Source organism: Colletes latitarsis, chromosome 1, assembly GCF_051014445.1.
Source record: "Colletes latitarsis isolate SP2378_abdomen chromosome 1, iyColLati1, whole genome shotgun sequence".
Lineage (NCBI taxonomy): Eukaryota > Metazoa > Arthropoda > Insecta > Hymenoptera > Colletidae > Colletes > Colletes latitarsis.
The window spans coordinates 25213126-25285214 of NC_135134.1; positions in this window are offsets into that span (position 1 = coordinate 25213126).

The window sequence follows — 72089 nt, forward strand, 5'->3', positions numbered from 1 at the left end:
AAATCCCAGACCTATCCCAGACCTAACATGCGTTATCCTCTAAAATATTTATCAATACCAGGTTTAATTGATTGTTTCAGTGTGGTACCACATTACTACGTGATCCAAACCAGTAAAAACCCAGGATCCGTTCAACAAGTATGTGAAGAATGTGAAAGTATGAGTCTGATGAGTGAAAATCCCCGGCCTAACCTAGACCTAACATGCGTTATCCTCAAAAATATTGATCGAAACCTGGTTTAATCGACTGTTTCAGTGTGGTACCACATTACTATGTGATCCAAACCAGAAAATAACCCAGGATCTGTTCAACGAGTATGTGAAGTGTGCGAAAGTATGAGTCTGATGAGGGCAAATCCCAGACCTATCCCAGACCTAACATGCGTTATCCTCTAAAATATTGATCCAAACCAGGTCTAATGGACTGTTTCAGTGTGGTACCACACTACTACGTCATCCAAACCAGAAACAGCCCAGGATCTAGCCACGAAGTATGAGAAATATGCGAACGTATGAGCCTGATGAGGGCAAATCCTAGACCTAACCCAAACCTAACATGCGTTATCCTCTAAAATAGTTATCAATACCAGGTTTAATTGATTGTTTCAGTGTGGTACCACATTACTACGTGATCCAAACCAGAAAAAACCCAGGATCCGTTCAACAAGTATGTGAAGAATGCGAAAGTATGAGTCTGATGAGTGAAGATCCTCGGCCTAACCTAGACCTAACATGCGTTATCCTCAAAAATATTGAACGAAACCATGTTTAATCGACTGTTTCAGTGTGGTACCACATTACTACGTGATCCAAACCAGAAAAAAACACAGGATCTGTTCAACAAGTATGTGAAAAACGCGAAAGTATGAGCCTGATGAGGGCAAATCCCAGACCTATCCCAGACCTAACTTGCGTTGTCCTCTAAGATATTGATGGAAACCAGGTTTAATCGACTGTTTCAGTGTGGTACCACATTACTACGTGATCCAAACCAGAAGAAAACCCAGGATCTGTTCAACAAGTAGGTGAAGTATGCGAAAGTATGAGTCTGATGAGGGCAAATCCCAGGCCTAAACTAGACATAACTTTCGTTATCCTCTAAAATGTTGATGGAAACCAGGTTTAATTGACTGTTTTAGTGTGGTACCACATTACTATGTGATCCAAACCTGAAAATAACCCAGGATCTGTTCAACGAGTATGTGAAGAATGCGAAAGTATGAGTCTGATGAGTGAAAATCCCAGACCTAACCTAGACCTAACATGCGTTATCCTCTAAAATATTGATCCAAACCAGGTTTAATGGACTGTTTCAGTGTGGTACCACACTACTACGTGATCCAAACCAGAAAAAACCCAGGATCTGTTCAACAAGTATGTGAAAAACGCGAAAGTATGAGCCTGATGAGGGCAAATCCCAGACCTATCCCAGACCTAACTTGCGTTATCCTCAAAAATATTGATCGAAACCTGGTTTAATCGACTGTTTCAGTGTGGTACCACATTACTACGTGATCCAAACCAGAAAAAACCCAGGATCCGTTCAAAAAGTATGTGAAGAATGCGAAAGTATGAGTCTGATGAGTGAAAATCCCAGACCTAACCTAGACCTAACATGCGTTATCCTCTAAAATATTGATCCAAACCAGGTTTAATGGACTGTTTCAGTGTGGTACCACACTACTACGTGATCCAAACCAGAAAAAACCCAGGATCTGTTCAACAAGTATGTGAAAAACGCGAAAGTATGAGCCTGATGAGAGCAAATCCCAGACCTATCCCAGACCTAACTTGCGTTGTCCTCTAAGATATTGATGGAAACCAGGTTTAATTGACTGTTTCAGAGTTCTACTTCATTACTACGTGATGCAATCCAGAAAAAGCCCAGGATGTAGCCATCAAGTATGAGAAATATGCGAATGTATAAGCCTGAAGAGGGCAAATCCTAGACCTATCCCAGACCTAACATGCGTTATCCTCAAAAATATTGATCGAAACCTGGTTTAATCGACTGTTTCAGTGTGGTAGCACATTACTACGTAACCCAAACCAGAAAAAACCCAGGATCTGTTCAACAAGTATGTGAAAAACAGGAAAGTATGAGCCTGATGAGGGCAAATCCCAGACCTATCCCAGACCTAACTTGCGTTATCCTCTAAAATATTGAACAAAACCAGGTTTAATTGACTGTTTCAGCGTGGTACCACATTACTACGTGATACAATCCAGAAACAGCCCGGGATCTAGCCATGAAGTATGAGAAATATGCGAAAGTATGAGCCCGATGAGGGCAAATCCTAGACCTAACCCAAACCTAACATGCGTTATCCTCTAAAATATTGATCCAAACCGGGTTTAATGGACTGCTTCAGTGTGGTACCACTTCACTACGTGATCCAAAGCGGAAAAAACCCTCGATCGGGTCAACATGTATGCTAAAACTGCGAAAGTATGACCCCGACGAGGGCAAATCCCAGGCCTAACATAGACCTAACATGCGTTGTCCTCTAAAATATTGATGGAAACCAGGTTTAATTGACTGTTTCAGTGTTGCACATCATTACTACGTGATGCAATCCAGAAAAAGCCCAGGATCTAGACATCAAGTATGAGAAATATGCGAAAGAATGAGCCTGATGAGAGCAAATCCCAGACCAAACCTAGACCTAACATGAATTATTCTCTAAAATATTGATCGAAACCAGGTTTAATTGACTGTTTCAGTGTGGTACCACATTACTATGTGATCCAAACCAGTAAAAACCCAGGATCCGTTCAACAAGTATGTGAAAAACGCGAAAGTATGAGCCTGATGAGGGCAAATCCCAGACCTATCCCAGACGTAACTTGCGTTATCCTCTAAAATATTGAACGAAACCTGGTTTAATCGACTGTTTCAGTGTGGTACTACATTACTATGTGATCAAAACCAGAAAATAACCCAGGATCTGTTCAACGAGTATGTGAGGTGTGCGAAAGTATGAGTCTGATGAGGGCAAATCCTAGACCTTTCCCAGACCTAACATGCGTTATCCTCAAAAATATTGATCGAACCCTGGTTTAATTGACTGTTTCAGCGTGGTACCACGTTACTGCGTGATACAATCCAGAAACAGCCCAGGATCTAGCCATGAAGTATGAGAAATATGCGAAAGTATGAGCCTGATGAGGGCAAATCCTAGACCTAACCCAGACCTAACATGCGTTATCCTCAAAAATATTGATCGAAACCTGGTTTAATCGACAGTTTCAGTGTGGTACCACATTACTGTGTGATCAAAACCAGAAAATAACCCAGGATCTGTTCAACGAGTATGTGAAGTGTGCGAAAGTATGAGTCTGATGAGGGCAAATCCCAGACCTATCCCAGACCTAACATGCGTTACCCTCTAAAATATTGATCCAAACCAGGTCTAATGGACTGTTTCAGTGTGGTACCACACTACTACGTGATACAATCCAGAAACAGCCCAGGATCTAGCCATGAAGTATGAGAAATATGCGAAAGTATGAGCCTGATGAGGGCAAATCCTAGACCTAACCCAGACCTAACATGCGTTATCCTCAAAAATATTGATCGAAACCTGGTTTAATCGACTGTTTCAGTGTGGTACCACATTACTATGTGATCAAAACCAGAAAATAACCCAGGATCTGTTCAACGAGTATGTGAAGTGTGCGAAAGTATGAGTCTGATGAGGGCAAATCCTAGACCTATCCCAGACCTAACATGCGTTATCCTCAAAAATATTGATCGAAACCTGGTTTAATCGACTGTTTCAGTGTGGTAGCACATTACTACGTAACCCAAACCAGAAAAAACCCAGGATCTGTTCAACAAGTATGTGAAAAACACGAAAGTATGAGCCTGATGAGGGCAAATCCCAGACCTATCCCAGACCTAACTTGCGTTATCCTGTAAAATATTGAACGAAACCAGGTTTAATTGACTGTTTCAGCGTGGTACCACATTACTACGTGATACAATCCAGAAACAGCCCAGGATCTAGCCATGAAGTATGAGAAATATGCGAAGGTATGAGCCTGATGAGGGCAAATCCTAGACCTAACCCAGACCTAACATGCGTTATCCTCTAAAATATTTATCAAGACAAGGTTTAATTGAATGTTTCAGTGTGGTACCACATTACTACGTGATCCAAACCAGTAAAAACCCAGGATCCGTTCAACAAGTATGTGAAGAATGCGAAAGTATGAGTCTGCTGAGTGAAAATCCCCGGCCTAACCTAGACCTAACATGCGTTATCCTCAAAAATATTGATCGAAACCTGGTTTAATCGACTGTTTCAGTGTGGTACCACATTACTATGTGATCCAAACCAGAAAATAACCCGGGATCTGTTCAACGAGTATGTGAAGTGTGCGAAAGTATGAGTCTGATGAGTGCAAATCCCAGACCTATCCCAGACCTAACATGCGTCATCCTCTAAAATATTGATCCAAACCAGGTCTAATGGACTGTTTCAGTGTGGTACCACACTACTACGTGATACAATCCAGAAACAGCCCAGGATTTAGCCATGAAGTATGAGAAATATGCGAAAGTATGAGCCTGATGAGGGCAAATCCTAGACCTAACCCAGACCTAACATGCGTTATCCTCAAAAATATTGATCGAAACCTGGTTTAATCGACAGTTTCAGTGTGGTACCACATTACTGTGTGATCAAAACCAGAAAATAACCCAGGATCTGTTCAACGAGTATGTGAAGTGTGCGAAAGTATGAGTCTGATGAGGGCAAATCCCAGACCTATCCCAGACCTAACATGCGTTACCCTCTAAAATATTGATCCAAACCAGGTCTAATGGACTGTTTCAGTGTGGTACCACACTACTACGTGATACAATCCAGAAACAGCCCAGGATCTAGCCATGAAGTATGAGAAATATGCGAAAGTATGAGCCTGATGAGGGCAAATCCTAGACCTAACCCAGACCTAACATGCGTTATCCTCAAAAATATTGATCGAAACCTGGTTTAATCGACTGTTTCAGTGTGGTACCACATTACTATGTGATCAAAACCAGAAAATAACCCAGGATCTGTTCAACGAGTATGTGAAAAACTCGAAAGTATGAGCCTGATGAGGGCAAATCCCAGACCTATCCCAGACCTTACTTGCGTTGTCCTCTAAGATATTGATGGAAACCTGGTTTAATCGACTGTTTCAGTGTGGTACCACATTACTACGTGATCCAAACTAGAAAAAAACCCAGGATCTGTTCAACAAGTATGTGAAGTATGCGAAAGTATGAGTCTGATGAGGGAAAATCCCAGGCCTAAACTAGACATAACTTTCGTTATCCTCTAAAATGTAGATCGAAACCAGGTTTAATTGACTGTTTTAGTTGTGGCACCACTTTACTACGTGATCCAAAGCAGAAAAATCCCTCGATCAGGTCAACATGCATGTTAAAACTGCGAAAGTATGACCCTGATGAGGGCAAATCCCAGGCCTAACCTAGACCTAACATGCGTTATCTTCTAAAATATTGAGCGAAACCAGGTTTAATCGACTGTTTCAGTGTGGTACCACATTACTACGTGACTCAAACCAGAAAAAACCCAGGATCTGTTCAACAAGTATGTGAAAAACGCGAAAGTATGAGCCTGATGAGGGCAAATCCCAGACCTATCCCAGACCAAACTTGCGTTATCCTCTAAATTATTGATCCAAACCAGGTTTAATCGACTGTTTCAGTGTGGTTCCACATTGCTACGTGATCCAAACCAGAAAAAACCCAGGACCAGTTCAACAAGTATGTGAAAAACGCGAAAGTATGAGCCTGATGAGGGCGAATCCCAGACCTATCCCAGACCTAACTTGCGTTGCCCTCTAAGATATTGATGGAAACCAGGTTTAATCGACTGTTTCAGTGTGGTACCACATTACTACGTGATCCAAACCAGAAAAAAACCCAGGATCTGTTCAACAAGTATGTGAAGTATGCGAAAGTATGAGTCTGATGAGGGAAAATCCCAGGCCTAAACTTGACATAACTTTCGTTATCCTCTAAAATGTTGATCGAAACCAGGTTTAATTGACTGTTTTAGTGTGGTACCACTTTACTACGTGATCCAATGCAGAAAAAACCCTCGATCAGGTCAACATGCATGTTAAAACTGCGAAAGTATGACCCTGATGAGGGCAAATCCCAGGCCTAACCTAGACCTAACATGCGTTATCTTCTAAAATATTGAGCGAAACCACGTTTAATAGACTGTTTCAGTGTGGTACCACATTACTACGTGACTCAAACCAGAAAAAACCCAGGATCTGTTCAACAAGTATGTGAAAAACGCGAAAGTATGAGCCTGATGAGGGCAAATCCCAGACCTATCCCAGACCAAACTTGCGTTATCCTCTAAATTATTGATCGAAACCAGGTTTAATCGACTGTTTCAGTGTGGTTCCACATTGCTACGTGATCCAAACCAGAAAAAACCCAGGACCAGTTCAACAAGTATGTGAAAAACGCGAAAGTATGAGCCTGATGAGGGCGAATCCCAGACCTATCCCAGACCTAACTTGCGTTATCCTCTAAAATATTGATCGAAACAAGGTTTAAGTGACTGTTTCAGCGTGGTACCACATAACTACGTGATACAATCCAGAAACAGCCCGGGATCTAGCCACGAAGTATGAGAAATATGCGAAAGTATGAGCCTGATGAGGGCAAATCCTAGACCTAACCCAAACCTATCATGCGTTATCCACTAAAATATTGATCCAAACCGGGTTTAATGGACTGTTTCAGTGTGGTACCACATTACTATGTGATCCAAACCAGAGAATAACCCAGGATCTGTTCAACGAGTATGTGAAGTGTGCGAAAGTATGAGTCTGATGAGGGCGAATCCCAGACCTATCCCAGACCTAACATGCGTTATCCTCTAAAATATTTATCAATACCAGGTTTAATTGATTGTTTCAGTGTGGTCCCACATTACTACGTGATCCAAACCAGAAAAAACCCAGGATCCGTTCAAAAAGTATGTGAAGAATGCGAAAGTATGAGTCTGATGAGTGAAAATCCCAGACCTAACTTAGACCTAACATGCGTTATCCTCTAAAATATTGATCGAAACCAGTTTTCATTGACTGTTTCAGCGTGGTACCACATTACTACGTGATCCAAACCAGTAAAAACCCAGGATCCGTTCAACAAGTATGTGAAGAATGCGAAAGTATGAGTCTGATGAGGGCAAACCCTAGACCTAACCCAGACCTAACATGCGTTATCCTCTAAAATATTTATCAATACCAGGTTTAATTGATTGTTTCAGTGTGGTACCACATTACTACGTGATCCAAACCAGAAAAAACCCAGGATCTGTTCAACAAGTATGTGAAAAACGCGAAAGTATGGGCCTGATGAGGGCAAATCCCAGACCTATCCCAGACCAAACTTGCGTTATCCTCTAAAATATTGATCGAAACCAGTTTTAATTGACTGTTTCAGCGTGGTACCACATTACTACGTGATCCAAACCAGTAAAACCCAGGATCCGTTCAACAAGTATGTGAAGAATGCGAAAGTATGAGTCTGATGAGTGAAAAACCCCGGCCAAACCTAGACCTAACATGCGTTACCCTCAAAAATATTGATCGAAACCTGGTTTAATCGACTGTTTCAGTGTGGTACCACATTACTGTGTGATCCAAACCAGAAAATAACCCAGGATCTGTTCAACGAGTATGTGAAGTGTGCGAAAGTATGTGTCTGATGAGGGCAAATCCCAGACCTATCCCAGACCAAACGTATGTTATCCTCTAAAATATTTATCAATACCAGGTTTAATTGATTGCTTCAGTGTGGTACCACATTACTACGTGATCCAAACCAGAAAAAACCCAGGATCCGTTCAAAAAGTATGTGAAGAATGCGAAAGTATGAGTCTGATGAGTGAAAATCCTAGACCTAACCTAGGCCTAACATGCGTTATCCTCTAAAATATTGATCCAAACCAGGTTTAATGGACTGTTTCAGTGTGGTACCACACTACTACGTGATCCAAACCAGAAAAAACCCAGGATCTGTTCTACAAGTATGTGAAAAACGCGAAAGTATGAGCCTGATGAGAGCAAATCCCAGACCTATCCCAGACCTAACTTGCGTTGTCCTCTAAGATATTGATGGAAACCAGGTTTAATTGATTGTTTCAGTGTGGTCCCACATTACTACGTGATCCAAACCAGAAAAAACCCAGGATCCGGTCAACAAGTATGTGAAGAATGCGAAAGTATGAGTCTGATGAGTGAAAATCCCAGGGCTAACCTAGACCTAACTTGCGTTATCCTCTAAAATATGGATCAAACCAGGTTTAATGGACAGTTTCAGTGTGGTACCACTTTACTACGTGATCCAAAGCAAAAAAAACCCTCGATCAGGTCAACATGTATGTTAAAACTGCGGAAGTATGACCCTGATGAGGGCAAATCCCAGGCCTAACCTAGACCTAACATGCGTTGTCCTCTAAAATATTGATGGAAACCAGGTTTAATTGACTGTTTCAGTGTTGTACTTCATTACTACGTGATGCAATCCAGAAAAAGCTCAGGATCTAGCCATCAAGTATGAGAAATATGCGAAAGAATGAGCCTGATGAGAGCAAATCCCAGACCTAACCAAGACATAACATGAATTATTCTCTAAAATATTGATCAAAACCAGGTTTAATTGACAATTTCAGTGTGGTACCACATTACTACGTGATCCAATCCAGAAATATCCCAGAATCCAGCCATGAAGTATGAGAAATATGCGAAAGTATGAGTCTGATGCGGGCAAATCCCAGACCTATCCCAGACCTAACATGCGTTATCCTCTAAAATATTTATCAATACGCAGGTTTAATTGATTGTTTCAGTGTGGTACCACATTACTACCTGATCCAAACCAGAAAAAACCCAGGGTCCGTTCAAAAAGTATGTGAAGAATGCGAAAGTATGAGTCTGATGAGTGAAAATTCCAGACCTAACATGCGTTATCCTCTAAAATATTGATGAAACCAGTTTTAATTGACTGTTTCAGCGTGGTACCACATTACTACGTGATCCAAACCAGAAAGATCCCAGGATCCGTTCAACAAGTATGTGAAGAATGCGCAAGTATGAGCCTGATGAGTGAAAATCCCCGGCCTAACCTAGACCTAACATGCGTCATCCTCAAAACTATTGATCGAAACCAGGTTTAATCGACTGTTTCAGTGTGGTACCACAATACTACGTGACCCAAACCGGAAAAACCCAGGATCTGTTCAACAAGTATGTGAAAAACGCGAAAGTATGAGCCTGATGAGGGCAAATCCCAGACCTATCCCAGACCTAACTTGCGTTGTCCTCTAAGATATTGATGGAAACCAGGTTTAATTGACTGTTTCAGTGTTGTACTTCATTACTACGTGATGCAATCCAGAAAAAGCCCAGGATCTAGCGATCAAGTATGAGAAATATGCGATAGAATGAGCCTGATGAGGGCAAATCCTAGACCTAACCCAGACCTAACATGCGTTATCCTCTAAAATATTTATCAAGACCAGGTTTAATCGACTGTTTCAGTGTGGTACCACATTACTATGTGATCCAAACCAGAAACAGCCCAGGATCTAGCCATGAAGTATGAGAAATATGCGAAAGTATGAGCCTGATGAGGACATATCCTAGACCTAACCCAGACCTAACATGCGTTATCCTCTAAAATATTTATCAATACCAGGTTTAATTGATTGTTTCGGTGTGGTCCCACATTACTACGTGATCCAAACCAGAAAAAACCCAGGATCTGTTCAACAAGTATGTGAAAAACGCGAAAGTATGAGCCTGATGAGGGCAAATCCCAGACCTATCCCAGACCAAACTTGCGTTATCCTCTAAAATATTGGTCGAAACCAGTTTTAATTGACTGTTTCAGCGTGGTACCACATTACTACGTGATCCAAACCAGTAAAAACCCAGGATCCGTTCAACAAGTATGTGAAGAATGCGAAAGTATGAGTCTGATGAGTGAAAAACCCCGGCCTAACCTAGACCTAACACGCGTTATCCTCAAAAATATTGATCGAAACCTGGTTTAATCGACAGTTTCAGTGTGGTACCACATTACTATGTGGTCCAAACCAGAAAATAACCCAGGATCTGTTCAACGAGTATGTGAAGTGTGCGAAAGTATGAGTCTGATGAGGGCAAATCCCAGACCTATCCCAGACCTAACATGCGTTATCCTCTAAAATATTTATCAATACCAGGTTTAATTGATTGTTTCAGTGTGGTAGCTCATTACTGCGTAACCCAAACCAGGAAAAACCCAGGATCTGTTCTACAAGTATGTGAAAAACGCGAAAGTATGAGCCTGATGAGAGCAAATCCCAGACCTATCCCAGACCTAACTTGCGTTGTCCTCTAAGATATTGATGGAAACCAGGCTTAATTGATTGTTTCAGTGTGGTCCCACATTACTACGTGATGCAATCCAGAAAAAGCCCAGGATCTAGCCATCAAGTATGAGAAATATGCGAAAGAATGAGCCTGATGAGAGCAAATCCCAGACCTAACCTAAACATAACATGAATTATTCTCTAAAATATTGATCAAAACCAGGTTTAATTGACAATTTCAGTGTGGTACCACATTACTACGTGATCCAATCCAGAAATAGCCCAGGATCCAGCCCTGCAGTATGAGAAATATGCGAAAGTATGAGCCTGATGGGGGCAAATCCTAGTCCTAACCCAGACCTAACATGCGTTATCCTCTAAAATATTTATCAAGACCAGGTTTAATTGAATGTTTCAGTGTGGTACCACATTGCTACGTCAACCAAACCATAAAAAACCCAGGATCTGTTCAACAAGTATGTGGAGAACGCGAAAGTATGAGTCTGATGAGTGAAAATCCCAGGCCTAACCTAGACCTAACATGCGTTATCCTCAAAAATATTGATCGAAACCTGGTTTAATCGACTGTTTCAGTGTGGTACCACATTGCTACGTAATCCAAACCAGAAAATAACCCAGGATCTGTTCAACGAGTATGTGAAGTGTGCGAAAGTATGAGTCTGATGAGGGCAAATCCCAGACCTATCCCAGACCTAACATGCGTTGTCCTCTAAAATATTGATCCAAACCAGGTTTAATGGACTGTTTCAGTGTGGTACCACATTACTACGTGATCCAAACCAGAAAAAACCCAGGATCTGTTCAACAAGTATGTGAAAAACGCGAAAGTATGAGCCTGATGAGGGCAAATCCCAGACCTATCCCAGACCAAACTTGCGTTATCCTCTAAAATATTGATCGAAACCAGTTTTAATTGACTGTTTCAGCGTGGTACCACATTACTACGTGATCCAAACCAGTAAAACCCAGGATCCGTTCAACAAGTATGTGAAGAATGCGAAAGTATGAGTCTGATGAGTGAAAAACCCCGGCCAAACCTAGACCTAACATGCGTTACCCTCGAAAATATTGATCGAAACCTGGTTTAATCGACTGTTTCAGTGTGGTACCACATTACTGTGTGATCCAAACCAGAAAATAACCCAGGATCTGTTCAACGAGTATGTGAAGTGTGCGAAAGTATGTGTCTGATGAGGGCAAATCCCAGACCTATCCCAGACCTAACATATGTTATCCTCTAAAATATTTATCAATACCAGGTTTAATTGATTGTTTCAGTGTGGTACCACATTACTACGTGATCCAAACCAGAAAAAACCCAGGATCCGTTCAAAAAGTATGTGAAGAATGCGAAAGTATGAGTCTGATGAGTGAAAATCCCAGACCTAACTTAGACCTAACATGCGTTATCCTCTAAAATATTGATCGAAACCAGTTTTCATTGACTGTTTCAGCGTGGTACCACATTACTACGTGATCCAAACCAGTAAAAACCCAGGATCCGTTCAACAAGTATGTGAAGAATGCGAAAGTATGAGTCTGATGAGGGCAAATCCTAGACCTAACCCAGACCTAACATGCGTTATCCTCTAAAATATTTATCAATACCAGGTTTAATTGATTGTTTCAGTGTGGTACCACATTAGTACGTGATCCAAACCATAAAAAACCCAGGATCTGTTCAACAAGTATGTGAAAAACGCGAAAGTATGAGCCTGATGAGGGCAAATCCCAGACCTATCCCAGACCAAACTTGCGTTATCCTCTAAAATATTGATCGAAACCAGTTTTAATTGACTGTTTCAGCGTGGTACCACATTACTACGTGATCCAAACCAGTAAAACCCAGGATCCGTTCAACGAGTATGTGAAGTGTGCGAAAGTATGAGTCTGATGAGGGCAAATCCCAGACCTATCCCAGACCTAACATGCGTTGTCCTCTAAAATATTGATCCAAACCAGGTTTAATGGACTGTTTCAGTGTGGTACCACATTACTATGTGATCCAAACCAGAGAATAACCCAGGATCTGTTCAACGAGTATGTGAAGTGTGCGAAAGTATGAGTCTGATGAGGGCGAATCCCAGGCCTATCCCAGACCTAACATGCGTTATCCTCTAAAAAATTTATCAATACCAGGTTTAATTGATTGTTTCAGTGTGGTCCCACATTACTACGTGATCCAAACCAGAAAAAACCCAGGATCCGTTCAAAAAGTATGTGAAGAATGCGAAAGTATGAGTCTGATGAGTGAAAATCCCAGACCTAACTTAGACCTAACATGCGTTATCCTCTAAAATATTGATCGAAACCAGTTTTCATTGACTGTTTCAGCGTGGTACCACATTACTACGTGATCCAAACCAGTAAAAACCCAGGATCCGTTCAACAAGTATGTGAAGAATGCGAAAGTATGAGTCTGATGAGTGAAAATCCTAGACCTAACCTAGACCTAACATGCGTTGTCCTCTAAGATATTGATTGAAACCAGGTTTAATTGATTGTTTCAGTGTGGTCCCACATTACTACGTGATCCAAACCAGTAAAACCCAGGATCCGGTCAACAAGTATGTGAAGAATGCGAAAGTATGAGTCTGATGAGTGAAAATCCCAGGGCTAACCTAGACCTAACATGCGTTATCCTCTAAAATATGGATCAAACCAGGTTTAATGGACAGTTTCAGTGTGGTACCACTTTACTACGTGATCCAAAGCAGAAAAAACCCTCGATCAGGTCAACATGTATGTTAAAACTGCGGAAGTATGACCCTGATGAGGGCAAATCCCAGGCCTAACCTAGACCTAACATGCGTTGTCCTCTAAAATATTGATGGAAACTAGGTTTAATTGACTGTTTCAGTGTTGTACTTCATTACTACGTGATGCAATCCAGAAAAAGCTCAGGATCTAGCCATCAAGTATGAGAAATATGCGAAAGAATGAGCCTGATGAGAGCAAATCCCAGACCTAACCAAGACATAACATGAATTATTCTCTAAAATATTGATCAAAACCAGGTTTAATTGACAATTTCAGTGTGGTACCACATTACTACGTGATCCAATCCAGAAATAGCCCAGAATCTAGCCATGAAATATGAGAAATATGCGAAAGTATGAGCCTGATGGGGGCAAATCCTAGTCCTAACCCTGACCTAACATGCGTTATCCTCTAAAATATTTATCAAGACCAGGTTTAATTGAATGTTTCAGTGTGGTACCACATTACTACGTGAACCAAACCATAAAAAACCCAGGATCTGTTCAACGAGTATGTGAAGTGTGCGAAAGTATGAGTCTGATGAGGGCAAATCCCAGACCTATCCCAGACCTAACATGCGTTATCCTCTAAAATATTGATCCAAACCAGGTTTAATGGACTGTTTCAGTGTGGTACCACACTACTACGTGATCCAAACCAGAAAAAACCCAGGATCTGTTCAACAAGTATGTGAAAAACGCGAAAGTATGAGCCTGATGAGGGCAAATCCCAGACCTATCCCAGACCTAACTTGCGTTATCCTCTAATATATTGATCGAAATCAGGCTTAATTGACTGTTTCAGCATGGTACCACATTACTACGTGATACAATCCAGAAATAGCCCAGGATCTAGCCATGAAGTATGAGAAATATGCGATAGTATGAGCCTGATGAGGGCAAATCCTAGACCTAACCCAGACCTAACATGCGTTATCCTCTAAAATATTTATCAATACCAGGTTTTATTGATTGTTTCAGTGTGGTCCCACATTACTACGTGATCGAAACCAGAAAAAACCCAGGATCTGTTCAACAAGTATGTGAAAAACGCGAAAGTATGAGCCTGATGAGGGCAAATCCCAGACCTATCCCAGACCAAACTTGCGTTATCCTCTAAAATATTGATCGAAACCAGTTTTAATTGACTGTTTCAGCGTGGTACCACATTACTACGTGATCCAAACCAGTAAAAACCCAGGATCCGTTCAACAAGTATGTGAAGAATGCGAAAGTATGAGTCTGATGAGTGAAAAACCCCGGCCTAACCTAGACCTAACATGCGTTACCCTCAAAAATATTGATCGAAACCTGGTTTAATCGACAGTTTCAGTGTGGTACCACATTACTATGTGATCCAAACCAGAAAATAACCCAGGATCTGTTCAACGAGTATGTGAAGTGTGCGAAAGTATGAGTCTGATGCGGGCAAATCCCAGACCTATCCCAGACCTAACATGCGTTATCCTCTAAAATATTTATCAATACCTAGGTTTAATTGATTGTTTCAGAGTGGTACCACATTACTACCTGATCCAAACCAGAAAAAACCCAGGATCCGTTCAAAAAGTATGTGAAGAATGCGAAAGTATGAGTCTGATGAGTGAAAATCCCAGTCCTAACATGCGTTATCCTCTAAAATATTGATCGAAACCAGTTTTAATTGACTGTTTCAGCGTGGTACCACATTACTACGTGATCCAAACCAGAAAAATCCCAGGATCCGTTCAACAAGTATGTGAAGAATGCGAAAGTATGAGCCTGATGAGTGAAAATCCCCGGCCTAACCTAGACCTAACATGCGTCATCCTCAAAACTATTGATCGAAACCAGGTTTAATCGACTGTTTCAGTGTGGTACCACACTACTACGTGACCCAAACCGGAAAAAACCCAGGATCTGTTCAACAAGTATGTGAAAAACGCGAAAGTATGAGCCTGATGAGGGCAAATCCCAGACCTATCCCAGACCTAACTTGCGTTGTCCTCTAAGATATTGATGGAAACCAGGTTTAATTGACTGTTTCAGTGTTGTACTTCATTACTACGTGATGCAATCCAGAAAAAGCCCAGGATCTAGCGATCAAGTATGAGAAATATGCGAAAGAATGAGCCTGATGAGAGCAAATCCCAGATCTAACCTAGACATAACATGAATTATTCTCTAAAATATTGATCAAAACCAGGTTTAATTGACAGTTTCAGTGTGGTACCACATTACTACGTGATCCAATCCAGAAATAGCCCAGGATCCAGCCATGAAGTATGAGAAATATGCGAAAGTATGAGCCTGATGGGTGCAAATCCTAGTCCTAACCCAGACCTAACATGCGTTATCCTCTAAAATATTTATCAAGACCAGGTTTAATCGACTGTTTCAGTGTGGTACCACATTACTATGTGATCGAAACCAGAAAAAACCCAGGATCTGTTCAACAAGTATGTGAAAAACGCGAAAGTATGAGCCTGATGAGGGCAAATCCCAGACCTATCCCAGACCAAACTTGCGTTATCCTCTAAAATATTGATCGAAACCAGTTTTAATTGACTGTTTCAGCGTGGTACCACATTACTACGTGATCCAAACCAGTAAAAACCCAGGATCCGTTCAACAAGTATGTGAAGAATGCGAAAGTATGAGCCTGATGAGTGAAAATCCCCGGCCTAACCTAGACCTAACATGCGTCATCCTCAAAACTATTGATCGAAACCAGGTTTAATCGACTGTTTCAGTGTGGTACCACACTACTACGTGACCCAAACCGGAAAAACCCAGGATCTGTTCAACGAGTATGTGAAGTGTGCGAAAGTAGGAGTCTGATGCGGGCAAATCCCAGACCTATCCCAGACCTAACATGCGTTATCCTCTAAAATATTTATCAATACCCAGGTTTAATTGATTGTTTCAGTGTGGTACCACATTACTACCTGATCCAAACCAGAAAAAACCCAGGATCCGTTCAAAAAGTATGTGAAGAATGCGAAAGTATGAGTCTGATGAGTGAAAATCCCAGACCTAACATGCGTTATCCTCTAAAATATTGATCGAAACCAGTTTTAATTGACTGTTTCAGCGTGGTACCACATTACAACGTGATCCAAACCAGTAAAAACCCAGGATCCGTTCAACAAGTATGTGAAGAATGCGAAAGTATGAGTCTGATGAGTGAAAAACCCCGGCCTAACCTAGACCTAACATGCGTAATCCTCAAAAATATTGATCGAAACCTGGTTTAATCGACTGTTTCAGTGTGGTACCACATTACTATGTGATCCAAACCAGAAATTAACCCAGGATCTGTTCAACGAGTATGTGAAGTGTGCGAAAGTGTGAGTCTGATGAGGGCAAATCCTAGACCTAGCCCAGACCTAACGTGCGTTATCCTCTAAAATATTTATCAATACCAGGTTTAATTGATTGTTTCAGTGTGGTACCACATTACTACGTGATCCAAACCAGAAAAAACCCAGGATCTGTTTAACAAGTATGTGAAAAACGCGAAAGTATGAGCCTGATGAGGGCAAATCCCAGACCTATCCCAGACCAAACTTGCGTTATCCTCTAAAATATTGATCGAAACCAGTTTTAATTGACTGTTTCAGAGTGGTACCACATTACTACGTGATCCAAACCAGAAAAATCCCAGGATCCGTTCAACAAGTATGTGAAGAATGCGAAAGTATGAGCCTGATGAGTGAAAATCCCCGGCCTAACCTAGACCTAACATGCGTCATCCTCAAAACTAATGATCGAAACCAGGTTTAATCGACTGTTTCAGTGTGGTACCACACCACTACGTGATCCAAACCAGAGAATAACCCAGGATCTGTTCAACAAGTATGTGAAGTGTGCGAAAGTATGAGTCTGATGAGGGCAAATCCCAGACCTATCCCAGACCTAACATGCGTTATCCTCTAAAATATTTATCAATACCAGGTTTAATTGATTGTTTCAGTGTGGTCCCACATTACTACGTGATGCAATCCAGAAAAAGCCCAGGATCTAGCCATCAAGTATGAGAAATATGCGAAAGAATGAGCCTGATGAGAGCAAATCCCAGACCTAACCTAGACATAACATGAATTATTCTCTAAAATATTGATCAAAACCAGGTTTAATTGATAATTTCAGTGTGGTACCACATTACTACGTGATCCAATCCAGAAATAGCCCAGGATCCAGCCCTGCAGTATGAGAAATATGCGAAAGTATGAGCCTGATGGGGGCAAATCCTAGTCCTAACCCAGACCTAACATGCGTTATCCTCTAAAATATTTATCAAGACCAGGTTTAATTGAATGTTTCAGTGTGGTACCACATTACTACGTGAACCAAACCATAAAAAACCCAGGATCTTTTCAACAAGTATGTGGAAAACGCGAAAGTATGAGTCTGATGAGTGAAAATCCCAGGCCTAACCTAGACCTAACATGCGTTATCCTCAAAAATATTGATCGAAACCTGGTTTAATCGACTGTTTCAGTGTGGTACCACATTGCTACGTAATCCAAACCAGAGAATAACCCAGGATCTGTTCAACGAGTATATGAAGTGTGCGAAAGTATGAGTCTGATGAGGGCAAATCCCAGACCTATACCAGACCTAACATGCGTTATCCTCTAAAATATTTATCAATACTAGGTTTAATTGATTGTTTCAGTGTGGTCCCACATTACTACGTGCTCGAAACCAGAAAAAACCCAGGATCTGGTCAACAAGTATGTGAAAAACGCGAAAGTATGAGCCTGATGAGGGCAAATCCCAGACCTATCCCAGACCAAACATGCGTTATCCTCTAAAATATTGATCGAAACCAGTTTTAATTGACTGTTTCAGCGTGGTACCACATTACTACGTGATCCAAACCAGTAAAACCCAGGATCCGTTCAACAAGTATGTGGAGAATGCGAAAGTATGAGTCTGATGAGTGAAAAACCCCGGCCAAACCTAGACCTAACATGCGTTATCCTCAAAAATATTGATCGAAACCTGGTTTAATCGACTGTTTCAGTGTGGTACCACATTACTGTGTGATCCAAACCAGAAAATAACCCAGGATCTGTTCAACGAGTATGTGAAGTGTGCGAAAGTATGAGTGTGATGAGGGTAAATCCCAGACCTATCCCAGACCTAACATATGTTATCCTCTAAAATATTTATCAATACCAGGTTTAATTGATTGTTTCAGTGTGGTACCACATTACTACGTGATCCAAACCAGAAAAAACCCAGGATCCGTTCAAAAAGTATGTGAAGAATGCGAAAGTATGAGTCTGATGAGTGAAAATCCTAGACCTAACCTAGACCTAACATGCGTTATCCTCTAAAATATTGATCCAAACCAGGTTTAATGGACTGTTTCAGTGTGGTACCACTTTACTACGTGATCCAAAGCAGAAAAAACCCTCGATCAGGTCAACATGTATGTTAAAACTGCGGAAGTATGACCCTGATGAGGGCAAATCCCAGGCCTAAGCTAGACCTAACATGCGTTGTCCTCTAAAATATTGATGGAAACCAGGTTTAATTGACTGTTTCAGTGTTGTACTTCATTACTACGTGATGCAATCCAGAAAAAGCCCAGGATCTAGCCATCAAGTATGAGAAATATGCGAAAGAATGAGCCTGATGAGAGCAAATCCCAGACCTAACCTAGACATAACATGAATTATTCTCGAAAATATTGATCAAAACCAGGTTTAATTGACAATTTCAGTGTGGTACCACATTACTACGTGATCCAATCCAGAAATAGCCCAGAATCCAGCCATGAAGTATGAGAAATATGCGAAAGTATGAGCCTGATGGGGCAAATCCTAGTCCTAACCCTGACCTAACATGCGTTATCCTCTAAAATATTTATCAAGACCAGGTTTAATTGAATGTTTCAGTGTGGTACCACATTACTACGTGAACCAAACCATAAAAAACCCAGGATCTGTTCAACGAGTATGTGAAGTGTGCGAAAGTATGAGTCTGATGAGGGCAAATCCCAGACCTATCCCAGACCTAACATGCGTTATCCTCTAAAATATTGATCCAAACCAGGTTTAATGGACTGTTTCAGTGTGGTACCACACTACTACGTGATCCAAACCAGAAAAAACCCAGGATCTGTTCAACAAGTATGTGAAAAACGCGAAAGTATGAGCCTGATGAGGGCAAATCCCAGACCTATCCCAGACCTAACTTGCGTTGTCCTCTAAGATATTGATGGAAACCGGGTTTAATTGACTGTTTCAGTGTTGTACTTCATTACTACGTGATGCAATCCAGAAAAAGCCCAGGATCTACCCATCAAGTATGAGAAATATGCGAAAGTATGAGCCTGATGAGGGCGAATCCCAGACCTATCCCAGACCTAACTTGCGTTATCCTCTAAAATATTGATCGAAATCAGGCTTAATTGACTGTTTCATCATGGTACCACATTACTACGTGACACAATCCAGAAACAGCCCAGGATCTAGCCATGAAGTATGAGAAATATGCGATAGTATGAGCCTGATGAGGGCAAATCCTAGACCTAACCCAGACCTAACATGCGTTATCCTCTAAAATATTTATCAATACCAGGTTTAATTGATTGTTTCAGTGTGGTCCCACATTACTACGTGATCGTAACCAGAAAAAACCCAGGATCTGTTCAACAAGTATGTGAAAAACGCGAAAGTATGAGCCTGATGAGGGCGAATCCCAGACCTATCCCAGACCTAACTTGCGTTATCCTCTAAAATATTGATCGAAATCAGGCTTAATTGACTGTTTCAGCATGGTACCACATTACTACGTGATACAATCCAGAAACAGCCCAGGATCTAGCCATGAAGTATGAGAAATATGCGATAGTATGAGCCTGATGAGGGCAAATCCTAGTCCTAACCAAGACCTATCATGCGTTATCCTCTAAAATATTTATCAAGACCAGGTTTAATTGAATGTTTCAGTGTGGTACCACATTACTACGTGAACCAAACCATAAAAAACCCTGTATCTGTTCAACAAGTATGTGAAGAATGCTAAAGTATGGGTCTGATGAGTGAAAATCCCAGGGCTAACCCAGACCTAACATGCGTTATCCTCTAAAATATTGATCCAAACCAGGTTAAATGGACTGCTTCAGTGTGGTACCACTTTACTACGTGATCCAAAGCAGAAAAGACCCTCGATCAGGTCAACATGTATGTTAAAACTGCGGAAGTATGACCCTGATGAGGGCAAATCCCAGGCCTAACCTAGACCTAACATGAGTTGTCCTCTAAAATATTGATGGAAACCAGGTTTAGTTGACTGTTTCAGTGTTGTACTTCATTACTACGTGATGCAATCCAGAAAAAGCCCAGGATATAGCCATCAAGTATGAGAAATATGCGAAAGAATGAGCCTGATGAGGGCAAATCCTAGACCTAACCCAGACCTAACATGCGTTATCCTCTAAAATATTTATCAATACCAGGTTTAATTGATTGTTTCAGTGTGGTCCCACATTACTACGTGATCCAAACCAGAAAAAACCCAGGATCTGTTCAACAAGTATGTGAAAAACGCGAAAGTATGAGCCTGATGAGGACAAATCCCAGACCTATCCCAGACCAAACTTGCGTTATCCTCTAAAATATTGATCGAAACCAGGTTTAATCGACTGTCTCAGTGTGGTACCACATTGCTACGTGATCCAAACCAGAAGAAACCCAGGATCAGTTCAACAAGTATGTGAAAAACGCGAAAGTATGAGCCTGATGAGAGCGAATCCCAGACCTATCCCAGACCAAACTTGCGTTAGCCTCTAAAATATTGATCGAAACCAGTTTTAATTGACAGTTTCAGCGTGGTACCACATTACTACGTGATCCAAACCAGTAAAAACCCAGGATCCGTTCAACAAGCATGTGAAGAATGCGAAAGTATGAGTCTGATGAGTGAAAAACCCCGGCCTAACCTAGACCTAACCTGCGTTATCCTCAAAGATATTGATCGAAACCTGGTTTAATCGACTGTTTCTGTGTGGTACCACATTACTATGTGATCCAAACCAGAAAATAACCCAGGATCTGTTCAACGAGTATGTGAAGTGTGCGAAAGTATGAGTCTGATGAGGGCAAATCCCAGACCTATCCCAGACCTAACATGCGTTGTCCTCTAAAATATTTATCAATACCAGGTTTAATTGATTGTTTCAGTGTAGTCCCACATTACTACGTGATCCAAACCAGAAAAAACCCAGGATCCATTCAAAAAGTATGTGAAGAATGCGAAGGTATGAGTCTGATGAGTGAAAATCCCAGACCGAACCTAGACCTAACATGCGTTATCCTCTAAAATATTGATCCAAACCAGGTTTAATGGACTGTTTCAGTGTGGTACCACACTACTACGTGATCCAAACCAGAAAAAACCCAGGATCTGTTCAACAAGTATATGAAAAACGCGAAAGTATGAGCCTGATGAGGGCAAATCCCAGACCTATCCAAGACCTAACTTGCGTTGTCCTCTAAGATATTGATGGAAACCAGGTTTAATCGACTGTTTCAGTGTTGTACTTCATTACTAAGTGATGCAATCCAGAAAAAGCCCAGGATCTAGCCATCAAGTATGAGAAATATGCGAAAGAATGAGCCTGATGAGAGCAAATCCCAGACCTAACCTAGACCTAACATGAATTATTCTCTAAAATAATGATCGAAACCAGGTTTAATTGACGGTCTCAGTGTGGTGCCACATTGCTACGTGATCCAAACCAGAAAAAAACCCAGGATCTGTTCAACAAGTATGTGAAAAACGCGAAAGTATGAGCCTGATGAGGGCAAACCCCAGACCTATCCCAGACCTAACTTGCGTTATCCTCAATAATATTGATAGAAACCTGGTTTAATCGACTGTTTCAGTGTGGTACCACATTACTACGAGATCCAATCCAGAAATAGCCCAGGATCTATCCATGAAGTATGAGAAATATGCGAAAGTATGAGCCTGACGAGGGCAAATCCTAGACCTAACCCAGACCTAACATGCGTTATCCTCTAAAATATTTATCAAGACCAGGTTTAATTGACGGTCTCAGTGTGGTCCCACATTACTACGTGATCCAAACCAGAAAAAACCCAGGATCCGTTCAACAAGTATGTGAAGAATGCGAAAGTATGAGTCTGATGAGGGCAAATCCCAGACCTATCCCAGAGCTAACATGCATTATCCTCTAAAATATTTATCAAGACCAGGTTTAATTGATTGTTTCAGTGTGGTCCCACATTACTACGTGATCCTAACCAGTAAGAACCCAGGATCCGTTCAACAAGTATGTGAAGAATGCGAAAGTATGAGTCTGATGAGTGAAAATCCCCGGCCTAACCTAGACCTAACATGCGTTATCCTAAAAAATATTGTTCGAAACCAGGTTTAATCGACTGTTTCAGTGTGGTACCCCACTACTACGTGACCCAAACCGGATAAAACCCAAGATCTAGCCATCAAGTATGAGAAATATGCGAAAGTATGAGCCCGATGAGGGCGAATCCCAGACCTATCCCAGACCTAACTTGCGTTATCCTCTAAAATATTGATCGAAATAAGGTTTAATTGTCTGTCTCAGCGTGGTACCACATTACTTCGTGATACAATCCAGAATTAGCCCAGGATCTAGCCATCAAGTATGAGAAATATGCGAAAGAATGAGCCTGATGAGAGCATATCCCAGACCTAACCCAGACCTAACATGAATTATTCTCTAAAATATTGATCGAAACCACGTTTAATCGACTGTTTCAGTGTGGTACCACATTACTATGTGATCCAAAGCAGAAAAAGCCAGCGATCTGTTCAACAAGTATGTGAAGAACGCGAAAATATGAACCTGATGAGGGCAGATCCCAGGCCTAACCTAGGCCTAACATGCGTTATCTTCTAATATATTGAGCGAAACCAGGTCTAATTGACTGTTTCAGTGTGGTACCACATTACTACGTGATCCAATCCAGAATTAGCCCAGGATCTAGCCATGAAGTATGAGAAATATGCGAAAGTATAAGCCTGATGAGGGCAAATCCTACACCTAACCCAGACCTAACATACGTTGTCCCCTAAAATATTTATCAAGACCAGGTTTAATTGATTGTTTCAGTGTGGTCCCACATTACTACGTGATCCAAACCAGAAAAAACCCAGGATCCGTTCAACAAGTATGTGAAGAATGCGAAAGTATGAGTCTGATGAGTGAAAATCCCAGGCCTAACCTAGACCTAACATGCGTTATCCTCAAAAATATTAATCGAAACCTGGTTTAATCGACTGTTTCAGTGTGGTACCACATTACTATGTGATCCAAACCAGAAAATAACCCAGGATCTGTTCAACGAGTATGTGAAGTGTGCGAAAGTATGAGTCCGATGAGGGCAAATCCCAGACCTATCCCAGACCTAACATGCGTTATCCTCTAAAATATTTAACAAGACCATGTTTAATTGATTGTTTCAGTGTGGTGCCACATTACTACGTGATCCAAACCAGAAAAAAACCCAGGATCCGTTAAACAAGTATGTGAAGAATGCGAAAGTATGAGTCTGATGAGTGAAAATCCCAGACCTAACCTAGACCTAACATGCGTTATCCTATAAAATATTGATCCAAACCGGGTTTAATGGACTGTTTCAGACCGGTACCACACTACTACGTGATCCAAACCAGAAAAAACCCTGGATCTGTTCAACAAGTATGTGAAATATGCGAAAGAATGAGCCTGATGAGAGCAAATCCCAGACCTAACGTAGACCTAACATGAATTATTCTCTAAAATATTGATCAAAACCAGGTTTAATTGACTGTTTCAATGTTGTACCACATTTCTACGTGATCCAATCCAGAAATAGCCCAGGATCTAGCCATCAAGTATGAGAAATATGCGAAAGTATGAGCCTGATGGGGGCAAATCCTAGACCTAACCCAGACCTAACATGCGTTATCCTCTAAAATATTTATCAAGACCAGGTTTAATTGAATGTTTCAGTGTGGTACGACATTACTACGCGATCCAAACCTGTAAAAACCCAGGATCCGTTCAACAAGTATGTGAAGAATGCGAAAGTATTAGTCTGATGAGTGAAAATCCCCGGCCTAACCTAGACCTAACATGCGTTATCCTCAAAAATATTGATCGAAACCAGGTTTAATCGACTGTTTCAGTGTGGTACCACACTACTACGTGACCCAAACCGGAAAAAACCCAGGATCTGTTCAACAAGTATGTGAAAAACGCGAAAGTATGAGCCTGATGAGGGCAAACCCCAGACCTATCCCAGACCTAACTTGCGTTATCCTCAATAATATTGATAGAAACCTGGTTTAATCGACTGTTTCAGTGTGGTACCACATTACTACGAGATCCAATCCAGAAATAGCCCAGGATCTATCCATGAAGTATGAGAAATATGCGAAAGTATGAGCCTGACGAGGGCAAATCCTAGGCCTAACCCAGACCTAACATGCGTTGTCCTCTAAAATATTTATCAATACCAGGTTTAATTGATTGTTTCAGTGTAGTCCCACATTACTACGTGATCCAAACCAGAAAAAACCCAGGATCCATTCAAAAAGTATGTGAAGAATGCGAAGGTATGAGTCTGATGAGTGAAAATCCCAGACCGAACCTAGACCTAACATGCGATATCCTCTAAAATATTGATCCAATCCAGGTTTAATGGACTGTTTCAGTGTGGTACCACACTACTACGTGATCCAAACCAGAAAAAACCCAGGATCTGTTCAACAAGTATGTGAAAAACGCGAAAGTATGAGCCTGATGAGGGCAAATCCCAGACCTATCCAAGACCTAACTTGCGTTGTCCTCTAAGATATTGATGGAAACCAGGTTTAATCGACTGTTTCAGTGTTGTACTTCATTACTAAGTGATGCAATCCAGAAAAAGCCCAGGATCTAGCCATCAAGTATGAGAAATATGCGAAAGAATGAGCCTGATGAGAGCAAATCCCAGACCTAACCTAGACCTAACATGAATTATTCTCTAAAATAATGATCGAAACCAGGTTTAATTGACGGTCTCAGTGTGGTGCCACATTGCTACGTGATCCAAACCAGAAAAAAACCCAGGATCTGTTCAACAAGTATGTGAAAAACGCGAAAGTATGAGCCTGATGAGGGCAAACCCCAGACCTATCCCAGACCTAACTTGCGTTATCCTCAATAATATTGATAGAAACCTGGTTTAATCGACTGTTTCAGTGTGGTACCACATTACTACGAGATCCAATCCAGAAATAGCCCAGGATCTATCCATGAAGTATGAGAAATATGCGAAAGTATGAGCCTGACGAGGGCAAATCCTAGACCTAACCCAGACCTAACATGCGTTATCCTCTAAAATATTTATCAAGACCAGGTTTAATTGACGGTCTCAGTGTGGTCCCACATTACTACGTGATCCAAACCAGAAAAAACCCAGGATCCGTTCAGCAAGTATGTGAAGAATGCGAAAGTATGAGTCTGATGAGGGCAAATCCCAGACCTATCCCAGACCAAACTTGCGTTATCCTCTAAAATATTGATCGAAACCAGTTTTAATTGACTGTTTCAGAGTGGTACCACATTACTACGTGATCCAAACCAGAAAAATCCCAGGATCCGTTCAACAAGTATGTGAAGAATGCGAAAGTATGAGCCTGATGAGTGAAAATCCCCGGCCTAACCTAGACCTAACATGCGTCATCCTCAAAACTAATGATCGAAACCAGGTTTAGTCGACTGTTTCAGTGTGGTACCACACCACTACGTGATCCAAACCAGAGAATAACCCAGGATCTGTTCAACGAGTATGTGAAGTGTGCGAAAGTATGAGTCTGATGAGGGCAAATCCCAGACCTATCCCAGACCTAACATGCGTTATCCTCTAAAATATTTATCAATACCTGGTTTAATTGATTGTTTCAGTGTGGTCCCACATTACTACGTGATGCAATCCAGAAAAAGCCCAGGATCTAGCCATCAAGTATGAGAAATATGCGAAAGAATGAGCCTGATGAGAGCAAATCCCAGACCTAACCTAGACATAACATGAATTATTCTCTAAAATATTGATCAAAACCAGGTTTAATTGATAATTTCAGTGTGGTACCACATTACTACGTGATCCAATCCAGAAATAGCCCAGGATCCAGCCCTGCAGTATGAGAAATATGCGAAAGTATGAACCTGATGGGGGCAAATCCTAGTCCTAACCCAGACCTAACATGCGTTATCCTCTAAAATATTTATCAAGACCAGGTTTAATTGAATGTTTCAGTGTGGTACCACATTACTACGTGAACCAAACCATAAAAAACCCAGGATCTTTTCAACAAGTATGTGGAAAACGCGAAAGTATGAGTCTGATGAGTGAAAATCCCAGGCCTAACCTAGACCTAACATGCGTTATCCTCAAAAATATTGATCGAAACCTGGTTTAATCGACTGTTTCAGTGTGGTACCACATTGCTACGTAATACAAACCAGAGAATAACCCAGGATCTGTTCAACGAGTATATGAAGTGTGCGAAAGTATGAGTCTGATGAGGGAAAATCCCAGGCCTAAACTAGACATAACTTTCGTTATCCTCTAAAATGTAGATCGAAACCAGGTTTAATTGACTGTTTTAGTGTGGTACCACTTTACTACGTGATCCAATGCAGAAAAAACCCTCGATCAGGTCAACATGCATGTTAAAACTGCGAAAGTATGAGCCTGATGAGGGCAAATCCCAGACCTATCCCAGACCTATCATGCGTTATCCTCAAAAATATTAATCGAAACCAGGTTTAATCGACTGTTTCAGTGTGGTACCACATTACTACGTGATCCAAACCAGAAAAAAACCCAGGATCTTGTCAACGAGTATGTGAAGTGTGCGAAAGTATGAGTCAGATGAGGGCTAATCCCAGACCTATCCCAGACCTAACCTGCGTTATCCTCTAAAATAATGATCCAAACCAGGTTGAATCGACTGTTTCAGTGTGGTTCCACATTGCTACGTGATCCAAACCAGAAAAAACCCAGGACCAGTTCAACAAGTATGTGAAAAACGCGAAAGTATGAGCCTGATGAGGGCGAATCCCAGACCTATCCCAGACCTAACTTGCGTTGTCCTCTAAGATATTGATGGAAACCAGGTTTAATCGACTGTTTCAGTGTGGTACCACATTACTACGTGATCCAAACCAGAAAAAAACACAGGATCTGTTCAACAAGTATGTGAAAAACTCGAAAGTATGAGCCTGATGAGGGCAAATCCCAGACCTATCCCAGACCTTACTTGCGTTGTCCTCTAAGATATTGATGGAAACCTGGTTTAATCGACTGTTTCAGTGTGGTACCACATTACTACGTGATCCAAACTAGAAAAAAACCCAGGATCTGTTCAACAAGTATGTGAAGTATGCGAAAGTATGAGTCTGATGAGGGAAAATCCCAGGCCTAAACTAGACATAACTTTCGTTATCCTCTAAAATGTAGATCGAAACCAGGTTTAATTGACTGTTTTAGTTGTGGCACCACTTTACTACGTGATCCAAAGCAGAAAAATCCCTCGATCAGGTCAACATGCATGTTAAAACTGCGAAAGTATGACCCTGATGAGGGCAAATCCCAGGCCTAACCTAGACCTAACATGCGTTATCTTCTAAAATATTGAGCGAAACCAGGTTTAATCGACTGTTTCAGTGTGGTACCACATTACTACGTGACTCAAACCAGAAAAAACCCAGGATCTGTTCAACAAGTATGTGAAAAACGCGAAAGTATGAGCCTGATGAGGGCAAATCCCAGACCTATCCCAGACCAAACTTGCGTTATCCTCTAAATTATTGATCCAAACCAGGTTTAATCGACTGTTTCAGTGTGGTTCCACATTGCTACGTGATCCAAACCAGAAAAAACCCAGGACCAGTTCAACAAGTATGTGAAAAACGCGAAAGTATGAGCCTGATGAGGGCGAATCCCAGACCTATCCCAGACCTAACTTGCGTTGCCCTCTAAGATATTGATGGAAACCAGGTTTAATCGACTGTTTCAGTGTGGTACCACATCACTACGTGATCCAAACCAGAAAAAAACCCAGGATCTGTTCAACAAGTATGTGAAGTATGCGAAAGTATGACCCTGATGAGGGCAAATCCCAGGCCTAACCTAGACCTAACATGCGTTATCTTCTAAAATATTGAGCGAAACCAGGTTTAATAGACTGTTTCAGTGTGGTACCACATTACTACGTGACTCAAACCAGAAAAAACCCAGGATCTGTTCAACAAGTATGTGAAAAACGCGAAAGTATGAGCCTGATGAGGGCAAATCCCAGACCTATCCCAGACCAAACTTGCGTTATCCTCTAAATTATTGATCGAAACCAGGTTTAATCGACTGTTTCAGTGTGGTTCCACATTGCTACGTGATCCAAACCAGAAAAAACCCAGGACCAGTTCAACAAGTATGTGAAAAACGCGAAAGTATGAGCCTGATGAGGGCGAATCCCAGACCTATCCCAGACCTAACTTGCGTTATCCTCTAAAATATTGATCGAAACGAGGTTTAAGTGACTGTTTCAGCGTGGTACCACATAACTACGTGATACAATCCAGAAACAGCCCGGGATCTAGCCACGAAGTATGAGAAATATGCGAAAGTATGAGCCTGATGAGGGCAAATCCTAGACCTAACCCAAACCTATCATGCGTTATCCTCTAAAATATTGATCCAAACCGGGTTTAATGGACTGTTTCAGTGTGGTACCACATTACTATGTGATCCAAACCAGAGAATAACCCAGGATCTGTTCAACGAGTATGTGAAGTGTGCGAAAGTATGAGTCTGATGAGGGCGAATCCCAGACCTATCCCAGACCTAACATGCGTTATCCTCTAAAATATTTATCAATACCAGGTTTAATTGATTGTTTCAGTGTGGTCCCACATTACTACGTGATCCAAACCAGAAAAAACCCAGGATCCGTTCAAAAAGTATGTGAAGAATGCGAAAGTATGAGTCTGATGAGTGAAAATCCCAGACCTAACTTAGACCTAACATGCGTTATCCTCTAAAATATTGATCGAAACCAGTTTTCATTGACTGTTTCAGCGTGGTACCACATTACTACGTGATCCAAACCAGTAAAAACCCAGGATCCGTTCAACAAGTATGTGAAGAATGCGAAAGTATGAGTCTGATGAGGGCAAATCCTAGACCTAACCCAGACCTAACATGCGTTATCCTCTAAAATATTTATCAATACCAGGTTTAATTGATTGTTTCAGTGTGGTACCACATTACTCCGTGATCCAAACCAGAAAAAACCCAGGATCTGTTCAACAAGTATGTGAAAAACGCGAAAGTATGGGCCTGATGAGGGCAAATCCCAGACCTATCCCAGACCAAACTTGCGTTATCCTCTAAAATATTGATCGAAACCAGTTTTAATTGACTGTTTCAGCGTGGTACCACATTACTACGTGATCCAAACCAGTAAAACCCAGGATCCGTTCAACAAGTATGTGAAGAATGCGAAAGTATGAGTCTGATGAGTGAAAAACCCCGGCCAAACCTAGACCTAACATGCGTTACCCTCAAAAATATTGATCGAAACCTGGTTTAATCGACTGTTTCAGTGTGGTACCACATTACTGTGTGATCCAAACCAGAAAATAACCCAGGATCTGTTCAATGAGTATGTGAAGTGTGCGAAAGTATGTGTCTGATGAGGGCAAATCCCAGACCTATCCCAGACCAAACGTATGTTATCCTCTAAAATATTTATCAATACCAGGTTTAATTGATTGCTTCAGTGTGGTACCACATTACTACGTGATCCAAACCAGAAAAAACCCAGGATCCGTTCAAAAAGTATGTGAAGAATGCGAAAGTATGAGTCTGATGAGTGAAAATCCTAGACCTAACCTAGGCCTAACATGCGTTATCCTCAAAAATATTAATCGAAACCAGGTTTAATCGACTGTTTCAGTGTGGTACCACATTACTACGTGATCCAAACCAGAAAAAAACCCAGGATCTTGTCAACGAGTATGTGAAGTGTGCGAAAGTATGAGTCAGATGAGGGCTAATCCCAGACCTATCCCAGACCTAACCTGCGTTATCCTCTAAAATAATGATCCAAACCAGGTTGAATCGACTGTTTCAGTGTGGTTCCACATTGCTACGTGATCCAAACCAGAAAAAACCCAGGACCAGTTCAACAAGTATGTGAAAAACGCGAAAGTATGAGCCTGATGAGGGCGAATCCCAGACCTATCCCAGACCTAACTTGCGTTGTCCTCTAAGATATTGATGGAAACCAGGTTTAATCGACTGTTTCAGTGTGGTACCACATTACTACGTGATCCAAACCAGAAAAAAACACAGGATCTGTTCAACAAGTATGTGAAAAACTCGAAAGTATGAGCCTGATGAGGGCAAATCCCAGACCTATCCCAGACCTTACTTGCGTTGTCCTCTAAGATATTGATGGAAACCTGGTTTAATCGACTGTTTCAGTGTGGTACCACATTACTACGTGATCCAAACTAGAAAAAAACCCAGGATCTGTTCAACAAGTATGTGAAGTATGCGAAAGTATGAGTCTGATGAGGGAAAATCCCAGGCCTAAACTAGACATAACTTTCGTTATCCTCTAAAATGTAGATCGAAACCAGGTTTAATTGACTGTTTTAGTTGTGGCACCACTTTACTACGTGATCCAAAGCAGAAAAATCCCTCGATCAGGTCAACATGCATGTTAAAACTGCGAAAGTATGACCCTGATGAGGGCAAATCCCAGGCCTAACCTAGACCTAACATGCGTTATCTTCTAAAATATTGAGCGAAACCAGGTTTAATCGACTGTTTCAGTGTGGTACCACATTACTACGTGACTCAAACCAGAAAAAACCCAGGATCTGTTCAACAAGTATGTGAAAAACGCGAAAGTATGAGCCTGATGAGGGCAAATCCCAGACCTATCCCAGACCAAACTTGCGTTATCCTCTAAATTATTGATCCAAACCAGGTTTAATCGACTGTTTCAGTGTGGTTCCACATTGCTACGTGATCCAAACCAGAAAAAACCCAGGACCAGTTCAACAAGTATGTGAAAAACGCGAAAGTATGAGCCTGATGATGGCGAATCCCAGACCTATCCCAGACCTAACTTGCGTTGCCCTCTAAGATATTGATGGAAACCAGGTTTAATCGACTGTTTCAGTGTGGTACCACATCACTACGTGATCCAAACCAGAAAAAAACCCAGGATCTGTTCAACAAGTATGTGAAGTATGCGAAAGTATGACCCTGATGAGGGCAAATCCCAGGCCTAACCTAGACCTAACATGCGTTATCTTCTAAAATATTGAGCGAAACCAGGTTTAATAGACTGTTTCAGTGTGGTACCACATTACTACGTGACTCAAACCAGAAAAAACCCAGGATCTGTTCAACAAGTATGTGAAAAACGCGAAAGTATGAGCCTGATGAGGGCAAATCCCAGACCTATCCCAGACCAAACTTGCGTTATCCTCTAAATTATTGATCGAAACCAGGTTTAATCGACTGTTTCAGTGTGGTTCCACATTGCTACGTGATCCAAACCAGAAAAAACCCAGGACCAGTTCAACAAGTATGTGAAAAACGCGAAAGTATGAGCCTGATGAGGGCGAATCCCAGACCTATCCCAGACCTAACTTGCGTTATCCTCTAAAATATTGATCGAAACGAGGTTTAAGTGACTGTTTCAGCGTGGTACCACATAACTACGTGATACAATCCAGAAACAGCCCGGGATCTAGCCACGAAGTATGAGAAATATGCGAAAGTATGAGCCTGATGAGGGCAAATCCTAGACCTAACCCAAACCTATCATGCGTTATCCTCTAAAATATTGATCCAAACCGGGTTTAATGGACTGTTTCAGTGTGGTACCACATTACTATGTGATCCAAACCAGAGAATAACCCAGGATCTGTTCAACGAGTATGTGAAGTGTGCGAAAGTATGAGTCTGATGAGGGCGAATCCCAGACCTATCCCAGACCTAACATGCGTTATCCTCTAAAATATTTATCAATACCAGGTTTAATTGATTGTTTCAGTGTGGTCCCACATTACTACGTGATCCAAACCAGAAAAAACCCAGGATCCGTTCAAAAAGTATGTGAAGAATGCGAAAGTATGAGTCTGATGAGTGAAAATCCCAGACCTAACTTAGACCTAACATGCGTTATCCTCTAAAATATTGATCGAAACCAGTTTTCATTGACTGTTTCAGCGTGGTACCACATTACTACGTGATCCAAACCAGTAAAAACCCAGGATCCGTTCAACAAGTATGTGAAGAATGCGAAAGTATGAGTCTGATGAGGGCAAATCCTAGACCTAACCCAGACCTAACATGCGTTATCCTCTAAAATATTTATCAATACCAGGTTTAATTGATTGTTTCAGTGTGGTACCACATTACTACGTGATCCAAACCAGAAAAAACCCAGGATCTGTTCAACAAGTATGTGAAAAACGCGAAAGTATGGGCCTGATGAGGGCAAATCCCAGACCTATCCCAGACCAAACTTGCGTTATCCTCTAAAATATTGATCGAAACCAGTTTTAATTGACTGTTTCAGCGTGGTACCACATTACTACGTGATCCAAACCAGTAAAACCCAGGATCCGTTCAACAAGTATGTGAAGAATGCGAAAGTATGAGTCTGATGAGTGAAAAACCCCGGCCAAACCTAGACCTAACATGCGTTACCCTCAAAAATATTGATCGAAACCTGGTTTAATCGACTGTTTCAGTGTGGTACCACATTACTGTGTGATCCAAACCAGAAAATAACCCAGGATCTGTTCAACGAGTATGTGAAGTGTGCGAAAGTATGTGTCTGATGAGGGCAAATCCCAGACCTATCCCAGACCAAACGTATGTTATCCTCTAAAATATTTATCAATACCAGGTTTAATTGATTGCTTCAGTGTGGTACCACATTACTACGTGATCCAAACCAGAAAAAACCCAGGATCCGTTCAAAAAGTATGTGAAGAATGCGAAAGTATGAGTCTGATGAGTGAAAATCCTAGACCTAACCTAGGCCTAACATGCGTTATCCTCTAAAATATTGATCCAAACCAGGTTTAATGGACTGTTTCAGTGTGGTACCACACTACTACGTGATCCAAACCAGAAAAAACCCAGGATCTGTTCTACAAGTATGTGAAAAACGCGAAAGTATGAGCCTGATGAGAGCAAATCCCAGACCTATCCCAGACCTAACTTGCGGTGTCCTCTAAGATATTGATGGAAACCAGGTTTAATTGATTGTTTCAGTGTGGTCCCACATTACTACGTGATCCAAACCAGAAAAAACCCAGGATCCGGTCAACAAGTATGTGAAGAATGCGAAAGTATGAGTCTGATGAGTGAAAATCCCAGGGCTAACCTAGACCTAACTTGCGTTATCCTCTAAAATATGGATCAAACCAGGTTTAATGGACAGTTTCAGTGTGGTACCACTTTACTACGTGATCCAAAGCAAAAAAAACCCTCGATCAGGTCAACATGTATGTTAAAACTGCGGAAGTATGACCCTGATGAGGGCAAATCCCAGGCCTAACCTAGACCTAACATGCGTTGTCCTCTAAAATATTGATGGAAACCAGGTTTAATTGACTGTTTCAGTGTTGTACTTCATTACTACGTGATGCAATCCAGAAAAAGCTCAGGATCTAGCCATCAAGTATGAGAAATATGCGAAAGAATGAGCCTGATGAGAGCAAATCCCAGACCTAACCAAGACATAACATGAATTATTCTCTAAAATATTGATCAAAACCAGGTTTAATTGACAATTTCAGTGTGGTACCACATTACTACGTGATCCAATCCAGAAATAGCCCAGAATCCAGCCATGAAGTATGAGAAATATGCGAAAGTATGAGTCTGATGCGGGCAAATCCCAGACCTATCCCAGACCTAACATGCGTTATCCTCTAAAATATTTATCAATACGCAGGTTTAATTGATTGTTTCAGTGTGGTACCACATTACTACCTGATCCAAACCAGAAAAAACCCAGGGTCCGTTCAAAAAGTATGTGAAGAATGCGAAAGTATGAGTCTGATGAGTGAAAATTCCAGACCTAACATGCGTTATCCTCTAAAATATTGATGAAACCAGTTTTAATTGACTGTTTCAGCGTGGTACCACATTACTACGTGATCCAAACCAGAAAGATCCCAGGATCCGTTCAACAAGTATGTGAAGAATGCGCAAGTATGAGCCTGATGAGTGAAAATCCCCGGCCTAACCTAGACCTAACATGCGTCATCCTCAAAACTATTGATCGAAACCAGGTTTAATCGACTGTTTCAGTGTGGTACCACACTACTACGTGACCCAAACCGGAAAAACCCAGGATCTGTTCAACAAGTATGTGAAAAACGCGAAAGTATGAGCCTGATGAGGGCAAATCCCAGACCTATCCCAGACCTAACTTGCGTTGTCCTCTAAGATATTGATGGAAACCAGGTTTAATTGACTGTTTCAGTGTTGTACTTCATTACTACGTGATGCAATCCAGAAAAAGCCCAGGATCTAGCGATCAAGTATGAGAAATATGCGATAGAATGAGCCTGATGAGGGCAAATCCTAGACCTAACCCAGACCTAACATGCGTTATCCTCTAAAATATTTATCAAGACCAGGTTTAATCGACTGTTTCAGTGTGGTACCACATTACTATGTGATCCAAACCAGAAACAGCCCAGGATCTAGCCATGAAGTATGAGAAATATGCGAAAGTATGAGCCTGATGAGGACATATCCTAGACCTAACCCAGACCTAACATGCGTTATCCTCTAAAATATTTATCAATACCAGGTTTAATTGATTGTTTCGGTGTGGTCCCACATTACTACGTGATCCAAACCAGAAAAAACCCAGGATCTGTTCAACAAGTATGTGAAAAACGCGAAAGTATGAGCCTGATGAGGGCAAATCCCAGACCTATCCCAGACCAAACTTGCGTTATCCTCTAAAATATTGGTCGAAACCAGTTTTAATTGACTGTTTCAGCGTGGTACCACATTACTACGTGATCCAAACCAGTAAAAACCCAGGATCCGTTCAACAAGTATGTGAAGAATGCGAAAGTATGAGTCTGATGAGTGAAAAACCCCGGCCTAACCTAGACCTAACACGCGTTATCCTCAAAAATATTGATCGAAACCTGGTTTAATCGACAGTTTCAGTGTGGTACCACATTACTATGTGGTCCAAACCAGGAAATAACCCAGGATCTGTTCAACGAGTATGTGAAGTGTGCGAAAGTATGAGTCTGATGAGGGCAAATCCCAGACCTATCCCAGACCTAACATGCGTTATCCTCTAAAATATTTATCAATACCAGGTTTAATTGATTGTTTCAGTGTGGTAGCTCATTACTGCGTAACCCAAACCAGAAAAAACCCAGGATCTGTTCTACAAGTATGTGAAAAACGCGAAAGTATGAGCCTGATGAGAGCAAATCCCAGACCTATCCCAGACCTAACTTGCGTTGTCCTCTAAGATATTGATGGAAACCAGGCTTAATTGATTGTTTCAGTGTGGTCCCACATTACTACGTGATGCAATCCAGAAAAAGCCCAGGATCTAGCCATCAAGTATGAGAAATATGCGAAAGAATGAGCCTGATGAGAGCAAATCCCAGACCTAACCTAAACATAACATGAATTATTCTCTAAAATATTGATCAAAACCAGGTTTAATTGACAATTTCAGTGTGGTACCACATTACTACGTGATCCAATCCAGAAATAGCCCAGGATCCAGCCCTGCAGTATGAGAAATATGCGAAAGTATGAGCCTGATGGGGGCAAATCCTAGTCCTAACCCAGACCTAACATGCGTTATCCTCTAAAACATTTATCAAGACCAGGTTTAATTGAATGTTTCAGTGTGGTACCACATTGCTACGTCAACCAAACCATAAAAAACCCAGGATCTGTTCAACAAGTATGTGGAGAACGCGAAAGTATGAGTCTGATGAGTGAAAATCCCAGGCCTAACCTAGACCTAACATGCGTTATCCTCAAAAATATTGATCGAAACCTGGTTTAATCGACTGTTTCAGTGTGGTACCACATTGCTACGTAATCCAAACCAGAAAATAACCCAGGATCTGTTCAACGAGTATGTGAAGTGTGCGAAAGTATGAGTCTGATGAGGGCAAATCCCAGACCTATCCCAGACCTAACATGCGTTGTCCTCTAAAATATTGATCCAAACCAGGTTTAATGGACTGTTTCAGTGTGGTACCACATTACTACGTGATCCAAACCAGAAAAAACCCAGGATCTGTTCAACAAGTATGTGAAAAACGCGAAAGTATGAGCCTGATGAGGGCAAATCCCAGACCTATCCCAGACCAAACTTGCGTTATCCTCTAAAATATTGATCGAAACCAGTTTTAATTGACTGTTTCAGCGTGGTACCACATTACTACGTGATCCAAACCAGTAAAACCCAGGATCCGTTCAACAAGTATGTGAAGAATGCGAAAGTATGAGTCTGATGAGTGAAAAACCCCGGCCAAACCTAGACCTAACATGCGTTACCCTCGAAAATATTGATCGAAACCTGGTTTAATCGACTGTTTCAGTGTGGTACCACATTACTGTGTGATCCAAACCAGAAAATAACCCAGGATCTGTTCAACGAGTATGTGAAGTGTGCGAAAGTATGTGTCTGATGAGGGCAAATCCCAGACCTATCCCAGACCTAACATATGTTATCCTCTAAAATATTTATCAATACCAGGTTTAATTGATTGTTTCAGTGTGGTACCACATTACTACGTGATCCAAACCAGAAAAAACCCAGGATCCGTTCAAAAAGTATGTGAAGAATGCGAAAGTATGAGTCTGATGAGTGAAAATCCCAGACCTAACTTAGACCTAACATGCGTTATCCTCTAAAATATTGATCGAAACCAGTTTTCATTGACTGTTTCAGCGTGGTACCACATTACTACGTGATCCAAACCAGTAAAAACCCAGGATCCGTTCAACAAGTATGTGAAGAATGCGAAAGTATGAGTCTGATGATGGCAAATCCTAGACCTAACCCAGACCTAACATGCGTTATCCTCTAAAATATTTATCAATACCAGGTTTAATTGATTGTTTCAGTGTGGTACCACATTAGTACGTGATCCAAACCATAAAAAACCCAGGATCTGTTCAACAAGTATGTGAAAAACGCGAAAGTATGAGCCTGATGAGGGCAAATCCCAGACCTATCCCAGACCAAACTTGCGTTATCCTCTAAAAAATTTATCAATACCAGGTTTAATTGATTGTTTCAGTGTGGTCCCACATTACTACGTGATCCAAACCAGAGAATAACCCAGGATCTGTTCAACGAGTATGTGAAGTGTGCGAAAGTATGAGTCTGATGAGGGCGAATCCCAGACCTATCCCAGACCTAACATGCGTTATCCTCTAAAAAATTTATCAATACCAGGTTTAATTGATTGTTTCAGTGTGGTCCCACATTACTACGTGATCCAAACCAGAAAAAACCCAGGATCCGTTCAAAAAGTATGTGAAGAATGCGAAAGTATGAGTCTGATGAGTGAAAATCCCAGACCTAACTTAGACCTAACATGCGTTATCCTCTAAAATATTGATCGAAACCAGTTTTCATTGACTGTTTCAGCGTGGTACCACATTACTACGTGATCCAAACCAGTAAAAACCCAGGATCCGTTCAACAAGTATGTGAAGAATGCGAAAGTATGAGTCTGATGAGTGAAAATCCTAGACCTAACCTAGACCTAACATGCGTTGTCCTCTAAGATATTGATTGAAACCAGGTTTAATTGATTGTTTCAGTGTGGTCCCACATTACTACGTGATCCAAACCAGTAAAACCCAGGATCCGGTCAACAAGTATGTGAAGAATGCGAAAGTATGAGTCTGATGAGTGAAAATCCCAGGGCTAACCTAGACCTAACATGCGTTATCCTCTAAAATATGGATCAAACCAGGTTTAATTGACTGTTTCAGCGTGGTACCACATTACTACGTGATCCAAACCAGTAAAAACCCAGGATCCGTTCAACAAGTATGTGAAGAATGCGAAAGTATGAGTCTGATGAGTGAAAATCCTAGACCTAACCTAGACCTAACATGCGTTGTCCTCTAAGATATTGATTGAAACCAGGTTTAATTGATTGTTTCAGTGTGGTCCCACATTACTACGTGATCCAAACTAGTAAAACCCAGGATCCGGTCAACAAGTATGTGAAGAATGCGAAAGTATGAGTCTGATGAGTGAAAATCCCAGGGCTAACCTAGACCTAACATGCGTTATCCTCTAAAATATGGATCAAACCAGGTTTAATTGACTGTTTCAGCGTGGTACCACATTACTACGTGATCCAAACCAGTAAAACCCAGGATCCGTTCAAAAAGTATGTGAAGAATGCGAAAGTATGAGTCTGATGAGTGAAAATCCCAGACCTATCCCAGACCAAACTTGCGTTATCCTCTAAAATATTGATCGAAACCAGTTTTAATTGACTGTTTCAGCGTGGTACCACATTACTACGTGATCCAAACCAGTAAAACCCAGGATCCGTTCAACGAGTATGTGAAGTGTGCGAAAGTATGAGTCTGATGAGGGCAAATCCCAGACCTATCCCAGACCTAACATGCGTTGTCCTCTAAAATATTGATCCAAACCAGGTTTAATGGACTGTTTCAGCGTGGTACCACATTACTACGTGATCCAAACCAGTAAAAACCCAGGATCCGTTCAACAAGTATGTGAAGAATGCGAAAGTATGAGTCTGATGAGGGCAAATCCTAGACCTAACCCAGACCTAACATGCGTTATCCTCTAAAATATTTATCAATACCAGGTTTAATTGATTGTTTCAGTGTGGTACCACATTAGTACGTGATCCAAACCATAAAAAACCCAGGATCTGTTCAACAAGTATGTGAAAAACGCGAAAGTATGAGCCTGATGAGGGCAAATCCCAGACCTATCCCAGACCAAACTTGCGTTATCCTCTAAAATATTGATCGAAACCAGTTTTAATTGACTGTTTCAGCGTGGTACCACATTACTACGTGATCCAAACCAGTAAAACCCAGGATCCGTTCAAAAAGTATGTGAAGAATGCGAAAGTATGAGTCTGATGAGTGAAAATCCCAGACCTAACTTAGACCTAACATGCGTTATCCTCTAAAATATTGATCGAAACCAGTTTTCATTGACTGTTTCAGTGTTGTACTTCATTACTACGTGATGCAATCCAGAAAAAGCTCAGGATCTAGCCATCAAGTATGAGAAATATGCGAAAGAATGAGCCTGATGAGAGCAAATCCCAGACCTAACCAAGACATAACATGAATTATTCTCTAAAATATTGATCAAAACCAGGTTTAATTGACAATTTCAGTGTGGTACCACATTACTACGTGATCCAATCCAGAAATAGCCCAGAATCTAGCCATGAAATATGAGAAATATGCGAAAGCATGAGCCTGATGTGGGCAAATCCTAGTCCTAACCCTGACCTAACATGCGTTATCCTCTAAAATATTTATCAAGACCAGGTTTAATTGAATGTTTCAGTGTGGTACCACATTACTACGTGAACCAAACCATAAAAAACCCAGGATCTGTTCAACGAGTATGTGAAGTGTGCGAAAGTATGAGTCTGATGAGGGCAAATCCCAGACCTATCCCAGACCTAACATGCGTTATCCTCTAAAATATTGATCCAAACCAGGTTTAATGGACTGTTTCAGTGTGGTACCACACTACTACGTGATCCAAACCAGAAAAAACCCAGGATCTGTTCAACAAGTATGTGAAAAACGCGAAAGTATGAGCCTGATGAGGGCAAATCCCAGACCTATCCCAGACCTAACTTGCGTTATCCTCTAATATATTGATCGAAATCAGGCTTAATTGACTGTTTCAGCATGGTACCACATTACTACGTGATACAATCCAGAAATAGCCCAGGATCTAGCCATGAAGTATGAGAAATATGCGATAGTATGAGCCTGATGAGGGCAAATCCTAGACCTAACCCAGACCTAACATGCGTTATCCTCTAAAATATTTATCAATACCAGGTTTTATTGATTGTTTCAGTGTGGTCCCACATTACTACGTGATCGAAACCAGAAAAAACCCAGGATCTGTTCAACAAGTATGTGAAAAACGCGAAAGTATGAGCCTGATGAGGGCAAATCCCAGACCTATCCCAGACCAAACTTGCGTTATCCTCTAAAATATTGATCGAAACCAGTTTTAATTGACTGTTTCAGCGTGGTACCACATTACTACGTGATCCAAACCAGTAAAAACCCAGGATCCGTTCAACAAGTATGTGAAGAATGCGAAAGTATGAGTCTGATGAGTGAAAAACCCCGGCCTAACCTAGACCTAACATGCGTTACCTTCAAAAATATTGATCGAAACCTGGTTTAATCGACAGTTTCAGTGTGGTACCACATTACTATGTGATCCAAACCAGAAAATAACCCAGGATCTGTTCAACGAGTATGTGAAGTGTGCGAAAGTATGAGTCTGATGCGGGCAAATCCCAGACCTATCCCAGACCTAACATGCGTTATCCTCTAAAATATTTATCAATACCTAGGTTTAATTGATTGTTTCAGAGTGGTACCACATTACTACCTGATCCAAACCAGAAAAAACCCAGGATCCGTTCAAAAAGTATGTGAAGAATGCGAAAGTATGAGTCTGATGAGTGAAAATCCCAGTCCTAACATGCGTTATCCTCTAAAATATTGATCGAAACCAGTTTTAATTGACTGTTTCAGCGTGGTACCACATTACTACGTGATCCAAACCAGAAAAATCCCAGGATCCGTTCAACAAGTATGTGAAGAATGCGAAAGTATGAGCCTGATGAGTGAAAATCCCCGGCCTAACCTAGACCTAACATGCGTCATCCTCAAAACTATTGATCGAAACCAGGTTTAATCGACTGTTTCAGTGTGGTACCACACTACTACGTGACCCAAACCGGAAAAACCCAGGATCTGTTCAACAAGTATGTGAAAAACGCGAAAGTATGAGCCTGATGAGGGCAAATCCCAGACCTATCCCAGACCTAACTTGCGTTGTCCTCTAAGATATTGATGGAAACCAGGTTTAATTGACTGTTTCAGTGTTGTACTTCATTACTACGTGATGCAATCCAGAAAAAGCCCAGGATCTAGCGATCAAGTATGAGAAATATGCGAAAGAATGAGCCTGATGAGAGCAAATCCCAGATCTAACCTAGACATAACATGAATTATTCTCTAAAATATTGATCAAAACCAGGTTTAATTGACAGTTTCAGTGTGGTACCACATTACTACGTGATCCAATCCAGAAATAGCCCAGGATCCAGCCATGAAGTATGAGAAATATGCGAAAGTATGAGCCTGATGGGTGCAAATCCTAGTCCTAACCCAGACCTAACATGCGTTATCCTCTAAAATATTTATCAAGACCAGGTTTAATCGACTGTTTCAGTGTGGTACCACATTACTATGTGATCGAAACCAGAAAAAACCCAGGATCTGTTCAACAAGTATGTGAAAAACGCGAAAGTATGAGCCTGATGAGGGCAAATCCCAGACCTATCCCAGACCAAACTTGCGTTATCCTCTAAAATATTGATCGAAACCAGTTTTAATTGACTGTTTCAGCGTGGTACCACATTACTACGTGATCCAAACCAGTAAAAACCCAGGATCCGTTCAACAAGTATGTGAAGAATGCGAAAGTATGAGCCTGATGAGTGAAAATCCCCGGCCTAACCTAGACCTAACATGCGTCATCCTCAAAACTATTGATCGAAACCAGGTTTAATCGACTGTTTCAGTGTGGTACCACACTACTACGTGACCCAAACCGGAAAAACCCAGGATCTGTTCAACGAGTATGTGAAGTGTGCGAAAGTAGGAGTCTGATGCGGGCAAATCCCAGACCTATCCCAGACCTAACATGCGTTATCCTCTAAAATATTTATCAATACCCAGGTTTAATTGATTGTTTCAGTGTGGTACCACATTACTACCTGATCCAAACCAGAAAAAACCCAGGATCCGTTCAAAAAGTATGTGAAGAATGCGAAAGTATGAGTCTGATGAGTGAAAAACCCCGGCCTAACCTAGACCTAACATGCGTAATCCTCAAAAATATTGATCGAAACCTGGTTTAATCGACTGTTTCAGTGTGGTACCACATTACTATGTGATCCAAACCAGAAATTAACCCAGGATCTGTTCAACGAGTATGTGAAGTGTGCGAAAGTGTGAGTCTGATGAGGGCAAATCCTAGACCTAGCCCAGACCTAACATGCGTTATCCTCTAAAATATTTATCAATACCAGGTTTAATTGATTGTTTCAGTGTGGTACCACATTACTACGTGATCCAAACCAGAAAAAACCCAGGATCTGTTTAACAAGTATGTGAAGAATGCGAAAGTATGAGTCTGATGAGTGAAAAACCCCGGCCTAACCTAGACCTAACATGCGTAATCCTCAAAAATATTGATCGAAACCTGGTTTAATCGACTGTTTCAGTGTGGTACCACATTACTATGTGATCCAAACCAGAAATTAACCCAGGATCTGTTCAACGAGTATGTGAAGTGTGCGAAAGTGTGAGTCTGATGAGGGCAAATCCTAGACCTAGCCCAGACCTAACATGCGTTATCCTCTAAAATATTTATCAATACCAGGTTTAATTGATTGTTTCAGTGTGGTACCACATTACTACGTGATCCAAACCAGAAAAAACCCAGGATCTGTTTAACAAGTATGTGAAAAACGCGAAAGTATGAGCCTGATGAGGGCAAATCCCAGACCTATCCCAGACCAAACTTGCGTTATCCTCTAAAATATTGATCGAAACCAGTTTTAATTGACTGTTTCAGAGTGGTACCACATTACTACGTGATCCAAACCAGAAAAATCCCAGGATCCGTTCAACAAGTATGTGAAGAATGCGAAAGTATGAGCCTGATGAGTGAAAATCCCCGGCCTAACCTAGACCTAACATGCGTCATCCTCAAAACTAATGATCGAAACCAGGTTTAATCGACTGTTTCAGTGTGGTACCACACCACTACGTGATCCAAACCAGAGAATAACCCAGGATCTGTTCAACGAGTATGTGAAGTGTGCGAAAGTATGAGTCTGATGAGGGCAAATCCCAGACCTATCCCAGACCTAACATGCGTTATCCTCTAAAATATTTATCAATACCAGGTTTAATTGATTGTTTCAGTGTGGTCCCACATTACTACGTGATGCAATCCAGAAAAAGCCCAGGATCTAGCCATCAAGTATGAGAAATATGCGAAAGAATGAGCCTGATGAGAGCAAATCCCAGACCTAACCTAGACATAACATGAATTATTCTCTAAAATATTGATCAAAACCAGGTTTAATTGATAATTTCAGTGTGGTACCACATTACTACGTGATCCAATCCAGAAATAGCCCAGGATCCAGCCCTGCAGTATGAGAAATATGCGAAAGTATGAGCCTGATGGGGGCAAATCCTAGTCCTAACCCAGACCTAACATGCGTTATCCTCTAAAATATTTATCAAGACCAGGTTTAATTGAATGTTTCAGTGTGGTACCACATTACTACGTGAACCAAACCATAAAAAACCCAGGATCTTTTCAACAAGTATGTGGAAAACGCGAAAGTATGAGTCTGATGAGTGAAAATCCCAGGCCTAACCTAGACCTAACATGCGTTATCCTCAAAAATATTGATCGAAACCTGGTTTAATCGACTGTTTCAGTGTGGTACCACATTGCTACGTAATCCAAACCAGAGAATAACCCAGGATCTGTTCAACGAGTATATGAAGTGTGCGAAAGTATGAGTCTGATGAGGGCAAATCCCAGACCTATACCAGACCTAACATGCGTTATCCTCTAAAATATTTATCAATACCAGGTTTAATTGATTGTTTCAGTGTGGTCCCACATTACTACGTGATCGAAACCAGAAAAAACCCAGGATCTGGTCAACAAGTATGTGAAAAACGCGAAAGTATGAGCCTGATGAGGGCAAATCCCAGACCTATCCCAGACCAAACATGCGTTATCCTCTAAAATATTGATCGAAACCAGTTTTAATTGACTGTTTCAGCGTGGTACCACATTACTACGTGATCCAAACCAGTAAAACCCAGGATCCGTTCAACAAGTATGTGGAGAATGCGAAAGTATGAGTCTGATGAGTGAAAAACCCCGGCCAAACCTAGACCTAACATGCGTTATCCTCAAAAATATTGATCGAAACCTGGTTTAATCGACTGTTTCAGTGTGGTACCACATTACTGTGTGATCCAAACCAGAAAATAACCCAGGATCTGTTCAACGAGTATGTGAAGTGTGCGAAAGTATGAGTGTGATGAGGGCAAATCCCAGACCTATCCCAGACCTAACATATGTTATCCTCTAAAATATTTATCAATACCAGGTTTAATTGATTGTTTCAGTGTGGTACCACATTACTACGTGATCCAAACCAGAAAAAACCCAGGATCCGTTCAAAAAGTATGTGAAGAATGCGAAAGTATGAGTCTGATGAGTGAAAATCCTAGACCTAACCTAGACCTAACATGCGTTATCCTCTAAAATATTGATCCAAACCAGGTTTAATGGACTGTTTCAGTGTGGTACCACTTTACTACGTGATCCAAAGCAGAAAAAACCCTCGATCAGGTCAACATGTATGTTAAAACTGCGGAAGTATGACCCTGATGAGGGCAAATCCCAGGCCTAACCTAGACCTAACATGCGTTGTCCTCTAAAATATTGATGGAAACCAGGTTTAATTGACTGTTTCAGTGTTGTACTTCATTACTACGTGATGCAATCCAGAAAAAGCCCAGGATCTAGCCATCAAGTATGAGAAATATGCGAAAGAATGAGCCTGATGAGAGCAAATCCCAGACCTAACCTAGACATAACATGAATTATTCTCGAAAATATTGATCAAAACCAGGTTTAATTGACAATTTCAGTGTGGTACCACATTACTACGTGATCCAATCCAGAAATAGCCCAGAATCCAGCCATGAAGTATGAGAAATATGCGAAAGTATGAGCCTGATGGGGCAAATCCTAGTCCTAACCCTGACCTAACATGCGTTATCCTCTAAAATATTTATCAAGACCAGGTTTAATTGAATGTTTCAGTGTGGTACCACATTACTACGTGAACCAAACCATAAAAAACCCAGGATCTGTTCAACGAGTATGTGAAGTGTGCGAAAGTATGAGTCTGATGAGGGCAAATCCCAGACCTATCCCAGACCTAACATGCGTTATCCTCTAAAATATTGATCCAAACCAGGTTTAATGGACTGTTTCAGTGTGGTACCACACTACTACGTGATCCAAACCAGAAAAAACCCAGGATCTGTTCAACAAGTATGTGAAAAACGCGAAAGTATGAGCCTGATGAGGGCAAATCCCAGACCTATCCCAGACCTAACTTGCGTTGTCCTCTAAGATATTGATGGAAACCGGGTTTAATTGACTGTTTCAGTGTTGTACTTCATTACTACGTGATGCAATCCAGAAAAAGCCCAGGATCTACCCATCAAGTATGAGAAATATGCGAAAGTATGAGCCTGATGAGGGCGAATCCCAGACCTATCCCAGACCTAACTTGCGTTATCCTCTAAAATATTGATCGAAATCAGGCTTAATTGACTGTTTCATCATGGTACCACATTACTACGTGACACAATCCAGAAACAGCCCAGGATCTAGCCATGAAGTATGAGAAATATGCGATAGTATGAGCCTGATGAGGGCAAATCCTAGACCTAACCCAGACCTAACATGCGTTATCCTCTAAAATATTTATCAATACCAGGCTTAATTGACTGTTCCAGCATGGTACCACATTACTACGTGATACAATCCAGAAACAGCCCAGGATCTAGCCATGAAGTATGAGAAATATGCGATAGTATGAGCCTGATGAGGGCAAATCCTAGTCCTAACCAAGACCTATCATGCGGTATCCTCTAAAATATTTATCAAGACCAGGTTTAATTGAATGTTTCAGTGTGGTACCACATTACTACGTGAACCAAACCATAAAAAACCCTGTATCTGTTCAACAAGTATGTGAAGAATGCTAAAGTATAGGTCTGATGAGTGAAAATCCCAGGGCTAACCCAGACCTAACATGCGTTATCCTCTAAAATATTGATCCAAACCAGGTTAAATGGACTGCTTCAGTGTGGTACCACTTTACTACGTGATCCAAAGCAGAAAAGACCCTCGATCAGGTCAACATGTATGTTAAAACTGCGGAAGTATGACCCTGATGAGGGCAAATCCCAGGCCTAACCTAGACCTAACATGAGTTGTCCTCTAAAATATTGATGGAAACCAGGTTTAGTTGACTGTTTCAGTGTTGTACTTCATTACTACGTGATGCAATCCAGAAAAAGCCCAGGATATAGCCATCAAGTATGAGAAATATGCGAAAGAATGAGCCTGATGAGGGCAAATCCTAGACCTAACCCAGACCTAACATGCGTTATCCTCTAAAATATTTATCAATACCAGGTTTAATTGATTGTTTCAGTGTGGTCCCACATTGCTACGTGATCCAAACCAGAAAAAACCCAGGATCTGTTCAACAAGTATGTGAAAAACGCGAAAGTATGAGCCTGATGAGGACAAATCCCAGACCTAGCCCAGACCAAACTTGCGTTATCCTCTAAAATATTGATCGAAACCAGGTTTAATCGACTGTCTCAGTGTGGTACCACATTGCTACGTGATCCAAACCAGAAGAAACCCAGGATCAGTTCAACAAGTATGTGAAAAACGCGAAAGTATGAGCCTGATGAGAGCGAATCCCAGACCTATCCCAGACCAAACTTGCGTTAGCCTCTAAAATATTGATCGAAACCAGTTTTAATTGACAGTTTCAGCGTGGTACCACATTACTACGTGATCCAAACCAGTAAAAACCCAGGATCCGTTCAACAAGCATGTGAAGAATGCGAAAGTATGAGTCTGATGAGTGAAAAACCCCGGCCTAACCTAGACCTAACCTGCGTTATCCTCAAAGATATTGATCGAAACCTGGTTTAATCGACTGTTTCTGTGTGGTACCACATTACTATGTGATCCAAACCAGAAAATAACCCAGGATCTGTTCAACGAGTATGTGAAGTGTGCGAAAGTATGAGTCTGATGAGGGCAAATCCCAGACCTATCCCAGACCTAACATGCGTTGTCCTCTAAAATATTTATCAATACCAGGTTTAATTGATTGTTTCAGTGTAGTCCCACATTACTACGTGATCCAAACCAGAAAAAACCCAGGATCCATTCAAAAAGTATGTGAAGAATGCGAAGGTATGAGTCTGATGAGTGAAAATCCCAGACCGAACCTAGACCTAACATGCGTTATCCTCTAAAATATTGATCCAAACCAGGTTTAATGGACTGTTTCAGTGTGGTACCACACTACTACGTGATCCAAACCAGAAAAAACCCAGGATCTGTTCAACAAGTATGTGAAAAACGCGAAAGTATGAGCCTGATGAGGGCAAATCCCAGACCTATCCAAGACCTAACTTGCGTTGTCCTCTAAGATATTGATGGAAACCAGGTTTAATCGACTGTTTCAGTGTTGTACTTCATTACTAAGTGATGCAATCCAGAAAAAGCCCAGGATCTAGCCATCAAGTATGAGAAATATGCGAAAGAATGAGCCTGATGAGAGCAAATCCCAGACCTAACCTAGACCTAACATGAATTATTCTCTAAAATAATGATCGAAACCAGGTTTAATTGACGGTCTCAGTGTGGTGCCACATTGCTACGTGATCCAAACCAGAAAAAAACCCAGGATCTGTTCAACAAGTATGTGAAAAACGCGAAAGTATGAGCCTGATGAGGGCAAACCCCAGACCTATCCCAGACCTAACTTGCGTTATCCTCAATAATATTGATAGAAACCTGGTTTAATCGACTGTTTCAGTGTGGTACCACATTACTACGAGATCCAATCCAGAAATAGCCCAGGATCTATCCATGAAGTTTGAGAAATATGCGAAAGTATGAGCCTGACGAGGGCAAATCCTAGACCTAACCCAGACCTAACATGCGTTATCCTCTAAAATATTTATCAAGACCAGGTTTAATTGACGGTCTCAGTGTGGTCCCACATTACTACGTGATCCAAACCAGAAAAAACCCAGGATCCGTTCAACAAGTATGTGAAGAATGCGAAAGTATGAGTCTGATGAGGGCAAATCCCAGACCTATCCCAGAGCTAACATGCATTATCCTCTAAAATATTTATCAAGACCAGGTTTAATTGATTGTTTCAGTGTGGTCCCACATTACTACGTGATCCTAACCAGTAAGAACCCAGGATCCGTTCAACAAGTATGTGAAGAATGCGAAAGTATGAGTCTGATGAGTGAAAATCCCCGGCCTAACCTAGACCTAACATGCGTTATCCTAAAAAATATTGTTCGAAACCAGGTTTAATCGACTGTTTCAGTGTGGTACCCCACTACTACGTGACCCAAACCGGATAAAACCCAGGATCTAGCCATCAAGTATGAGAAATATGCGAAAGTATGAGCCCGATGAGGGCGAATCCCAGACCTATCCCAGACCTAACTTGCGTTATCCTCTAAAATATTGATCGAAATCAGGTTTAATTGTCTGTCTCAGCGTGGTACCACATTACTTCGTGATACAATCCAGAAACAGCCCAGGGTCTAGCCATGAAGTATGAGAAATATGCGAAAGTATGAGCCTGATGAGGGCAAATCCAAGACCTAACCCAAACCTAACATGCGTTATCCTCTAAAATATTTATCAAGACCAGGTTTAATTGAATGTTTCAGTGTGGTACCACATTACTACGTGAACCAAACCAGAAAAAACCCTGTATCTGTTCAACAAGTATGTGAAGAATGCTAAAGTATGAGTCTGATGAGTGAAAATCCCAGGGCTAACCTAGACCTAACATGCGTTATCCTCTAAAATATTGATCCAAACCAGGTTTAATGGACTGTTTCAGTGTGGTACCACTTTACTGCGTGATCCAAAGCAGAAAAAACCCTCGATCAGGTCAACATGTATGTCAAAACTGCGAAAGTATGACCCTGATGTGGGCAAATCCCAGGCCTAACCTAGACCTAACATGCGTTGTCCTCTAAAATATTCATGGAAACCAGGTTTAATTGACTGTTTCAGTGTTGCGCTTCATTACTACGTGATCCAAACCAGTAAAAACCCAGGATCCGTTCAACAAGTATGTGAAGAATGCGAAAGTATGAGTGTGATGAGTGAAAAACCCCGGCCTAACCTAGACCTAACATGCGTTATCCTCAAAAATATTTATCGAAACCTGGTTTAATCGTCTGTTTCAGTGTGGTACCACATTACTATGTGATCCAAACCAGAAAATAACCCAGGATCTGTTCAACGAGTATGTGAAGTGTGCGAAAGTATGAGTCTGATAAGGGCAAATCCCAGACCTATCCCAGAACTAACATGCGTTATCCTCTAAAATATTTATCAAGACCAGGTTTAATTGATTGTTTCAGTGTGGTCCCACATTACTACGTGATCCAAACCAGAAAAAACCCAGGATCCGTTCAACAAGTATGTGAAGAATGCGAAAGTATGAGTCTGATGAGTGAAAATCACAGACCTAACCTAGACCTAACATGCGTTATCCTCTAAAATATTGATCCAAACCAGGTTTAATGGACTGTTTCAGTGTGGTACCACACTACTACGTGATCCAAACCAGAAAAAACCCAGGATCTGTTCAACAAGTATGTGAAAATCGCGAAAGTATGAGCCTGATGAGGGCAAATCCCAGACCTATCCAAGACCTAACTTGCGTTTTACTCTAAGATATTGATGGAAACCAGGTTTAATCGACTGTTTCTGTGTTGTACTTCATTACTACGTGATGCAATCCAGAAAAAGCGCAGGATCTAGCCATCAAGTATGAGAAATATGCGAAAGAATGAGCCTGATGAGAGCATATCCCAGACCTAACCCAGACCTAACATGAATTATTCTCTAAAATATTGATCGAAACCACGTTTAATCGACTGTTTCAGTGTGGTACCACATTACTATGTGATCCAAAGCAGAAAAAGCCAGCGATCTGTTCAACAAGTATGTGAAGAACGCGAAAATATGAACCTGATGAGGGCAGATCCCAGGCCTAACCTAGGCCTAACATGCGTTATCTTCTCATATATTGAGCGAAACCAGGTCTAATTGACTGTTTCAGTGTGGTACCACATTACTACGTGATCCAATCCAGAATTAGCCCAGGATCTAGCCATGAAGTATGAGAAATATGCGAAAGTATAAGCCTGATGAGGGCAAATCCTACACCTAACCCAGACCTAACATACGTTGTCCCCTAAAATATTTATCAAGACCAGGTTTAATTGATTGTTTCAGTGTGGTCCCACATTACTACGTGATCCAAACCAGAAAAAACCCAGGATCCGTTCAACAAGTATGTGAAGAATGCGAAAGTATGAGTCTGATGAGTGAAAATCCCAGGCCTAACCTAGACCTAACATGCGTTATCCTCAAAAATATTAATCGAAACCTGGTTTAATCGACTGTTTCAGTGTGGTACCACATTACTATGTGATCCAAACCAGAAAATAACCCAGGATCTGTTCAACGAGTATGTGAAGTGTGCGAAAGTATGAGTCCGATGAGGGCAAATCCCAGACCTATCCCAGACCTAACATGCGTTATCCTCTAAAATATTTAACAAGACCATGTTTAATTGATTGTTTCAGTGTGGTGCCACATTACTACGTGATCCAAACCAGAAAAAAACCCAGGATCCGTTAAACAAGTATGTGAAGAATGCGAAAGTATGAGTCTGATGAGTGAAAATCCCAGACCTAACCTAGACCTAACATGCGTTATCCTATAAAATATTGATCCAAACCGGGTTTAATGGACTGTTTCAGACCGGTACCACACTACTACGTGATCCAAACCAGAAAAAACCCTGGATCTGTTCAACAAGTATGTGAAATATGCGAAAGAATGAGCCTGATGAGAGCAAATCCCAGACCTAACGTAGACCTAACATGAATTATTCTCTAAAATATTGATCAAAACCAGGTTTAATTGACTGTTTCAATGTTGTACCACATTTCTACGTGATCCAATCCAGAAATAGCCCAGGATCTAGCCATCAAGTATGAGAAATATGCGAAAGTATGAGCCTGATGGGGGCAAATCCTAGACCTAACCCAGACCTAACATGCGTTATCCTCTAAAATATTTATCAAGACCAGGTTTAATTGAATGTTTCAGTGTGGTACGACATTACTACGCGATCCAAACCTGTAAAAACCCAGGATCCGTTCAACAAGTATGTGAAGAATGCGAAAGTATTAGTCTGATGAGTGAAAATCCCCGGCCTAACCTAGACCTAACATGCGTTATCCTCAAAAATATTGATCGAAACCAGGTTTAATCGACTGTTTCAGTGTGGTACCACACTACTACGTGACCCAAACCGGAAAAAACCCAGGATCTGTTCAACAAGTATGTGAAAAACGCGAAAGTATGAGCCTGATGAGGGCAAACCCCAGACCTATCCCAGACCTAACTTGCGTTATCCTCAATAATATTGATAGAAACCTGGTTTAATCGACTGTTTCAGTGTGGTACCACATTACTACGAGATCCAATCCAGAAATAGCCCAGGATCTATCCATGAAGTATGAGAAATATGCGAAAGTATGAGCCTGACGAGGGCAAATCCTAGGCCTAACCCAGACCTAACATGCGTTGTCCTCTAAAATATTTATCAATACCAGGTTTAATTGATTGTTTCAGTGTAGTCCCACATTACTACGTGATCCAAACCAGAAAAAACCCAGGATCCATTCAAAAAGTATGTGAAGAATGCGAAGGTATGAGTCTGATGAGTGAAAATCCCAGACCGAACCTAGACCTAACATGCGTTATCCTCTAAAATATTGATCCAAACCAGGTTTAATGGACTGTTTCAGTGTGGTACCACACTACTACGTGATCCAAACCAGAAAAAACCCAGGATCTGTTCAACAAGTATGTGAAAAACGCGAAAGTATGAGCCTGATGAGGGCAAATCCCAGACCTATCCAAGACCTAACTTGCGTTGTCCTCTAAGATATTGATGGAAACCAGGTTTAATCGACTGTTTCAGTGTTGTACTTCATTACTAAGTGATGCAATCCAGAAAAAGCCCAGGATCTAGCCATCAAGTATGAGAAATATGCGAAAGAATGAGCCTGATGAGAGCAAATCCCAGACCTAACCTAGACCTAACATGAATTATTCTCTAAAATAATGATCGAAACCAGGTTTAATTGACGGTCTCAGTGTGGTGCCACATTGCTACGTGATCCAAACCAGAAAAAAACCCAGGATCTGTTCAACAAGTATGTGAAAAACGCGAAAGTATGAGCCTGATGAGGGCAAACCCCAGACCTATCCCAGACCTAACTTGCGTTATCCTCAATAATATTGATAGAAACCTGGTTTAATCGACTGTTTCAGTGTGGTACCACATTACTACGAGATCCAATCCAGAAATAGCCCAGGATCTATCCATGAAGTATGAGAAATATGCGAAAGTATGAGCCTGACGAGGGCAAATCCTAGACCTAACCCAGACCTAACATGCGTTATCCTCTAAAATATTTATCAAGACCAGGTTTAATTGACGGTCTCAGTGTGGTCCCACATTACTACGTGATCCAAACCAGAAAAAACCCAGGATCCGTTCAGCAAGTATGTGAAGAATGCGAAAGTATGAGTCTCATGAGGGCAAATCCCAGACCTATCCCAGAGCTAACATGCATTATCCTCTAAAATATTTATCAAGACCAGGTTTAATTGATTGTTTCAGTGTGGTACCACTTTACTGCGTGATCCAAAGCAGAAAAAACCCTCGATCAGGTCAACATGTATGTCAAAACTGCGAAAGTATGACCCTGATGTGGGCAAATCCCAGGCCTAACCTAGACCTAACATGCGTTGTCCTCTAAAATATTGATGGAAACCAGGTTTAATTGACTGTTTCAGTGTGGTACCCCACTACTACGTGAACCAAACCAGAAAAAACCCTGTATCTGTTCAACAAGTATGTGAAGAATGCTAAAGTATGAGTCTGATAAGTGAAAATCCCAGGGCTAACCTAGACCTAACATGCGTTATCCTCTAAAATATTGATCCAAACCAGGTTTAATGGACTGTTTCAGTGTGGTACCACTTTACTGCGTGATCCAAAGCAGAAAAAACCCTCGATCAGGTCAACATGTATGTCAAAACTGCGAAAGTATGACCCTGATGTGGGCAAATCCCAGGCCTAACCTAGACCTAACATGCGTTGTCCTCTAAAATATTGATGGAAACCAGGTTTAATTGACTGTTTCAGTGTTGCGCTTCATTACTACGTGATCGAAACCAGTAAAAACCCAGGATCCGTTCAACAAGTATGTGAAGAATGCGAAAGTATGAGTGTGATGAGTGAAAAACCCCGGCCTAACCTAGACCTAACATGCGTTATCCTCAAAAATATTTATCGAAACCTGGTTTAATCGTCTGTTTCAGTGTGGTACCACATTACTATGTGATCCAAACCAGAAAATAACCCAGGATCTGTTCAACGAGTGTGTGAAGTGTGCGAAAGTATCAGTCTGATAAGGGCAAATCCCAGACCTATCCCAGAACTAACATGCGTTATCCTCTAAAATATTTATCAAGACCAGGTTTAATTGATTGTTTCAGTGTGGTCCCACATTACTACGTGATCCAAACCAGAAAAAACCCAGGATCCGTTCAACAAGTATGTGAAGAATGCGAAAGTATGAGTCTGATGAGTGAAAATCACAGACCTAACCTAGACCTAACATGCGTTATCCTCTAAAATATTGATCCAAACCAGGTTTAATGGACTGTTTCAGTGTGGTACCACACTACTACGTGATCCAAACCAGAAAAAACCCAGGATCTGTTCAACAAGTATGTGAAAATCGCGAAAGTATGAGCCTGATGAGGGCAAATCCCAGACCTATCCAAGACCTAACTTGCGTTTTACTCTAAGATATTGATGGAAACCAGGTTTAATCGACTGTTTCTGTGTTGTACTTCATTACTACGTGATGCAATCCAGAAAAAGCGCAGGATCTAGCCATCAAGTATGAGAAATATGCGAAAGAATGAGCCTGATGAGAGCATATCCCAGACCTAACCCAGACCTAACATGAATTATTCTCTAAAATATTGATCGAAACCACGTTTAATCGACTGTTTCAGTGTGGTACCACATTACTATGTGATCCAAACCAGAAAAAACCCAGGATCCGTTCAACAAGTATGTGAAGAATGCGAAAGTATGAGTCTGATGAGTGAAAATCCCAGGCCTAACCTAGACCTAACATGCGTTATCCTCAAAAATATTGATCGAAACCTGGTTTAATCGACTGTTTCAGTGTGGTACCACATTACTATGTGATCCAAACCAGAAAATAACCCAGGATCTGTTCAACGAGTATGTGAAGAATGCGAAAGTATGAGTCTGATGAGTGAAAATCCCAGACCTAACCTAGACCTAACATGCGTTATCCTATAAAATATTGATCCAAACCGGGTTTAATGGACTGTTTCAGACCGGTACCACACTACTACGTGATCCAAACCAGAAAAAACCCTGGATCTGTTCAACAAGTATGTGAAATATGCGAAAGAATGAGCCTGATGAGAGCAAATCCCAGACCTAACGTAGACCTAACATGAATTATTCTCTAAAATATTGATCAAAACCAGGTTTAATTGACTGTTTCAATGTTGTACCACATTTCTACGTGATCCAATCCAGAAATAGCCCAGGATCTAGCCATCAAGTATGAGAAATATGCGAAAGTATGAGCCTGATGGGGGCAAATCCTAGACCTAACCCAGACCTAACATGCGTTATCCTCTAAAATATTTATCAAGACCAGGTTTAATTGAATGTTTCAGTGTGGTACGACATTACTACGCGATCCAAACCTGTAAAAACCCAGGATCCGTTCAACAAGTATGTGAAGAATGCGAAAGTATTAGTCTGATGAGTGAAAATCCCCGGCCTAACCTAGACCTAACATGCGTTATCCTCAAAAATATTGATCGAAACCAGGTTTAATCGACTGTTTCAGTGTGGTACCACACTACTACGTGACCCAAACCGGAAAAAACCCAGGATCTGTTCAACAAGTATGTGAAAAACGCGAAAGTATGAGCCTGATGAGGGCAAATCCCAGTCCTATCCCAGACCTAACTTGCGTTATCCTCAAAAATATTGATCGAAACCTGGTTTAATCGACTGTTTCAGTGTGGTACCACATTACTACGTGATCCAATCCAGAAATAGCCCAGGATGTAGCCATGAAGTACGAGAAATATGCGAAAGTATGAGCCTGATGAGGGCAAATCCTAGACCTAACCCAAACCTAACATGCGTTATCCTCTAAAATATTTATCAAGACCAGGTTTAATTGAATGTTTCAGTGTGGTACCACATTACTACGTGATCCAAACCATTAAAAACCCAGGATCCGTTCAACAAGTATGTGGAGAATGCGAAAGTATGAGTTTGATGAGGGAAAATCCTCGGCCTAACCTAGACCTAACATGCGTTATCCTCAAAAATATTGATCGAAACCAGGTTTGATCGACTGTTTCAGTGTGGTACCACATTAGTACGTGATCCAAACCAGTAAAAACCCTGGATCTGTTCAACGAGTATGTGAAGTGTGCGAAAGTATGAGTCTGATGAGGGCAAATCCCAGGCCTAACCTAGACCTAACATGCGTTGTCCTCTAAAATATTGATGGAAACCAGGTTTAATTGACTGTTTCAGTGTTGCACTTCATTACTACGTGATCCAAACCAGTAAAGTCCCAGGATCCGTTCAACAAGTATGTGAAGAATGTGAAAGTATGAGCCTGATGAGGGCAAATCCCAGACCTATCCCAGACCTAACATGCGTTATCCTCAAAAATATTGATCGAAACCTGGTTTAATCGTCTGTTTCAGTGTGGTACCACATTACTACGTGATCCAAACCAGTAAAAACCCAGGATCCGTTCAACAAGTATGTGGAGAATGCGAACGTATGAGTTTGATGAGTGAAAATCCTCGGCCTAACCTAGACCTTACATGCGTTATCCTCAAAAATATTGATCGAAACCAGGTTTAATGGACTGTTTCAGTGTGGTACCACACTACTACGTGATCCAAACCAGAAAAAACCCAGGATCTGTTCAACAAGTATGTGAAAAACGCGAAAGTATGAGCCTGATGAGAGCAAATCCCAGCCCTAACCTAGACCTAACATGAATTATTCTCTAAAATATTTATCATGACCAGGTTTAATTGATTGTTTCAGTGAGGTACCACATTACAACGTGACCCAATCCAGAAATAGCCCAGGATCCAGCCATGAAGTATGAGAAATATGCGAAAGTATGAGCCCGATGGGGGCAAATCCTAGACCTAACCCAGACCTAACATGCGTCATCCTCTAAAATATTTATCAAGACCAGGTTTAATTGAATGTTTCAGTGTGGTACCACATTACTACGTGATCCAAACCAGTAAAAACCCAGGATCCGTTCAAAAAGTATCTGAAGAATGCGAAAGTATGAGTCTGATGAGTGAAAATCCCAGACCTAACCTAGACCTAACATGCGTTATCCTCTAAAATATTGATCCAAACCAGGTTTAATGGACTGTTTCAGTGTGGTACCACACTACTACGTGATCCAAACCAGAAAAAACCCAGGATCTGTTCAACAAGTATGTGAAAAACGCGAAAGTATGAGCCTGATGAGGGCAAATCCCAGACCTATCCCAGACCTGACTTGCGTTGTCCTCTAAGATATTGATGGAAACCAGGTTTAATTGACTGTTTCAGTGTTGTACTTCATTACTACGTGATGCAATCCAGAAAAAGCCCAGGATCTAGCCACCAAGTATGAGTAATATGCGAAAGTATGAGCCTGATGAGGGCGAATCCCAGACCTATCCCAGACCTAACGTGCGTTATCCTCAAAAATATTAATCGAAACCAGGTTTAATCGACTGTTTCAGTGTGGTACCACACCACTACGTGATCCAAACCAGAGAATAACCCAGGATCTGTTCAACGAGTATGTGAAGTGTGCGAAAGTATGAGTCTGATGAGGGCAAATCCCAGACCTATCCCAGACCTAACATGCGTTATCCTCTAAAATATTTATCAATACCAGGTTTAATTGATTGTTTCAGTGTGGTCCCACATTACTACGTGATGCAATCCAGAAAAAGCCCAGGATCTAGCCATCAAGTATGAGAAATATGCGAAAGAATGAGCCTGATGAGAGCAAATCCCAGACCTAACCTAGACATAACATGAATTATTCTCTAAAATATTGATCAAAACCAGGTTTAATTGATAATTTCAGTGTGGTACCACATTACTACGTGATCCAATCCAGAAATAGCCCAGGATCCAGCCCTGCAGTATGAGAAATATGCGAAAGTATGAGCCTGATGGGGGCAAATCCTAGTCCTAACCCAGACCTAACATGCGTTATCCTCTAAAATATTTATCAAGACCAGGTTTAATTGAATGTTTCAGTGTGGTACCACATTACTACGTGAACCAAACCATAAAAAACCCAGGATCTGTTCAACAAGTATGTGGAAAACGCGAAAGTATGAGTCTGATGAGTGAAAATCCCAGGCCTAACCTAGACCTAACATGCGTTATCCTCAAAAATATTGATCGAAACCTGGTTTAATCGACTGTTTCAGTGTGGTACCACATTGCTACGTAATCCAAACCAGAAAATAACCCAGGATCTGTTCAACGAGTATGTGAAGTGTGCGAAAGTATGAGTCTGATGAGGGCAAATCCCAGACCTATCCCAGACCTAACATGCGTTATCCTCTAAAATATTTATCAGTACCAGGTTTAATTGATTGTTTCAGTGTGGTCCCACATTACTACGTGATCGAAACCAGAAAAAACCCAGGATCTGGTCAACAAGTATGTGAAAAACGCGAAAGTATGAGCCTGATGAGGGCAAATCCCAGACCTATCCCAGACCAAACATGCGTTATCCTCTAAAATATTGATCGAAACCAGTTTTAATTGACTGTTTCAGCGTGGTACCACATTACTACGTGATCCAAACCAGTAAAACCCAGGATCCGTTCAACAAGTATGTGGAGAATGCGAAAGTATGAGTCTGATGAGTGAAAAACCCCGGCCAAACCTAGACCTAACATGCGTTATCCTCAAAAATATTGATCGAAACCTGCTTTAATCGACTGTTTCAGTGTGGTACCACATTACTGTGTGATCCAAACCAGAAAATAACCCAGGATCTGTTCAACGAGTATGTGAAGTGTGCGAAAGTATGAGTGTGATGAGGGCAAATCCCAGACCTATCCCAGACCTAACATATGTTATCCTCTAAAATATTTATCAATACCAGGTTTAATTGATTGTTTCAGTGTGGTACCACATTACTACGTGATCCAAACCAGAAAAAACCCAGGATCCGTTCAAAAAGTATGTGAAGAATGCGAAAGTATGAGTCTGATGAGTGAAAATCCTAGACCTAACCTAGACCTAACATGCGTTATCCTCTAAAATATTGATCCAAACCAGGTTTAATGGACTGTTTCAGTGTGGTACCACTTTACTACGTGATCCAAAGCAGAAAAAACCCTCGATCAGGTCAACATGTATGTTAAAACTGCGTAAGTATGACCCTGATGAGGGCAAATCCCAGGCCTAACCTAGACCTAACATGCGTTGTCCTCTAAAATATTGATGGAAACCAGGTTTAATTGACTGTTTCAGTGTTGTACTTCATTACTACGTGATGCAATCCAGAAAAAGCCCAGGATCTAGCCATCAAGTATGAGAAATATGCGAAAGAATGAGCCTGATGAGAGCAAATCCCAGACCTAACCTAGACATAACATGAATTATTCTCGAAAATATTGATCAAAACCAGGTTTAATTGACAATTTCAGTGTGGTACCACATTATTACGTGATCCAATCCAGAAATAGCCCAGAATCCAGCCATGAAGTATGAGAAATATGCGAAAGTATGAGCCTGATGGGGCAAATCCTAGTCCTAACCCTGACCTAACATGCGTTATCCTCTAAAATATTTATCAAGACCAGGTTTAATTGAATGTTTCAGTGTGGTACCACATTACTACGTGAACCAAACCATAAAAAACCCAGGATCTGTTCAACGAGTATGTGAAGTGTGCGAAAGTATGAGTCTGATGAGGGCAAATCCCAGACCTATCCCAGACCTAACATGCGTTATCCTCTAAAATATTGATCCATACCAGGTTTAATGGACTGTTTCAGTGTGGTACCACACTACTACGTGATCCAAACCAGAAAAAACCCAGGATCTGTTCAACAAGTATGTGAAAAACGCGAAAGTATGAGCCTGATGAGGGCAAATCCCAGACCTATCCCAGACCTAACTTGCGTTGTCCTCTAAGATATTGATGGAAACCGGGTATAATTGACTGTTTCAGTGTTGTACTTCATTACTACGTGATGCAATCCAGAAAAAGCCCAGGATCTACCCATCAAGTATGAGAAATATGCGAAAGTATGAGCCTGATGAGGGCGAATCCCAGACCTATCCCAGACCTAACTTGCGTTATCCTCTAAAATATTGATCGAAATCAGGCTTAATTGACTGTTTCAGCATGGTACCACATTACTACGTGACACAATCCAGAAACAGCCCAGGATCTAGCCATGAAGTATGAGAAATATGCGATAGTATGAGCCTGATGAGGGCAAATCCTAGACCTAACCCAGACCTAACATGCGTTATCCTCTAAAATATTTATCAATACCAGGTTTAATTGATTGTTTCAGTGTGGTCCCACATTACTACGTGATCGTAACCAGAAAAAACCCAGGATCTGTTCAACAAGTATGTGAAAAACGCGAAAGTATGAGCCTGATGAGGGCGAATCCCAGACCTATCCCAGACCTAACTTGCGTTATCCTCTAAAATATTGATCGAAATCAGGCTTAATTGACTGTTTCAGCATGGTACCACATTACTACGTGATACAATCCAGAAACAGCCCAGGATCTAGCCATGAAGTATGAGAAATATGCGATAGTATGAGCCTGATGAGGGCAAATCCTAGTCCTAACCAAGACCTATCATGCGTTATCCTCTAAAATATTTATCAAGACCAGGTTTAATTGAATGTTTCAGTGTGGTACCACATTACTACGTGAACCAAACCATAAAAAACCCTGTATCTGTTCAACAAGTATGTGAAGAATGCTAAAGTATGGGTCTGATGAGTGAAAATCCCAGGGCTAACCCAGACCTAACATGCGTTATCCTCTAAAATATTGATCCAAACCAGGTTAAATGGACTGCTTCAGTGTGGTACCACTTTACTACGTGATCCAAAGCAGAAAAGACCCTCGATCAGGTCAACATGTATGTTAAAACTGCGGAAGTATGACCCTGATGAGGGCAAATCCCAGGCCTAACCTAGACCTAACATGAGTTGTCCTCTAAAATATTGATGGAAACCAGGTTTAGTTGACTGTTTCAGTGTTGTACTTCATTACTACGTGATGCAACCCAGAAAAAGCCCAGGATATAGCCATCAAGTATGAGAAATATGCGAAAGAATGAGCCTGATGAGGGCAAATCCTAGACCTAACCCAGACCTAACATGCGTTATCCTCTAAAATATTTATCAATACCAGGTTTAATTGATTGTTTCAGTGTGGTCCCACATTACTACGTGATCCAAACCAGAAAAAACCCAGGATCTGTTCAACAAGTATGTGAAAAACGCGAAAGTATGAGCCTGATGAGGACAAATCCCAGACCTATCCCAGACCAAACTTGCGTTATCCTCTAAAATATTGATCGAAACCAGGTTTAATCGACTGTCTCAGTGTGGTACCACATTGCTACGTGATCCAAACCAGAAGAAACCCAGGATCAGTTCAACAAGTATGTGAAAAACGCGAAAGTATGAGCCTGATGAGAGCGAATCCCAGACCTATCCCAGACCAAACTTGCGTTAGCCTCTAAAATATTGATCGAAACCAGTTTTAATTGACAGTTTCAGCGTGGTACCACATTACTACGTGATCCAAACCAGTAAAAACCCAGGATCCGTTCAACAAGCATGTGAAGAATGCGAAAGTATGAGTCTGATGAGTGAAAAACCCCGGCCTAACCTAGACCTAACCTGCGTTATCCTCAAAGATATTGATCGAAACCTGGTTTAATCGACTGTTTCTGTGTGGTACCACATTACTATGTGATCCAAACCAGAAAATAACCCAGGATCTGTTCAACGAGTATGTGAAGTGTGCGAAAGTATGAGTCTGATGAGGGCAAATCCCAGACCTATCCCAGACCTAACATGCGTTGTCCTCTAAAATATTTATCAATACCAGGTTTAATTGATTGTTTCAGTGTAGTCCCACATTACTACGTGATCCAAACCAGAAAAAACCCAGGATCCATTCAAAAAGTATGTGAAGAATGCGAAGGTATGAGTCTGATGAGTGAAAATCCCAGACCGAACCTAGACCTAACATGCGTTATCCTCTAAAATATTGATCCAAACCAGGTTTAATGGACTGTTTCAGTGTGGTACCACACTACTACGTGATCCAAACCAGAAAAAACCCAGGATCTGTTCAACAAGTATGTGAAAAACGCGAAAGTATGAGCCTGATGAGGGCAAATCCCAGACCTATCCAAGACCTAACTTGCGTTGTCCTCTAAGATATTGATGGAAACCAGGTTTAATCGACTGTTTCAGTGTTGTACTTCATTACTAAGTGATGCAATCCAGAAAAAGCCCAGGATCTAGCCATCAAGTATGAGAAATATGCGAAAGAATGGGCCTGATGAGAGCAAATCCCAGACCTAACCTAGACCTAACATGAATTATTCTCTAAAATAATGATCGAAACCAGGTTTAATTGACGGTCTCAGTGTGGTGCCACATTGCTACGTGATCCAAACCAGAAAAAAACCCAGGATCTGTTCAACAAGTATGTGAAAAACGCGAAAGTATGAGCCTGATGAGGGCAAACCCCAGACCTATCCCAGACCTAACTTGCGTTATCCTCAATAATATTGATAGAAACCTGGTTTAATCTACTGTTTCAGTGTGGTACCACATTACTACGAGATCCAATCCAGAAATAGCCCAGGATCTATCCATGAAGTATGAGAAATATGCGAAAGTATGAGCCTGACGAGGGCAAATCCTAGACCTAACCCAGACCTAACATGCGTTATCCTCTAAAATATTTATCAAGACCAGGTTTAATTGACGGTCTCAGTGTGGTCCCACATTACTACGTGATCCAAACCAGAAAAAACCCAGGATCCGTTCAACAAGTATGTGAAGAATGCGAAAGTATGAGTCTGATGAGGGCAAATCCCAGACCTATCCCAGAGCTAACATGCATTATCCTCTAAAATATTTATCAAGACCAGGTTTAATTGATTGTTTCAGTGTGGTCCCACATTACTACGTGATCCTAACCAGTAAGAACCCAGGATCCGTTCAACAAGTATGTGAAGAATGCGAAAGTATGAGTCTGATGAGTGAAAATCCCCGGCCTAACCTAGACCTAACATGCGTTATCCTAAAAAATATTGTTCGAAACCAGGTTTAATCGACTGTTTCAGTGTGGTACCCCACTACTACGTGACCCAAACCGGATAAAACCCAGGATCTAGCCATCAAGTATGAGAAATATGCGAAAGTATGAGCCCGATGAGGGCGAATCCCAGACCTATCCCAGACCTAACTTGCGTTATCCTCTAAAATATTGATCGAAATCAGGTTTAATTGTCTGTCTCAGCGTGGTACCACATTACTTCGTGATACAATCCAGAAACAGCCCAGGGTCTAGCCATGAAGTATGAGAAATATGCGAAAGTATGAGCCTGATGAGGGCAAATCCAAGACCTAACCCAAACCTAACATGCGTTATCCTCTAAAATATTTATCAAGACCAGGTTTAATTGAATGTTTCAGTGTGGTACCACATTACTACGTGAACCAAACCAGAAAAAACCCTGTATCTGTTCAACAAGTATGTGAAGAATGCTAAAGTATGAGTCTGATGAGTGAAAATCCCAGGGCTAACCTAGACCTAACATGCGTTATCCTCTAAAATATTGATCCAAACCAGGTTTAATGGACTGTTTCAGTGTGGTACCACTTTACTGCGTGATCCAAAGCAGAAAAAACCCTCGATCAGGTCAACATGTATGTCAAAACTGCGAAAGTATGACCCTGATGTGGGCAAATCCCAGGCCTAACCTAGACCTAACATGCGTAGTCCTCTAAAATATTGATGGAAACCAGGTTTAATTGACTGTTTCAGTGTTGCGCTTCATTACTGCGTGATCCAAACCAGTAAAAACCCAGGATCCGTTCAACAAGTATGTGAAGAATGCGAAAGTATGAGTCTGATAAGGGCAAATCCCAGACCTATCCCAGAACTAACATGCGTTATCCTCTAAAATATTTATCAAGACCAGGTTTAATTGATTGTTTCAGTGTGGTCCCACATTACTACGTGATCCAAACCAGAAAAAACCCAGGATCCGTTCAACAAGTATGTGAAGAATGCGAAAGTATGAGTCTGATGAGTGAAAATCACAGACCTAACCTAGACCTAACATGCGTTATCCTCTAAAATATTGATCCAAACCAGGTTTAATGGACTGTTTCAGTGTGGTACCACACTACTACGTGATCCAAACCAGAAAAAACCCAGGATCTGTTCAACAAGTATGTGAAAATCGCGAAAGTATGAGCCTGATGAGGGCAAATCCCAGACCTATCCAAGACCTAACTTGCGTTTTACTCTAAGATATTGATGGAAACCAGGTTTAATCGACTGTTTCTGTGTTGTACTTCATTACTACGTGATGCAATCCAGAAAAAGCGCAGGATCTAGCCATCAAGTATGAGAAATATGCGAAAGAATGAGCCTGATGAGAGCATATCCCAGACCTAACCCAGACCTAACATGAATTATTCTCTAAAATATTGATCGAAACCACGTTTAATCGACTGTTTCAGTGTGGTACCACATTACTATGTGATCCAAAGCAGAAAAAGCCAGCGATCTGTTCAACAAGTAAGTGAAGAACGCGAAAATATGAACCTGATGAGGGCAGATCCCAGGCCTAACCTAGGCCTAACATGCGTTATCTTCTAATATATTGAGCGAAACCAGGTCTAATTGACTGTTTCAGTGTGGTACCACATTACTACGTGATCCAATCCAGAATTAGCCCAGGATCTAGCCATGAAGTATGAGAAATATGCGAAAGTATAAGCCTGATGAGGGCAAATCCTACACCTAACCCAGACCTAACATACGTTGTCCCCTAAAATATTTATCAAGACCAGGTTTAATTGATTGTTTCAGTGTGGTCCCACATTACTACGTGATCCAAACCAGAAAAAACCCAGGATCCGTTCAACAAGTATGTGAAGAATGCGAAAGTATGAGTCTGATGAGTGAAAATCCCAGGCCTAACCTAGACCAAACATGCGTTATCCTCAAAAATATTGATCGAAACCTGGTTTAATCGACAGTTTCAGTGTGGTACCACATTACTATGTGATCCAAACCAGAAAATAACCCAGGATCTGTTCAACGAGTATGTGAAGTGTGCGAAAGTATGAGTCCGATGAGGGCAAATCCCAGACCTATCCCAGACCTAACATGCGTTATCCTCTAAAATATTTAACAAGACCATGTTTAATTGATTGTTTCAGTGTTGTGCCACATTACTACGTGATCCAAACCAGAAAAAAACCCAGGATCCGTTAAACAAGTATGTGAAGAATGCGAAAGTATGAGTCTGATGAGTGAAAATCCCAGACCTAACCTAGACCTAACATGCGTTATCCTATAAAATATTGATCCAAACCGGGTTTAATGGACTGTTTCAGACCGGTACCACACTACTACGTGATCCAAACCAGAAAAAACCCTGGATCTGTTCAACAAGTATGTGAAAAACGCGAAAGTATGTGTCTGATGAGTGAAAATCCCAGGCCTAACCTAGACCTAACATGCGTTATCCTCAAAAATATTGATCGAAACCTGGTTTAATCGACTGTTTCAGTGTGGTACCGCATTCCTACGTGACCCAAACCAGAAGAAACCCAGGATCTGTTCAACAAGTATGTGAAAAACGCGAAAGTATGAGCCTGATGAGGGCAACTCCCAGACCTATCCCAGAGCTAACTTGCATTATCTTCTAAAATATTGAACGAAACCAGGTTTAATTGACTGTTTCAGCGTGGTACCTCATTACTACGTGATACAATCCAGAAACAGCCCAGGATCTAGCCATGAAGTATGAGAAATATGCGAAAGTATGAGCCTGATGAGGGCAAATCGTAGACCTAACCCAAACCTAACATGCGTTATCCTCTAAACTATTGATCCAAACAAGGTTTAATGGTCTGTTTCAGTGTGGTACCACTTTACTACGTGATCCAAAGCAGAAAAAACCCTCGATCACGTCAACATGTATGTTAAAACTGCGAAAGTATGACCCTGATGAGGGTAAATCCCAGGCCTAACCTAGACCTAACATGCGTTGTCCTCTAAAATATTGATGGAAACCAGGTTTAATTGACTGTTTCAGTGTTGTACTTCATTACTACGTGATGAAATCCAGAAAAAGCCCAGGATCTAGCCATCAAGTATGAGAAATATGCGAAAGAATGAGCCTGATGAGAGCAAATCCCAGACCTAACCTAGACCTAACGTGAATTATTCTCTAAAATATTGATCAAAACCAGGTTTAATTGACTGTTTCAATGTGGTACCACATTTCTACGTGATCAAATCCAGAAATAGCCCAGGATCCAGCCATGAAGTATGAGAAATATGCGAAAGTATGAGCCTGACGAGGGCAAATCCTAGACCTAACCCAGACCAAACATGCGTTATCCTCTAAAATATTTATCAAGTCCAGGTTTAATTGATTGTTTCAGTGTGGTCCCACATTACTACGTGATCCAAACCAGAATAACCCAGGATCCGTTCAACAAGTATGTGAAGAATGCGAAAGTATGAGTCTGATGAGTGAAAATCCCAGACCTATCCCAGACCTAACATGCGTTATCCTCTAAAATATTTATCAAGACCAGGTATAATTGACCGTTTCAGTGTGGTACCTCATTACTACGTGATCCAAACCAGTAAAAACCCAGGATCCGTTCAACACGTATGTGAAGAATGCGAAAGTATGAGTGTGCTGAGTGAAAAACCCCGGCCTAACCTAGACCTAACATGCGTTATCCTCAGAAATATTGATCGAAACCAGGTTTAATCGACTGTTTCAGTGTGGTACCACATTACTACGTGATGCAATCCAGAAATAGCCCAGGATCCAGCCATGAAGTATGAGAAATATGCGAAAGTATGAGCCTGATGGGGGCAAATCCTAGACCTAACCCAGACCTAACATGCGTTATCCTCAAAAATATTAATCGAAATCAGGTTTAATCGACTGTTTCAGTGTGGTACCACATTATTACGTGATCCAAACAAGAAAAAAACCCAGGATCTTGTCAACGAGTATGTGTAGTGTGCGAAAGTATGAGTCTGATGAGGGCTAATCCCAGGCCTAAACTAGACATAACTTTCGTTATCCTCTAAAATATTGATCGAAACCAGGTTTAATTGTTTGTTTTAGTGTGGTACCACTTTACTACGTGATCCAAAGCAGAAAAAACCCTCGATCAGGTCAACATGTATGTTAAAACTGCCGAAGTATGACCCTGACGAGGGCAAATCCCAGACCTAACGTAGACCTAACATGAATTGTTCTCTAAAATATTGATCAAAACCAGGTTTAATTGACTGTTTCAGTGTGGTACCACATTACTACGTGATCCAATCCAGAAATAGCCCAGGATCCAGCCATGAAGTATGAGAAATATGCGAAAGTATGAGCCTGATGAGAGCAAATCCCAGACCTAACCTAGACCTAACATGAATTATTCTCTAAAATATTTATCATGACCAGGTTTAATTGATTGTTTCAGTGAGGTACCACATTCCTACGTGACCCAATCCAGAAATAGCCCAGGATCCAGCCATGAAGTATGAGAAATATGCGAAAGTATGAGCCTGATGGGGGCAAATCCTAGACCTAACCCAGACCTAACATGCGTCATCCTCTAAAATATTTATCAAGACCAGGCTTAATTGAATGTTTCAGTGTGGTACCACATTACTACGTGATCCAAACCAGTAAAAACCCAGGATCCGTTCAAAAAGTATCTGAAGAATGCGAAAGTATGAGTCTGATGAGTGAAAATCCCAGACCTAACCTAGACCTAACATGCGTTATCCTCTAAAATATTGATCCAAACCAGGTTTAATGGACTGTTTCAGTGTGGTACCACACTACTACGTGATCCAAACCAGAAAAAGCCCAGGATCTAGCCATCAAGTATGAGAAATATGCGAAAGAATGAGCCTGATGAGAGCAAATCCCAGACCTAACGTAGACCTAACATGAATTATTCTCTAAAATATTGATCAAAACCAGGTTTAATTGACTGTTTCAATGTTGTACCACATTTCTACGTGATCCAATCCAGAAATAGCCCAGGATCTAGCCATCAAGTATGAGAAATATGCGAAAGTATGAGCCTGATGAGGGCAAATCCTAGACCTAACCCAGACCTAACATGCGTTATCCTCTAAAATATTTATCAAGACCAGGTTTAATTGAATGTTTCAGTGTGGTACGACATTACTACCCGATCCAAACCTGTAAAAACCCAGGATCCGTTCAACAAGTATGTGAAGAATGCGAAAGTATTAGTCTGATGAGTGAAAATCCCCGGCCTAACCTAGACCTAACATGCGTTATCCTCAAAAATATTGATCGAAACCAGGTTTAATCGACTGTTTCAGTGTGGTACCACTTTACTGCGTGATCCAAAGCAGAAAAAACCCTCGATCAGGTCAACATGTATGTTAAAACTGCGAAAGTGTGAGCCTGACGAGGGCAAATCCTAGACCTAACCCAGACCAAACATGCGTTATCCTCTAAAATATTTATCAAGACCAGGTTTAATTGATTGTTTCAGTGTGGTCCCACATTACTACGTGATCCAAACCAGAATAACCCAGGATCCGTTCAACAAGTATGTGAAGAATGCGAAAGTATGAGTCTGATGAGTGAAAATCCCAGACCTATCCCAGACCTAACATGCGTTATCCTCGAAAATATTGGTCGAAACCTGGTTTAATCGTCTGTTTCAGTGTGGTACCACATTACTACGTGATCCAAACCAGTAAAAACCCAGGATCCGTTGAACAAGTATGTGGAGAATGCGAACGTATGAGTTTGATGAGTGAAAATCCTCGGCCTAACCTAGACCTTACATGCGTTATCCTCAAAAATATTGATCGAAACCAGGTTTAATCGACTGTTTCAGTGTAGTACCACATTAGTACGTGATCCAAACCAGTAAAAACCCAGGATCTGTTCAACGAGTATGTGAAGTGTGCGAAAGTATGAGTCTGATGAGGGCAAATCGCAGACCTATCCCAGACCTAACATGCGTTATCCTCTAAAATAATTATCAATACCAGGTTTAATTGATTGTTTCAGTGTGGTCCCACATTACTACGTGATCCAAACCACAAAAAACCCAGGATCCGTTCAAAAAGTATGTGAAGAATGCGAAAGTATGAGTCTGATACCGCGTCGAACGTCGCGCGGGGGTGGGGGCGGTCCCGGGCGGGCAGGAACCTGCTTGGGGCGATTTGAAGCGCCAGGCCCGGCAGTCCGTGTTGCTCGCGTGGCAGGAGCGGCTGGCTCTGCCAACCGCGGGGCACCGGACTGTCGGGGCTGTTCGGCCACTCCTGAAGGAGTGGCTGGACAGAGGCCATGGCAGCCTCACCTACCGGCTGGCACAGGTATTTTCCGGGCATGGCAGCTTCGGAAGATACCTGTGCCGGATAGGGAAGGAGCCGACGGCGCGTTGCTGCCACTGCGACGCTGAGCAGGACACGGCGGATCATACCCTGGAGGTATGCCCCGCGTGGGAGGGGGAGCGCCGTGTCCTGGTCGGCGTCGTCGGGCGGGATGTCTCGCTGCCGGGCGTGGTGCGCGCCATGCTCGGCAGCGAGGAGAAGTGGAGGGCCGTGGCCTCCTTCTGCGAGAACGTAATGTTGCAGAAGGAGGCCGCGGGGAGGGAGCGCGAGCTTCAGCGGCGTGCTGAAGCGCGCGCTCGTGCGGTGGCCCGAGGTCGTCGCCCGGTCGCGAGGCGTCGCGGGCGGCCGCCTCGGCGTGGCGGATGACCTAGGCTGGGAGGGGGGTCCTGAGGGGACCCTCCTCCCGCCAGGCGGCGCCGGGTCAGACCGGTTGGGGGTAGGAGTGCCTTCCCCTACCGGTCCGACGCAAGGGGAGACACCCTCGGCGGTCTGGTGCGACCATGAACGCCCGGCCGCCGAGGGATGGAAACGGGGTCGCGGGCGGTTGCGAGTTGGGGTTCGCAGCCGCCACTAAACGCGGCCCCGGGACGGATAGCGGCGGGATGGAGTGGCCCCGTCCCGCCGCTATGAGGCAGTGTGTCTACTGGGGGGACCGATTGTCCCCCCGGGGGATGGGCGCGAAAGCGCGGGCACGGGGAGGATACCGGAAGAATGCTTCGAGCGATTCCCGGTATCCTCCCAAAGCGTGCCGAAGGGTCACCGTGGGGTTTTTAGTGGGTAGGTCCCGCGCCTGACGTTGTACGGGCGCGGGGAATCCCACACACCCCTCCCACCTCTCCCCAAGGAGGTGGGAGGGAGTCTTTCGAAGATTTTCCCCACGACAAAAAAAAAAAAAAAAAAAAAAAAAAAAAAGTATGAGTCTGATGAGTGAAAATCCCAGACCTAACCTAGACATAACATGCGTTATCCTCTAAAATATTGATCCAAACCAGGTTTAATGGACTGTTTCAGTGTGGTACCACACTACTACGTGATCCAAACCAGAAAAAACCCAGGATCTGTTCAACAAGTATGTGAAAAACGCGAAAGTATGAGCCTGATGAGGGCAAATCCCAGACCTATCCCAGACCTAACTTGCGTTGTCCTCTAAGATATTGATGGAAACCAGGTTTAATTGACTGTTTCAGTGTTGTAGTTCATTACTACGTGATGCAATCCAGAAAAAGCCCAGGATCTAGCCACCAAGTATGAGAAATATGCGAAAGTATGAGCCTGATGAGGGCGAATCCCAGACCTATCCCAGACCTAACATGCGTTTTCCTCTAAAATAATTATCAATACCAGGTTTAATTGATTGTTTCAGTGTGGTCCCACATTACTACGTGATCCAAACCAGAACAAACCCAGGATCCGTTCAACAAGTATGTGGAGAATGCGAAAGTATGAGTTTGATGAGTGAAAATCCTCGGCCTAACCTAGACCTAACATGCGTTATCCTCAAAAACATTGATCGAAACCAGGTTTGATCGACTGTTTCAGTGTGGTACCCACATTACTACGTGATGCAATCCAGAAATAGCCCAGGATCCAGCCATGAAGTATGAGAAATATGCGAAAGTATGAGCCTGATGGGGGCAAATCCTAGACCTAACCCAGACCTAACATGCGTTATCGTCAAAGATATTAATCGAAACCAGGTTTAATCGACTGTTTCAGTGTGGTACCACATTATTACGTGATCCAAACAAGAAAAAAACCCAGGATCTTGTCAACGAGTATGTGTAGTGTGCGAAAGTATGAGTCTGATGAGGGCTAATCCCAGGCCTAAACTAGACATAACTTTCGTTATCCTCTGAAATATTGATCGAAACCAGGTTTAATTGACTGTTTTATTGTGGTACCACTTTACTACGTGATCCAAAGCAGAAAAAACCCTCGATCAGGTCAACATGTATGTTAAAACTGCGAAAGTATGAGTCTGATGAGTGAAAATCCCAGACCTAACCTAGACATAACATGCGTTATCCTCTAAAATATTGATCCAAACCAGGTTTAATGGACTGTTTCAGTGTGGTACCACACTACTACGTGATCCAAACCAGAAAAAACCCAGGATCTGTTCAACAAGTATGTGAAAAACGCGAAAGTATGAGCCTGATGAGAGCAAATCCCAGCCCTAACCTAGACCTAACATGAATTATTCTCTAAAATATTTATCATGACCAGGTTTAATTGATTGTTTCAGTGAGGTACCACATTACAACGTGACCCAATCCAGAAATAGCCCAGGATCCAGCCATGAAGTATGAGAAATATGCGAAAGTATGAGCCCGATGGGGGCAAATCCTAGACCTAACCCAGACCTAACATGCGTCATCCTCTAAAATATTTATCAAGACCAGGTTTAATTGAATGTTTCAGTGTGGTACCACATTACTACGTGATCCAAACCAGTAAAAACCCAGGATCCGTTCAAAAAGTATCTGAAGAATGCGAAAGTATGAGTCTGATGAGGGCTAATTCCAGACCTAACCTAGACCTAACATGAATTATTCTCTAAAATATTGATCGAAACCAGGTTTAATTGACTGTTTCAGTCTGGCACCACATTACTACGTGATCCAAACCAGTAAAAACCCAGGATCCGTTCAACAAGTATGTGAAGAATGCGAAAGTATGAGTCTGATGAGTGAAAATCCTC